This window comes from Ictidomys tridecemlineatus, chromosome X, assembly GCF_052094955.1.
Source record: "Ictidomys tridecemlineatus isolate mIctTri1 chromosome X, mIctTri1.hap1, whole genome shotgun sequence".
Lineage (NCBI taxonomy): Eukaryota > Metazoa > Chordata > Mammalia > Rodentia > Sciuridae > Ictidomys > Ictidomys tridecemlineatus.
In genome coordinates, this window is record NC_135493.1 from 3,329,982 (window position 1) to 3,402,070 (window position 72,089).

At 38.2% G+C, this 72,089-nt stretch overlaps 1 protein-coding gene across 1 annotated transcript; it reads right to left on the reverse strand.

The window, feature by feature from the left end:
- Positions 1 to 24,330: 24,330 nt before the first annotated feature.
- On the reverse strand, positions 24,331 to 28,465 carry Magea4 (MAGE family member A4). Its single transcript, XM_040285127.2, is given in 5 exon segments — positions 24,331 to 26,582; positions 26,585 to 26,777; positions 27,404 to 27,506; positions 27,617 to 27,690; positions 28,334 to 28,465. Coding segments are annotated over 5 exon segments (927 nt in total). The 3' UTR covers positions 24,331 to 26,157.
- Between the last annotated feature and the right edge of the window lie 43,624 nt (positions 28,466 to 72,089).

Sequence of the window (72,089 nt, forward strand, 5' to 3'; positions counted from 1 at the left end):
CCAAAATTTTGTTTTTGATGTGGCTTTATAAAATTATTCCTGGCACTTCCTTGCTGATTGGATTTTCCAAAAAGCACTCTGAGTTGAAGAACTGCATGTGAGAAATGTATTGGAGACTACTCTCCAGATCAACATTTGGGTGAGTAGGAAAAGAAGCAGATTTAGAAAAAGAAGTTGAACTGTGATGTACTGATTACAAAAGCCTCAGACAATCCCATAAAAGAGCATTGACGTTCAGGAAAATCTCCACTGGGACAAAGGAATCAGACCTATATCCCCACTTTGAACAGTTATTGGCTGCAATATACACCATAAAGGAAGTATGGTTTGGGAAATTTGACTATTTAACTGTGGGCAATCTCTGGAGAGGAGCTCAGGTAAGACCCTTCGTCTACAAACACTCCTGGAATCTGGGGGAAGGAATGTTTCAGTCATGAGGGGGTGGAGATCAGTGTTATAACATCCACTTAATGCACAGTTAGAATGTTAGAAACACAAAAACAAATTGTGAGTTATTTGCACTAAGGGTTAATGACTAAACTACCAGTGCTTTAATGAAATTACAAACAAAAAGCAAAAGCCATAAATAGAATATTTGGAAAAGGACATTCATGGGCTGTGGGTGTAGTTCAGTGGTAGAGCTCTTGCCTAGTGTGTGTGACCCTGAGATCAGTTCTCAGCAGCACACGTACACACACACACACACACACACACACACACACACACACACACACACACTCACACAGAGAGAGACATGTATGTATTTAGTGAGGATGAAAGAAATAAATGATACCCAGTATTAGGAGATATGACATGAAATTGACACTCTAATCGTTGTATAAATTGATGCAAACGTTCTGGAAGAATATATAGCAATATGTATCAAAATACAAAATATGCACGGCTTTGTACCTAGTGTATTACATACACTTCTAATAAATTACCTCGTGGAGATTATAGAACAAATGAGAGAAGGTATACATATAATGACTGTATATCACAGCCTTCTGTTTAAGAGAGGGTTATTAGAATGAATTAATATTCCATCAAGAGATTAGTAATTTTAATCCATTTATGGTACATCCACACAACGTAATTCTATGTAGTTATTTAAAAACTCTAAAATACATTTATATTGACATGAAAAATGATCACAGAATTACTAATTGAAAGAACCAGATTGCAGTGTTCTCAGTTTAGTATTATATCACTGAAATAAAGTGTTACTATGAATAAAATATATACTTATATATTTTAACTTTGTTATTTATAATTTTCTATATTATTTTATTTTCTACAGGAGGTATGCATTTTCTTTAGAACCAGAAATAAATTAATTTTGTCATTATCATAACCATAAAACAAAATAGAAAATGTATCAAAGGACAACTTCAAACTATTGGCACAGTGAGAAAAGCAAGAAACAAATATAGAGAGGATTTATTTTTACATCTACAAAAAGGAAATGACTCAAAATGCCTAGTAATCTGCACTAGATTATTTAGTGTGGGGGCAAACATAGAATTATGAGGAATAATATAAGTGATGTTAATAAGACAATTTTGAGTAACAAAGAAATATTAAAACCCATTTAACAATGTCTGCTAAGGAAGACAAAAAATGTATATTTTTAAGTAAAGTTTCTACCCAGATAGTTAAAACAGATGCAAGCTGAAGTTTTATCACAAATACCTGTTGTGCAACTTCTCTTTCCCATAAGTATTAGAAATATTTGGGGTGGGGCTTCAGAATTTTAAAAAGTATACAATTTCACCATAAGAAACTCTTGATGAATGCAGTTCAGTGATATCCCTGAGTATCATGCATCATGGTCAATTTAATAATATTGGGTGCTAAGTTTATTTTTCTTTTACATATTTGCATGTGGCAGATATAAATAAAGACTAATACAACTGAGTTAAATCAGTATACTGAATAACAAAGCTCCATTGCTGTCATTGTTATGATTTCTGAAATAGTGAACATTAGAAATATTAATAAGTAGCCACATCTTGAATAAAATAATAAGTTAACTCCTGATTTTTTATGTGTGTAGTAGAAACCAAGAACATTTAAATCACTAAATATTTTCAGGTTCCAAATGCTGGTCAACTGGAATGGAGTTGCTTTGGAATTATTATTATTGTTATTATTTTTCATGGAGAGCAAGTAAAGAAACTCTGCATGCTGGTGGTAAAATAAAGGAAAAAGTCAAGACAAAAGGATAACAATCTCAGTGAAAGATCTCCATCTGAAGAATCAGGATCTGATTTGAGAGCTAAATTAATAACATCTTGGTAGATCTATGAGAAAAGCCAGCCTAACCATGTCATAATAGCTTGGATCAGGAAATCTCAGGGAAGGTCCATGTTTTTTCCTCTTGGTAAAAGGTTAAGAGTTATTGAGGAGTGCTTCCCACAGATTCTCTCTCACTTGTAATTTTATAAGGTTAATTTCCTCTATTTTCCCCCTGAAGTCTAGCAACTTGCAACCTCCAAAACTAACTGGAGATGGGGGAAAATCCATGAACTTGGGCTGAAAAAGTGAAGATTCCTTATGTACTCCAGGCAGGTTCCAATGAAGACAACTATGGATTCTTGCCAATCATTTTCTGGAAGCAATACCTATGAGATTCTAGAGATGCAAACAGTAGGAAGAATTTAGCCTCCTTGGAAAAGTTGAAATTGGCACAGAACTGTGCAGAGGGAAGTCTTGAAAACCTCAACAGCATTATGAATGTGTTATATACTGACTTTTGCATTTCATACAACCAAATAACATCTGCCTTTGTACTTTAGAGAAAAAAAAACAACTCATTAATGCTCTCTAGAAGTCATGCATACTAGTTTGAAAGGGATTCTATAACTAAGTACTATGGCCTACAGGGCTTAAGCCACAGAAATGTATTGTCTCACAGTTCTGGGGACCAGAAATCCAAGATCAAGGTATCAGCAGGAATGTTTCTTCTGAAGCCTTTCTTATTGACTTGTAGATGGCTGTCTTCTCCTTGGGTCTTCACATTATCTTTTATGTAATCTTATATTTTCCTAAAGACACCAGTCATATTGTACTAGAGTCCACCCTAAAGAAGTATTTTAACTTGATCACCTCTTTAAAAGACTTATCTCCAAATATATTCACATTCTCAGGTTCTGGGTATTAGGATTTCAATATATGAATTTCAGGGAAGACAAAATTGACCCTATTACACTATCTATCTATGAAGCTTCAACTATATTTGTGAACTAATGTATGAAATACACTTTTCCTTAAGCCTACATCTGAACAATATAGGAAAGCAATGAAGGGACACAAGGAAATATTTACATTCCTTCCTACTCAGACCATCCATTCCTTTTCTGTGTGAGGACTTGTAACACAACTCCAGGATATCAAAAAGACCTGGAAAATTAGTTATCTCTGTTTAATAACTTTCCAGATTGTGAGAACACATTGACAAATATCACCTTATAGCAGCCCTTAAATTGTTCATTGTCATATAGGTTTCTAAAACAAAGAAAAGCACTGAAATAGGGGAATGGACAGAAAAAAATGTTCAGGTCACCCAAAACAGGGAGAATCTAGTGACTTCAATGCCAAATGCTTCCCCTGAAGCTGAGGAACCCAGGCCCTAAGAATAATGTATTTGAAGAACGGGAAAACTTGACTAACAGAGATATAGATGATTTTATCAGCTAAAACATGTTATCATCATAATTGGAGTCCATCAAAAGTCTTTTAGTAACACTCTCAGAGAAAAAAGCTTTTGCAAAGATTTTACAAGCTCCAAAATTAAGATTATTTTCAATGTTCTTGTCAATACTTCCACCCTCCTAAGAGTCACTCATAATCAAAAGCTATGGGAGGCGGCTGGGATTGTAGCTCAGCGGTAGAGTGCTTGCCTAGCATGTGTGAAGCACTGGGTTTGATCCTTAGCACCATATAAAAATAAAATAATGGTATTCTTTCCATCTACAATACAAAAAAAAAAGAATCTATGGGAGGAGGGCAGCTGGCTACTGGCTGAATTATGAGGTCTGCTGCTACAACTTTTGCCCTTTTGCCCTCTTCTGATTTTGTGAATGGACCATGACCAGACTCCTGTGTGCCTCATGCTAAGTTACCATAATCTTCAACACGCATATCAAATAAAAAGAAATAAGTATATTCTTCCACTTCCCCACATATAGCCTTTTTTATAAGGAATGGGATAAATAAACTTACCCAAGATGTGGGGACAAGTTAAATTACTCAAGGCATTCTGACTCAACCAGCTGGGAAGGACAGCTACAGAAAGCCAGAAGGGAGAAGCGTGACCATCTTTGGCTATTGTTCCTTGAAGAGTTTGGAGAGAAGGTGTCATATTTGGAGTTTTGAGTCTGAGTAAATTTTTAATTTCATTTAGATATTAGAATCCTATATAATTGGTAATAATAAATCTATAAAGGAAACAAACTATCATGTGATTTCAGAAAGGGTTTCCTGAAACTGGCTGGTAAAGAGCAAAGCCAGAGCCAGACCAATGGTCCCAAATGTAGGTTTCATGGCCAGAATATATTAAATGTAGAGGCTAGTTTAGCATCTTAACATCCTTGTCACAGATTTGCCTAATTTCTGTAATATGGCTTTGCTTTCTTAAAAGATCATAAATTTTGTCATTCAAGAGATAAACATTGAGCTCCTACTATATGTTGGAACTTTTGTATGGGGTAGAGCAATGGAATTAAGGATTTTCTGGGAGCTTGGCAGGTCTCTCTTATACTGAGAGTTCATTGAAGGGGTCATTGGAGAAGTGTCTGAAAGTAAGGAAGTATGTTATATGGTCTTTTGGAGAAAGGGTGTCCCAGGCACAGGAAATAGAAAGTGCAAAAGCTCTGAGGCAGGGTCATACCTGGTATGGAAGATGTGTAGCACAGAGACCAAGAAGGTTGTACTGACTGAACTGAACTGTAGGATGAGTAATTAAAGGGATCATAGAGGCAGAGGGAAGTCTGATCACACAAAGTCTCTGTATTGGCCAGATATTCCCAGAGAAACAGAATCAATAGTAGAAAGGGGAAAAGATGAGAGAGATTCAGAGAAATGTACTCATTTGATTATAGAGGTTCAGAAGTCCCACAATCTGCCATCAACAAGCTGAAAGCCCAGAGAAGTTAGTGGTATAGTTTCAGTCTAAGCTGTTGAAGGAATAAGAATCACTGGAGCCAGTGATGTAGGTCCTGGTCCAAACATAAAGCATAAAATAAAGAGCACCAAGTTCAGAAACCAAAAGAAGATTTAAGTCTCAGATCAAGCAGAGAGAGAGAAAATTCACCATTCTTCTAGCTTTTGTTCTATTTGGACCCTCAAAAGATTGGGTGATACTTACAAACATTGGTGAGGGCAATGTGCTTTAGATTCAAGCACTAATCTCTTCTGGAAACAGCCTCACAGACATACCCAGAAATAATATTTAACCAGTTATTTGGGCATACCTTAGCCCAGTCAAATTAACTCATAAAACTAACAACCATAATCTGCTTGTCATTTGTAAGGAATTGGGCTATTCTTCTAAGTGTGAGGGCACTTGAAAAGAGAAATGACCTGATCTGACTTAGATTTTTAAAGAACTCCCTAATCCAGTATTAAAATTAATCTGTGATATCATTTAGAAAACTAATGCAATATTCCAGGCAAGAGTTCATGGTGGCTGGGGCTAGGATAAAGTAGACCCATTGTAGGAACATTATTAAGGTTGAGTCTTACAATAATATTTGTGGATAGATTGGATAAGATTGAATAGAATTCTTCAGGAGACACTTTCGCCTTCCTTCACTGACCCAATTATATTCTCACTATTTGCACAAAGGAGTTCATCTGAGTTCCAAGTCAGAAACAGAACTCAAGGACTCCTGTATTTCTCAATTTATACCCTTGGGAATGCAAGATCTGAGAATAGATATTGGAACTCTGATGGTTGCCTTTATCCCACAGTGCAAATTCAATCGAGTTCAACTTATACACTCTTGGTTTAAGCTTAATAACTATATGGCATCTTAACTCTTTGATAAATGTAGTTTTTCTTGGACTCCAGTGAAGCTGATGGGGAAGTGAATTAAAGGCAGAGAAGTAAAACCCTCAGACAGATAACTCCAACTATGTAAATATGAACTCATGGGGAGAATGCAGCATTATAGTTTCTGCAAGGTTAAACAGGCATAATTTAAGGAAAAGATTTGAAATTGGAAGGAAATTAAATTAAATGGACAAGGAGATAACCCAAAGGACATGATAGTCCCATGTAGCACTTCCCAAAAGGTGGAATTAGTTCTGCAAGGACTCAGGCACAGTAAGAGTAACATAGTAGATGGCTTATTTATCAGAAAAATGAACTTCTAAAAATTTAGGAGCTCTTCTAAAAATAAAATGATTGCCTGAAAAGTGGAGACCTAGCCTTGGTGTGGATTTCAAATCTGTCAAAGAGGTCAGTGTGACCACAGATGGATAGACTTAGTGATGCAGCCATAGGCAAGGAATACTGGTTGCCACCAAAACCTGAAAGAGGTAAGAACAGATTCTCTCCTAGGAGTCTAATATAGGGAGTGCAGCCCTTCTAGATTTCACCTAGTGATATTTCTAGCCTGTAGTCTGTAGTTTAATAACTGAGTGACAGCATGCTGCAATGATGTAAGTTAGGTATCTCTTATCTTACTATCACCAAGTCTGACTTACAGCAAGGGAAATATTAACAGTAAGCTATGTGGTGGTCAAAATACAAATCCAGGGCTGGAATTGTGACTCAGTGGTAGAACATTTGCCTAGCACATGTGAGTCACTGAGCTCTATCCCTAGCACTACATAAAAATAAATTAAGTTACTTTGTCCATCTACAACTAAAAATTAGAAAAAAATTCAGACCCAGCCTATTAGAGCAAAGTGGTATTAACTCCATTTCAGGAAACACTGGATCTTGAGATAAGTTATAGTGTTATGTTTTTATACCTTGATTTGATACCTATCTAAGACAAGATAAGAAAAGAAGCAAACACTTTAGGTGGTCTCCAAATTAAGAGCAGACTTTGCATCAAAAACCCACAGAAGGAAAAGCATTCAAGCACTTAATCTTTGAAGAAGAATGGGGAAAGAATACTGACCTTTTGGCCCTGTAAAACTCTACTAATTAAAAAAATGAAGGGAAGAGATCATCTTCCTGCATGACAGTATATACAATTCTACTGACCTGCTCCTTGGTAAAATTGGTGAAAAGTATGAAAAATGAACCAGTTAAAGTGTCCATAAATTGTCTTAGGATAAACAGAATATGAATATACATTTATTCAAAAACATATAAAATAATATAAGAAAGATGAGAGTCTATGGTATTTAAATCTTCATTTGCACCCCTTTGACCACCCAATTCAGACAGGCAGAAACTTGAGACATAGAAGATTACAATAATGACAACAACAAAGACTAAGAAAGGGCAATTAAAACAGACTCAGAGTTCTCAGGTTTAGTTGTTATTAGCTATACATTTAAAACGGACATGTTTAATATGGTCTAAGAACTTATGTTAATCAGCTTTCTAATACTGTAACAAAATACCTGAGAAAATCTTCTGAGAAAGAGGAAAGATTTGTTTTGGCTCACAATTTTTAGAGGTTTCAGTTTGAAGTTAGTTGGCTCCACACCTCTTGGGCCTGGAGAAAGGCAGAACATTATGGCAAAATCATGTGGCTGAAGAAGCTTCTCAACTCATGGCAGCTGGGAAGTGAGAGAGGAAGAGGACAAGTCAGGGTCCTAACCTCCCGGTATCCCTTCTAATGACACACTCCTAGTGACCAACTTCTTCCCACCAGGGTTCACTTGTTAAAGTTTCCACTACCTTTTCAAGAAGACAGAGAGAATAGGGCAGAAATAATACCTTAAAGAGATGCTTTTCCACAATGACCAATTACTTTAATCCTCAGATTTGAGAAATTCTATGAATACAAGATAAAAACATTAAATTTATTCTGAGAATATTATAATTAAACTGCAGAAGCAATTCAAAGAAATAATTTGAGGTACACAGATTTAAAAAGTAAAGCAGATTATTTTCAGGTATTATTTTTCTGTGGCTACTATAAAAAATTGTTACAAACTGAGTAGCTCAAAACAAAATAAATATATTCTCTCACAATTCTTGGGGCTAGAAGTATCACTAGGTGAAATCTAGCAGGGCTGCACTCCCTATGAGAGACTCCTAGGAGAGAATCTATTCTTGCTTCTTTCAGGTTTTGTTGGCAACCAGTATTCCTTGCCTTATGGCTGCATCACTAAAGTCTATCCATCTGTGGTCACACTGACCTCTTTTTTTTTTATCTGTGTCAAATCTCTTTCTGTCTCAGACATTTGGAAACTTTTAAGATCCACCTGGATAATCTCCCCATAATAAAATTCCAAAATTTTCATATAAGATAAAATTCACAGGTTACAGCAATTAGGAAGTAGATATCTTTGGGAGAGGCCATTATTTTACCTATGATACTTTAAATGACTAATAATTAGGTTGAGAGTCAAAATCTCAATATAATCTACAAAAGGCACAATACAATGAAATGACTTGTTCAAAGGACAAAAGAAACATAGCTGCCACTTTGGAATTCTATATCCAGAACAAAATAGATTCCATTGTGTGTGTGTGTGTGTGTGTGTGTGTGTGTGTGTGTGTGTGTGTAATAGCATTTTGTCCACTTTGGTATCTGAGGCTTCAGTTGTTGGGGAGTTATAGACTACTGAAGGCATTTTATCTCCTTATTTTCTCATGTATTCTCATCTAATACTAAGTTGAAGATTTGCCAATATGATGTAATGGATCTTTTTCTCCCACAGTTGTCTGGAGAACTCTTAGTAGGCTTCTTTCACTTTACTTTATATTCCAAGCCAGGGGAATATCTCCATGTCCAGTCAATGTGTTCCTAGTGTTTTAATAAATGTCTTATACTCCTTTAATGAATGCTGATGCTCACCTGCAACTGCAAATATTTAAGAGCAAGCCATATATCAATAAGTCTTAAAACCTGCTAAAAATGTTTTCTACAACTGCAATAAATCTGGAGTGGAACAGAAGGATAGTACACTAAAATAGGCTGAAATTTTGGTATTAAATAAGTGAACATATTAATATACTACATAGGCCATGAAAATCAAGGATAAAAAGGTGGGTAAAAAGGAGAAAGAAAAATAATATGCAAAGGAAGAAAGAGAGGCAGAAGCTAAAAAAAGAGGATATAAGTATAGAAAAGAGAAGAAAAGATGTAATGTATAGATCCAATTGATAACAATAACAAATGAACAACCCCTACAAAAAAGTAAAATAGAAAGTCACCCAAGCACGCCTAATGAGAAAAGAAAGCTACAAAATAAAGAACAAAGCAGAACACAAAATAAGTAAATATGAAAATCCAAAAGGAGTACATCTAAACTGAAACAAAAACAAAAAGGTAAACAGTGGACAAACCAGCAAGGGAAAAACTGAACCAAAAATCAGAATTCACTGTCACACACACACACGCACACACACACACACACACACACATACACACACACACTCAAAAAAAAGTACATTCATGAACACATGCATACAAACTCCCCACAAAACCAAAAATACCAATTGTGGAGGAGGGAAGGGATAGAAACAAAAAATGGAAAAATAATGAGAGGAAAAAAAGAAGGTGAGAGTTTAAGATAGTATTGAAAAGAATAAGGTGAGAAACAGAATGGTTAGGTCCAATAAATTTAAGTTTTGCATATTTTTTTAAAAAGCCAGGGTAATGACAGCTGCTTGGAGGGCTACAGCAGTAGGATCAAAACAGTTTGAAATTATACAACATACTCCTTAATAATCAGTAGGTCAATGATAAAGTATCAAGAAATAAAGAAATAAATGGAATAGAAGTAAAATTAAAATGTGGCATATCTCAACTTAGGGATTCAATTAAATCAGCATTCAGAAGGGAAATTATAGCGTTTGATATTTAGAGTAAGAATAAAGAAAGGTCTTGGTTCAAAAATCTAAACTTCCATCTTAATTAACCAGAAATACATCTAAGAGAACAGGAGAAAGGAAATAAACGATAGTAACAGAAATCAATAAAATTAAAATAAGAAAACAGAGAAAACCAAGGAAACCACAAGATGCTGACTATATATACATATACAGAGAGACTCTCTCTTTGTCTCTCTCTCTCATGCAAATACAGTTTGTTAAAGTTTTTACAAAGGACTGACTCAGTTCAATTGAATATATATATATGTATATATATGTATATATATATATATATACACATACATAAAGCAAGTAGATGAAAATAGAGAGGGTGGAAGTATAAAAAATAGAAGAAAAAATGTAGTATATAAATCCAATTGATACGTTAAAGTTTTAGTGTGTGTGTGTGTGTGTGTGCACTGTGGAAATTAGGTGTCTGCTAAATCTCCTTTGTTATGTAGGAATATTCAGAGATGACATTATTAGATTAGAAAAATTATAATCTAACCGCTTCATCCTAGTTGGAATGGTCTAACTGGGTGGTAACTGTAGGCGATTGGGACATGGGTGGAGGAGGTAGGTCACTTGGGGCATATCATGGAAGGTTTCATCTTCTCTTCTGCCGTTTTCATTTTCTTGCTTCTTGGCTACATAAACGGAGCAAAATTCCTCCACTTATGATCTTTTGCAATGATGTTCTTCCTTGCCTTGGAGCAATGGAGTCAGCCCACAATGGACCTAATGTGATACTGTGAGCCAAAATAGACTTTTCTTCCTTTAAATTGTTTTGTTTGGTATTTTCCTCATAGCAGTGAAAAGCCAACTAATGTATAAAACAGCAATTAAATTCATAAATTACAGATATAGGCAAAGCAAGAGATAAAACAATCATAAGAGTAATATCAGGAATGAGACAAGGAATATTACTATTGACCCTGCTGAAAATAGGTGGGCAATTTTCCAATTCATTTTATAAGTTTGCTATTACCCTTATATTAAAACCAAGATAGGATAGCATAAAAACTATAGACATAGATATATAAGTTCTCGAGAAAATAATAGCAAACAGAAACAGAAATATAAAAAATGTACCTTTATCAAATGGGGTTTATCTAGGGGATGTGAGATTGGTTCAATATGTCATAATAAATCAATATAATAAATGACACTAATAAACTAAATAATTTTATAATCATCTTAGTTGTAGCAGAAACTGTCTTTGACAAAAAATACAACATCCATTTATGGTTAAGAAGAAAAATAGGAAGTTATACTGATAAAGGACATCTAAAAAATATCTACAATAGTGAAAGATCAAACGCCTTTCCTCTAAAATAAGGAACAAGGACACCTATTCACTTCACTCCTTTTCAAAATTATAGTAGAATGATTACCAATATAATAAAGTGAGAGAGATAAATAAAAAGCATAAATATTGGAATGGAATAACTCTCCCTGTTCTCAGAAAACCAAATTGTCCATGCTGAAAAATTCCAGGGAACTTCATAAAAGTAGAATAAAGGAGTTAAGCAAAATCTCAAGATAGACAGAAATACACAAACATAGATTACATTTCCATGTAATAACTATAAACATTGTAAGTCAAATTTAAATACCATTTTCAATAGTTCCAATAAATAAAATAATTATGTATAAACTTCACAAAACATTCACAGTATCTCTGTGCTGAAAACTACCAAAGGCTGATGAAAGTAATCAAAGAAGACCAACATAAATGGAGAATCATACTGGTTCATGAACTGAAAGACTCAACATAGTGAAATAAATTCTTATCAAAATGCTCTATGGATTCAAAGCAATGCCAGTCAAAATCCAAGAATTGTTTTCAGATGTAGGTAAGCTCATCCAAGCTTGATAGGAAACTTATCAAGGGGAAAAGAAACTAGAAGAGCTCAAATATATGTTTTTAAAAAGTTAAAACAAAGATGAAGGAACCATACTACCTGATTTTAAAATTTATTACAAATATAGACTCATGCAAAGTTGTTTGGTGTTGGCTAAAAGATAGACATATAGATCTATGAAACTAAGTACAGTGCAGAAACAGACTCACACAAATACAGTTCATTAAAGTTTTTTACAAAGGACTGAGTCAGTTCAATTGAAAAAAAATACTAGCTTTTTCAATTAAATTGTATTGAACCAATTACACATTTATATGTTAAAAGATGGATCTTTATAAAACCTCACATTTTGCACAAAAATTAACTCAATTTTATCATACATATAAATGTCAAATGATAAACATATAAACTTTTTTTACATTTTTAAGAATTTTTTAGTTTTAGATGGGCATAATAAATTCCTTCCTTCCTTCTTCCTTCCTTCCTTCCTTCCTTCCTTCCTTCCTTCCATCCTCTCCCTCTCCCCCCTACCCTCTTTCTTTCATGCTGAGGATTGAATCCAGTGCCTCACATGTATTAGTCAAGTGCTCCACCATTGAGCCACAAAGCCAGCTCCATATAAATATTTTAAAAGAAAAATGGAATCAGATCTTCCCCACCATGAGTTACACAAAGAGGTCTTAAACATGACACCAAGAGCATGATCCATAAAAGAAATATACATATATGAAAGAAAATATATAATATAAAATATATAATATATATATGAAATTTCCTCAAAATAAAAATAATGTGTTAATAAAGACAGAATGATAAGTCAAGGTACAAATGGGGAAAAACTATTTGCAAATAATGCATCCAATAAAAGTCTTCCACACAGAGTATACGAAGAGTTCTCAAAACTCCTATGTTAAAAAAGAAATAACACAATTTTAATGCCAAAAGATGTCAACAGACAATTCATCAAAGTGAACATTACATTACAATGAAAGTATCGATCCCCAAAGAATACATAATAAGCTTAAGCTTGTGCACCTAAAAGCAGAGTCTCAATATACATAAAACAAACCTTAATAGGACTCCATGCTCATCTCTGAGTAAACAAACAGAACCTTCGCAAGTAGAGAAGGACCTTGAAAACACTATTAACTATTACCCAACGTGATCTAATTAACATTTATAGAATAGGACATACAACACCAGCATATACACTATTTCAAATTCATATGGAGTATTCAACAAAATGGATCATAAAACATCTTAAAATTTTCAAAAAATTGAAATTATACCAAGTATTGATGGTTTGAATGTGTCCTCAGAAAATCATCTATTGGAAAGTTTGGTGTTGGCTAAAAGATAGACATAGTTAATCTTCAATACAACAGTGTTGTAAGTGAGGTCTCATGAGAGGTGTTTATATCATGAGGGCTCCATCCTTATGAATAAATTAATATCCATTAAGAAAAGATCTTGAGACTCTGAGCTTGATCCCTTGCTTTCTCTTGCCCTTCGTCTTTCCACTATGGAATGAGTCAGCAAGAAGAACCTGGACAGATACGAGATACTTTGATTTGGGATTTTCTGGCCTCCAGAACTCTGAGCCAATAAATTTCTGTTGAGTCTAAATGAATCAGTCTGTGATATTCTGTGATAGCCACACAGAATGGACTAAGACAATACGTTCTCTAACAATAAAGGAATTAAACTAAAGAATAGAACAAAAAAAGAGATAACTGCAATTCCCCAACTATTTGGAAACTATTCAACACTTTTTACCAATGCTTGCTTCAAAAAGAAATAATTGAGGGAAATTGGATGATATTTTCAACTTAATTGAAATGAAAATATAGCATATCAGAATGTATAGTCGACATTTAAAGCCATGCTTAAAGGGAAATTCTGTCATGACACGCTTACATTAGAAAAAAAAAGATTCAAGTCAATAACCTAAACTTTAATTTTAAGAAACCATATAAAGAAAAATAACCAAGGCTGGGTGCAGAGGTGCATGCTGGTCATCCCAGTGGCTTGGGATGGGGAGGCAGGAGGATCGTGAGTTCAAAGCCAGCCTCAGCAATTTAGCAAAGCCCTAAGCAACTCAATAAGATCCTGTCTCTAATAAAATACAAAATAGGGATAGGGATATGGCTCAGTGGTTGAGTGCCCCTGAATTCAATCCCCAGTATCCCCTCCCCAAAAAAGAAAAATAACTAAGGCAAGGCAAATGATGGAGATTAGTAGAGATAAGAGCAGAATTTCATGAAATCAAAGTGAGAAAACAATGAATAATACCAGTGGGACCAAGAACAGGTTCGTGGAAAAGATCAGAGAATCTGAAATATCCAGTTCAGCCCAGGAGATTTTTAAGAGTGTGGATGAGAAGCAATGGCTTTACAATACAGATAAAAGCTTAAGAAACTGTACATATAGAAGAAGAATATATGATACAGTAGTTTTTTTAAAGGGCAAACATGACAGAGCATATAATATAACCACAAAAATATGGGCTAGGGATGTGGCTCAAGTGGTAGCACGCTCGCCTGGCATGATTGCAGCCTGGGCTCGATCCTCAGCACCACATACAAACAAAGATGTTGTGTCCACTAAGAAATAAAAAATAAATATTGAAATTCTCTCTTAAAAAACTCAATAAATATTTTAATTGTTTAAATGTGTGGAATAGCCAGCAACTCATTTAGGTATCCAGCAAATGCACATAAAGGAAATGAAATGAGAACACAGAAAAAAAGAGAAAGAAACAGTTTTTATTTCACAAGTTGAAAATGCTAGCTGAATATAAAATGATGTTTGATTTCATGTTTTGAAGGAGAAAAACAAAAATATTATGATTATTACATTACAAAGAAATAAATTATGCTCACAGATTTTATATCTGAAAATATATGGAAATGCTTTTCCCTGAAAATGAGTTGGGAAAATTCAGGGATTTGTGAGTTATAATAAATAGGCTATGGGGGCTGATTTTTTATATAGCTTGTGGTAAGCCTTGCCTAGCATGCCTGTAGGAGGCCTTGGTTTCAATCCCAATTGCTAAAAAAAGAGAAAAAGAAAAAAGGCTATGGGTCAGAAAATAAAATAAAGTACCCATATTAAGTAAAAGAATGTGTAGTTCTTTTAAAAAAGAAAGGAAGAAACAATATGGTCATAAAAAATTCCCAAGGAATCAGGACAATACGGAATTACAACCATGTGAGATACCATTAATGACTTTGTTAGCAGAGGATGGGAATGAAAATGTTAAAATGATGGAATTGTGACTGTAGACAATAAGAATATGAGGTGAGCACATAACACTGATAGTATAGAAAAAATATTAACAAACTGTATAGAAAAATATTAACACAATCAAATTTATTAATATTATTTTCTGTTCTATCAATGTCCAGAAAATTACAGCTGTTTTTACATGGTATTGACTTTGTAAAACATAATCAGGCATTAACCTAAGAGACTGGATTTTATAATCACCCCTGAAGGATCTTGCTGATCATTTTTATGAAAACCAAGGAATGTTTAAATAAAAGTACATTTTAATGCATTGCTTGGAATTAATGGTATTAGTGACTGGAGCACATTTAAAAATAATTCATTATAAACTTATAAAGAACACATAAGTAGCATACATAATGAAGAATATAATCATACAATTTTTCTGCTAAGATTGCCTACATACAGTCCTTTACATAAAAATTGAATATAGTCACATCATGTAGACTATGGTTTGAATATATTTTTTTCTTTGAAATATATTTATTACTTTTTCTAGAAGGAGGACTTTAAAAAAGGAGATAGGAATCTCAGAAAAATAGAAGGGAGACCAATAGTTGACTGGAAGAAGGGGATTGAGAGGGAAGAAGGAGAGGAGGTCATGGGGAAGTCCTGGGAAACAAAATCTACCAAATTATGTAATGTTCATATAATATGCCACAATGAACTCCTCCCCCACACACACATATAATGATAATGTACTAATTAAAATAATAATAATAGAAGGGAGATCATTAGACTAGAGCAAGTGGATAGGAAGGAGAAGGGGAAAGAAAGGGAAGGTACTGGGAATTGAGATTGATCAAATTATGTTATGTGTATATATGAACATGGCACAATGAGTCCCATTGTTATTTATAGTTATAATGCACCAATAAAAATAAATTTAAAAATAAGGTAGAATCTTTTCTGTGTAGCACTGTATTTGAAAGTCTGAAAGAAGTTGCATTCTTTTCTATATAGTATTGTTTTTAAAAATATGAAAGAAGTTAGGTGACTATACAAAGCCTACTACTTGTATTCCAAAGTACTTGTTTCTTTCTAGTTACACAAATAATAAGCACATCAGAATCTAAATAGAGTCAAGCACATTGTTCAGTATTGAAAACAAACCATCCAAACAAAATATGTTCATTGTTATTCATCTAAATTGCATTTTTAAATATAATATTTTATAGTTATAAAAGAAATTCATGCATGTTTCAGAAGTTTGGAAAATCCTGAAAGCATAAGAAAATTAATAAATCAATTATATTTCTAAGAGCAAGAGAAAAGACTGTTGTTCTTTGGCCATATCCTATAAGTAGGTCTATATAAACATATATAGGAATCCCAGTCTTTTGATACTGCTTGTTATTAGTGTATTATAATTATACATAATAGCTGGACTCATTATGTCATATTCATGCATGTACATGCACATAATATAATTTTCTCAAATCTCCTATCCTAGTACCTTCCTTTTCCTTCCCTCCTCCATCACCTTAATCCCCTTGATCTACTCTGCTGACAATCCTGGTTTTAATTTAAATAAATTTGAAATTCTGGGGCAACTGGCATGCATAAAAATTAAATTTTTAAAATTTGGAGTATAGGATTTCTGCTTTTCACAGTGAAGTAATAGGAACAGAATTTGCAGTTACCTTAAACAACAAAAACAACAGGGAAGATACTTGAAACATCACTTTTCAATTTATTGGACATTAGGCAACAAAGGACAGTGATTTCTGGTAAATGGAAAGCAAATGAGGATAGTCCTACACTTACATTCAGATTATTACCTAAAGAGAGGTTATAATTCACTGTGTTCAGAGGAGGAGCCTGATTTATCCTTGAGTTGAGAACGTGGATCTAGGAGTCCAGGAATGTTTAGACAGCTGGGGCATGCGATATGAATATTGGAAAAAAGGAAGGTGCACACTAAAATCTGCTGAGCTTATAGAGGGCTGGATATAGTTCCTGTTCCAAGAGGTAAAGTGCAAAACCTTACAATTAATAGGGCATGGGGTCAGAGTTCTCAAAAGGGTTGTCTCAGTGGTGAAGAAATATTGGCCATAGATCAAACACTGCTCTGATCTCACATAACAAAACTTAAAGCAAGACTCAAAAGGATCACATTGTTTCCAAGTAACTTAACTATGTCCCAGAACAAATATCAAGAACATTTATTTATAAAGATTAAAAAATATCCAGCACTCAAAAAGGTAAAATTCACAATGTTTGACATTGGATCAAAATGAGCAGGCATTCAAAGAAATGGGATAGTAGGATAAACAATTGGAAAAAAATCACTGACATACAAATGAGACAGATTATAAGTAGGCAAGAATAACCAAATAATTATTAAATCTAAATTTCATGTATGCAAGAAAAAGGAAAGTTAAACTTATAAATAAGAACAAGGAAACTATAAAGACACAAAATCTTTCAAATGTGAAATTTCAGCTTTGAAGTGGAAAAATACAATACTGCACATTAATGACAAATTAGATGTGACAGAAAAAAAATAGTGAACTTCAAGATAAAGTGATAGAAACTTTCCAGAATGTAACACAGAAAGAAAAAAAACCCTTAAATTAATGAATAATGATTAGTGAGCTATGAAGCAACTTCAAGTAGCCTAATATAGAGGCAATTGGAGACTCCTGGAACAGAGACAAAATAGGCGATGCATTTTTTTTTAAGAAATACTTGAATGAAAATTATTCAAATTTGATGAAAACTGTAAACCTCCTCATTCAAGAAGCTAAAAGAATTCCAAGAAAAAAGAAACATTAAAAATTACACCTAATATGTTGTTTAAAACCAGTAATAAAGAGAAAAACTTAAAAGTAACCAGAGGGAAAATAAATACTTATAAAGGACTAAAAATAAAGGCAACAGAATATTTACTGTCTAAAATGAGAGCCAGAGAAGATTGGAGCAATACATTTAAAGAACTGAAATGAAAATAAATTTAGCAACCAGAAATCTATACCCAGTGGAAAAAAGTTGAAATAAAGTAATTTTCTGAATTAAGTACCAAGAGACATGTATTACAGCAAATGTTAAAGAAAGTCCTCCAGGTGGACAGAAAATGATATTAGATGGAAATCTGGATCTATACAAAGTAATGAAGAGCACTGGAAATTGCAACGATATGGGTAAGTATAAAGATGATTTCTTTAGTATATAGATGTGTCTAAAATACAACTGTTTAAAGAAAAAGTAATAATAATATATGGTGGAGTACATAACATATAGGTGTAAAATGTATCCTAACAATAGATAAAAAGCTAACAGGAGAAAAATGGAAATATACTGTTGGTTTACATGTGCATGTGTATTCCAAGTTCCAATGGGTACTTGTTTTCCTTTTTGTAGCTGAGGCCCTAGCACAGTTATCAGTAGAGCCCACATCTATCAAACATTTATCTGCACTTTTTTTGAGACAGGGTCTTGCTATGTTGCCCAGGCTAGTCCTAAACCCCTGGGTTTATGCAATCTTCCTGTCTCAGCATCCTGAGTAGTAGCTGGGCCTACACAGGCATGCACCCAGGTCCAGGAATTTAAACAGCACTCATCGTTTAAAGTGTGAACACGGAGTGACTTGAGGGGATACTGGGAGCTCTAGACCCAAATTCATGTAGGAACTGCTTCACCTTACATTCTTAAAGGAAATTAAGCCACATTTCTTTTGTAGATTGTATTAATTTCCTGTTGTCTAACAAATTGCCAAAAGTGTCCTGGTTTAAAACAGCATAAGTTTGTAAAAATCTTTAACTGACATACAAAAATTGTACCTATTTATAGTATACTATCTGTCATTTCAATACATGTATATATTGTATAATGTTCAAATTAGAGTAAACATTATCTATGTGCTCAAACATCTATTTCTTTATGATGAAAGCTTCAAAATCCTTTCTTCTAACTTTTTGAAATATACATTATTGTTATCTAGAGTCACTCTACTGTGCAATAGCACACCAGAACTTATTTCTCCGATCTACGTATAGCTTAGTACCCATTGAGCAACCTTCCCCCATCCTTTTCTACCCTCTACTGTCCCCAGTGTCTGATAACTATCATTTTACCCTCAACTTCTATTAGATCAACTTTTTAAGATTCCACATGAATAAGATCATGCAGTTCTTGTCTTTCTGTGTCTGGTTTATTTCACTTAACATCAATTCTCTCCAATTCCATCCATGTTTTCACAAATGACTGGATTTCATTCTTTAACAGGTGAATGGTATTCCATTGTGTATACCTACACACACACACACACACACACACACACATAGCACATTTTCTGTATTCATTCATCAGTTGAAGACACTTGGGTTGTTTCTATTTCCTGGCTGTGTGAATAATACTGCAATGAGCACAGAGGTGTCTCTTTGACACACTGTTTTCATTTTCTCTGGACATATATGCAGTAGTTAAATTGCTCTATCATATAGTAATTATATTTTGAAAAATTTTAAGAGCCTTCATACTGTTTTCCACAATGGCTGTACTAAGTTATATTCTGACCAACAGTGTGCAAGCTTTACCTTTTCTCCACACCTCCACCAGCACTCTAAGACAACACAAAGTTATTCTTTTCTAATCCTAGAGGCCAGAAGTCCAAATTAATATTGTAATGCCAAAATCAATATGACTGGCACTGGGGATGCAGCACAGTGGTGAAGTACTTGCCTAGTATGTGCAAGGCCTTGGGTTCCATCCAAGGCACCCCTCCCCCCAAATCAGCAGAACTGGTTCCAGCCAGCTTCTAAAACAGCCATCAATTCCTGCGCTTGTGACTCCATAATTCCAATCTTTGTTTTTGTCGTTGTGATGCCTTTTTCTTTTTCTCCTCTGTTTCAAATTTATTTTTCTCTTTTTTAAAGCATTCTTTTTAATGTTTATTTATTTATTTTTATGTGGTGCTGAGGGAGGAACCCAGTGCCTGACACATGCTAGGCAAGCATTCTACCACTAAGCAACAACCCCAGTCCCTCTTTTTTTCTTTTAAGGTTTATGATTACATGTAGGGCTCACTAAAATAATATAGGAAATTTTCCATATCTTACTATCCTTAATCACATTTGCAAAACCTTTTTACAATATAAGTTCACATTCATAGGTTCCTGTAATTAAGATTTGAGTATATTAGGAAGTCACCAGGAAGTTTCATTTGCTCATTCAAGATATGAAGCTTACCTACCCTCTAGGTTTCCTGCCTCCATGAAGGAATCTATAGTTCAGTTAATTGTACTCACTTACCTTCAAAATTCCCATGGGAAACTATCACAGAGAATATACTTGTGGACATCTCTTTCCTAGGCCCAAACATCAACTTGGAGTTGTGAACCCTCCTTTCACAGGAGCTGGTGCATGATGCTTTCTGCATTATAGGCCACTCATCCCTGCCATTTGAACAAGGAAGTGTGCATCATCTTCATGTGGTTTCCAATCACTGTGCAAGTGTCCACACTTTTGGCCAACCTTTGATCTAAATGTACACATAGGCCACAAATCCTAGACACAGGACACCCACCCTCTTGTGTGCCAAGGACTCCAGAAACCACAGGAGGAGTTTGATGAATTTTAAATGCCTGTCTGTAGCCATCCCTTCATCTGCAGAGGCCAAAGTCATTAGTTCCTGGCATTCCTCCTCCAGTACCCCACTCTGCAGCTGACCACTATCTTCTGCTACTAATTGGTATTCTTACTTAGCTCAGCTGTCAATCATCAGTCACCAACCCACTCCTTCACATTGTGGGGATCAGAGGAATTCTATTGAACACACCAGGCCTCAGCAGACTTTAGGACATCTCCCAGTCCTGGGACCCTGGTCAGGGTGCTCTAAACCATTAGCGTGGTCAAGAGACGTTGCTCACCCAGAATCATACAGAGGGCCAGCCATGCTCTTCCTTGTTGAGAGCCACAGCCCAAGTGGCCCCAGCAAACTTCCAGCTGATTGGCTCACCGCAGCCCCAGCAACCAGCTGATTGGCTCCTCTGTGGTGATGCTCATTGGGCTGTTTCCCTGCCCTTTCAGAACATGGAGCTGCTCATTGGGGGACTCTTTTGGCTCCGCCCACACGACCCAGCCAATCTGCCTCAAGAGCGGGAAGAGATTGGGGGAGGTGCTCGCAGGGAGTGCCTGAGATGGCAGTTGGGCTCTGAGGGAATTCCTGAAGGGCTCCTGTGGTGCAGCATGTGTGTTCTAAAAATAAAGTTGGTTCCCGCTTGATAAGTGGCTTGTGAATTGTGCCCAGCCAGACTGCCACACTTCCTGACACAAGTAGAGGAATCCTGCCAGTGGAGTGTCTGTGCTACTGGTACATTCATCCAACAGACTTACCCCTTAGATGTCACTGCAACTTTCAGCTGCTGGTAATGACTCACAGTTTCCCAAAGCCTGGTCATGTACTCCCTCCTCCACTCCCCTACTCTCCATCCGCTCCCTTCCCCTCTGCTGAACTAAGGATCCAAAGTTTTGAGAGCCTCTCTGAATTGGTTTTGCATGTGAACTCTCTCATGTATGCCGGGCCATTGCTCTCCCCTGAATACTGCCAAACCCCCTTTCTTACTGAAGGTGTCCTATCTGCTTTCTTTCCCTGGATCCTGAATATTTTTATAGAATGTTTACTTCTGAAAGCAAAAGGGAAATGTTCAGTTGACATTTCAGAATTTAAAATCATGTGTAATTTTTGTAAGAAGGCAGATTATAATGGCATTTTAGAAATAAATTGTGGTAATATTTATATAAAGTTTAAATTATCCATACCATTAACACATTAACTCACTATTTACACTGTTATCTCCTTATCAGACAATATTTACATTTGCTCAAGAATTCGTGTTCAAAGACGTTGATACATGGATGCTTCATAATTCTATAAAGTGGTTACAAAATCGAGGTACATTTACACGTGCTATCATGGGAAGATCTTACATTCATTTCATTAAGGCAAGTTGCAGAAAATATGTACGTTTTTACCCAAGTATGGCAAAATGACAAATATATTTTATAGCACATTGTTCATTAGGATGATACCAAAGGAGGGGCCTGAATTATAGAGGAAGTTTGAAAACAGAGAATTGTGATATATATGTACTTTTAGATTTTTTTTTGCAACAAGAATGAATGCACTGCTACCTTTTCAACTAAAATGTTTTAAAAGCCTAATAGCAAAAATAGCAGCTGTGTATTAGCTAAAGAGCTGTATATTAGCTAAAGTAACTTCTAGCTAATATTACAGACAAAACTCAGAACTTCAATGGCCAAACAAAGTAAAAGTTTGTGTTTAATGCACATGAATTCCAATGTGGTTTGGCAGGGGCCCTCTGCTCTCAGGTCACCCAGGGATCCAGACTGCTTCCATCCTATGTTTTGTTATTGAAAGGAGGAAGAAAGCATGGAAATGTATACTGGCTCTCAAATGCCAGGTGGGAGGGATGTAGAACTGGACTGGGGAAGTGACCAAATGACACTGTCACTCTTGTCTCAATGGCAAGGAAATGTCACATGTCCCTTCCTATCTATGAGCCAGTGGACCGGAGTGTTGCCCCATGGCCAGGAAGGAGAGAGGATATGGCTGGGAACTTGAACTCTCTCCCCAAATCTGTTAGAGAGTAGGAGCTCAACCGGGAGCAAACACTGTCCTTGTTAGGCCACCACACTCATTTTTTTTTTTTTGGAGCAGTTTCTGAGAAGACCAGATTTGCCTTGAAGTTTTAGGTGCCTGCTGTGGCTGATGACTTCAGTCCAACAGTATCCCATGGGATTGAAGAGGATCATGTCAAAGCTACCAGATAGGGTTCCCCTTCTTCACCCCACAGGACATTTCTGCACTTGCCTCTGCAATACCGTCCTCTCAGTAGGCTGAGGGTTACCCCTTTCGTTTGATGCAGGGTAAAATCTTAACCACTGAGCCTCTGCCACCCTCCACATGGCCATTCTTGCCTGAACACCTGGACGGGTCCATTAGTCACACTGAAGCCAGCATTTTCCTGTGAAGCCAGTGCCAGACAGGCAGCAACTGAAGGATGGTTAAATATTCTTTTATTGTCAAGAGCTAGCATGTGTTTCTTGGACTGTTTTATACCTCCTGGGAGACTCCAGGCATTTATGAAGTCAACCTCAATAGATGTTTTCTCCACAGTGATTTTCAAAGCATTTCTTCATCTAATACTCATAAGGAAAACTTTGGTGTTTAGCCATTCACTTGTGTATGTGTTCAGAGGTGAGTGACACAAAACATACCCATTTAAAAATCTGATTTAAAATATCAGGTGGTTTTAAAAACCACGTAACTTCAGGGTTATATCCCAAGTACCAAGAGTATGCCAATTACTACTTTACTCACAATCCACTGGAAAACATTTGGTGGGTGTGTTGAAGTCAACTGGATTGGTAACTATGTGTCTAAAAGTCCCTGTCTTTTATTTCAAAGGATCTGTTCATATCATAGGGTAAAGGATGGGAGAGCCAGATGACTTTAGGGGGTAGGAATGTTCTCCATCACCTGGAGGACAGGCAATTCCACACAGTCACCAGAGAAGGCAGCAGGGAAGGGCTGGGCAGTGGACCAGATTCCAGAATTTAAAAGGCAGGTACATGGGGGATGACCAAGGGAAGGGTTCTATAGTGAGAAAGGATCCTGAGACTGGACATAATGCTGGAAACAAGGCAGTCCATTCTCAAGGAACCAACCTCAGACAATCCCCAATTATGTTTGATCCTGTCACCTACTTTAGGACTGCTTTTGGTATGTTGGCCTACCTCCAGCGTTCTTCTTTTTGTCACTAGAGAGACATTATACAATGCTGAGAAGAGAAATGGATTCCAAGTAAGAAGGTTGTCCTTGGGCTGGGACAAGGGGTCTCACCTCGGCCCTGTCATTTACTAGCCAATGATACTGGGAAGTTCCCAACCTCATGAGCCTTGGGATCTTCCTCTATGAAGCGGGGCTGAGAAGGCCTGTTTGGTCAGATTGTTGGGATGCGTAGACTGCATGTAAAACACCTAGCACAGTGCCTGATCTGTACTGGCACTGTAGTGAGAGGCATGAGGCTGTTATTTCTTGTAGTATTTCTTCTAGTAGCCTCTACAATTGTGGAATGTTGTTTCCATTGGCATTGCTCTCGAGGATCCGTTGGAGAATACAACTCAATAGCACATGGAACACAATTGGCCAAAAAGGAAATTTTATTAAGTTAGTAAATATTCCCTCGTTGGAGGACATATTACAAGATCTAGGTGTGGAGGAGTCTCTACTACTGGATGCAGTTCAAAGGTCCTAGAATTTATTCGTTTATTTATTTTAAATACACGACAGTGGAATGCATTACAATTCTTATTACACATATAGAGCACAATATTTCCTATGTTTGTATATAAAGTATGTTCATGCAAATTCATGTCTTTTTACATGTACTTAGTGTTTTTTGCATTACAATTCTTATTACACATATATACCACATTTTTTTCTTATCTCTGTATATAAAGTATGTTGACACCCAATTCATGTCTTCATACATGTACTTTGGATAATGATGTCCATCACATTCCACCATCCTTGCTAATTTAACTCAAGAACCAGCTCCTTCCCTCCCTTCCAGTTACATTTCCATCTAAACCACTATTGTCATTCTTTTCACCTCCAATGAAAATCTATTCTTTGCTTAGAGTTGTCTAAGTTGTATTTCAGGTAACTAATTAAATGTTCAAATGGAGTCCACTCTGGGTCTCCCAGACCAAGAAAATGTCAGTATAGAGGCTTCTCGGCACTTCTTCAAAGAAATGTCTCTGAAGTTTCCCTGGAAATCCTTGTATATAGGACATAAATCACCTAGTTCTTGTGCTATTTAAGTGCACTGGGACAAGGGCTCAGGATACTTCCCATACTTGACACTAACTCTCTGCTTTATTCATGAAGTGAAAAGAACTGCTCAGAGCAACTTTTTAGTCTTCCAACCCTAAGACACACCATTTGAGGTTCTGGCCCTGGCCACCATAAAGCCTCAATTTATATCACTCCCAGAGATGGCAGCAAACTCCTTGGCTTGACATTGGACATTGACACTTGGTTACTCTGCCCTGAAGCACAACCTACTCACCTACTGCCAAATGTTCTTTAAATCTCAAAGTACATCTTACCATCTTCCTGATATGTTTGCTGTTCCTAGACTTTACTATTCCACAGGTTAAGTTGGATCTGGCTTATCCTATATCTCTACCACTAACACAGGGACTTCCAAAAAGCAGATGTTCACTGAAAAATGGGGTAAGAGGCAGTGAGCAGGGAGTCTTAGTAAGTTTAAATTTCTCCAACAATTTTTAATGAGCCAAGCATATACAAGTATATATCTTTATAATTTTATAGAAACAAAACAAAAGGCTATAAAACGTAAGGACAGGTAAAATTATCTTTTACATGTTTGTCTTTCCTTTACCTCAATCTATTTTAGTGCTGAATTATCTCACATTTCCAAGGAAGTTTTTATTCTAATGCCATGTTATCTTGTTCCAGAGCACAAAATAAGATGGTAAAGTTTCTGATTTATTTTACAAAACAGCAAGACTCTTAAACTATATAAACAGCAACATGTTTGTGAGCAATGTGTCATTCAGAAACTTAGAACTCTGAAGTTAATTAAATCTTCCATTAAAAGAAACAACATTTGAAAAAATACCAAAATGAAAGAAAATCTCCAATTCACCAATACAGACTAGGAAAGCCACTTGTTATATACTAAATTCACTCAAGCCCCATTCTGCCTTTGCACTACTTAAAAAAGTGACTGCTATCTTCAAACACAGAGTAAAGTGTCTGCCTCGGACTTCATTTGGGACAAGATAAGATACTGAATGTGAACTTGGAATATGCCTTGGCCCTGACCACTCCACTACACCTGGATGCAACTCTGCCTTGGGCTTCCTCTTCATCTCTTAAAAAGCGTCCTCATACCAGATAGAAAAAGCATTGGGAGGAGTATCATTGACCTTGGTCCAAAACTATAGGACTTTCACCTTGCTAGTTACAGCATGAGCCCTTGGACCCAACAGGAACTCATACCAAACAGGATCACTGCTGGGCACCTGGAGATACTCCAGGTACTGTTTCTCCACCAAATCTTCAGAGATGTGTTTTCTAGGTTCCCCATAGATAAAGTGTTCCCTCCAAGCATGTATACCCATCACACTCAGCACTTCCCAGACAACCTCTTCAGGGGTGCAGCTACCATCCAGAAAGATCACAATCAGAATATTTATCAGGAGACCAGTTTTGGGCATGCTCTGTTCATCACTTAGCATTCCATCATAGATAAGATCCAGGGCAATGACAAGAACATAGGAATGACTAGAGGGGTCTATTTCTATGTCAATGCCAAAGACCAGCTGCATGCACTCAGAGGCTTTGCTGAAGATCATGGGGAAGTGCTGATGACACTATTGAGCATTTCTGCATTGGTCACAGGCTCAGTCATTTGATACTTGAGGGGTAAGATAAGGTTGTTGTAATCAACAACCTTATCATCTATGACATCACTAATCAAAGACTCAGTGCCTGGAAAGGCCTGGAAGTTTCTAAAATCCTCATTTTCCTGGTTGCTGAAGCCCTCATGGAATTGGCTCTATGGGCTATAGGCCATGGTAGATAGGAAGGAACAGTTTCTCTGAGAACAGTGGAAGGAACCCAGCATTCTGGTAGCACAAACATCCTTCATAGTACTCAGGATCTGAGAATAACAGGAATTAGAGGAAAAAGAAGAGAATGGACAACAGGAGGGAAAGAAAGAGGTGCACAACTATGAGAACTGGTACATCAACCAGACCAGTGCCACCCTTTAGGCCTAAAGATGCTTTTGTTGGTGTTTCTAATTTTGAGGCATCATGACTTTCCTTGGGAATATCAGGCAAAAAGATGGACAGGAGCTTGGTATTGGAGACTTACCAGCCTGGGGAGAGAAGGTGCGTGTCAGAGCCTTAGCTGAGAACTGAACCCTTGGAACCCCTCACAAAGGCCCACTACAGGTCTTCTCTTTGGGCAATGCTCTAGGGCTATTCAAGTTCCTCTCCTGGTAGGCCTATTTCCTGAAAACCTGAGGCAGGAAGTGAGGCAACTTCTGTGGGTACAGCAAGCCCACAGAGCACAAGGCCCAGGGTTAATAGTAGGGCTTCTGGGGCCTGAGCTCTGTGAGACTCCCTCTGTCCTGGTTAGTGTGGGATCCTTGATACACATTCCCAGAGTGCCCCACACCATGACTCCAAATACTGCCTGGGCCTCCTCTGCTCCAGGACCTGAGGACACTGCCTCATACAAAACCTTCACGGCCTGGTTCCAGGAGTTCTTGTAAGAGGCACTGAGGGGTCCCACAGGTTTCAGACTCCAAGCACAACCTGATCCACCAGCCCTGATAGGAGGGACGGGCTGCCTTCTGTGAGGTCCCCACTGCTTACTCTGGGCCCTTACCTTTCCCCTGGCAGGACCTGGATACCACCCATGTGCTGGCCTGAAGGGCACTCTGTGAAGAAGTGCCCACCTTCCTGTGAAGGAACACAAGGCAGTGAGGGGCCTCACATATGGCCGCACCTTCTCAAAGGTGAAGCAAGAGCTGGCCAAATTCAATGGTTCCGTGTGTCCTGGCCATGGAGGATCTGGCTCAGTCCTCACCTTAGGTATGAGATGCTCTCTAATGATCTAAGGGCACCTTCCTTAAACCTTAACAAAGCCTTAAACAAACCCTGTCTATGTGAGACACCCAGAAAGGAAGTGAGGGGAAGGTAAAGCCAATGGAACTGGGTTGTCCCATGGCTGAGAAGAAAGGGCAGGTGAGGATCAGGGTCCTTGTGTTCCACTGAAGAAGTTCCTTCTGTCCTTACCTGACTCCTGGCTATGCCCGAGATCCTCCTTCTGCTTTCCTGAGCCCAATCCCCTCTTACTGAGGCCTTCACTTCTCTGAAACCAATGACACACAGAAAATAAAGGAACCTTTACAACCCTGCCTGGGCTTCCTGTGCTGACAGCAGGTAACGGGAAGATTTCTGAGGGGCATCCACTGTATTCTGGGACCCTTGACCTTCCCCTAGGGTCCTCACTTTACTCTTGGGTAACTGGGACACCTGTCTGATGACCAGATAGTGATCCCTGTGCTAAGATGAAGTTACCCTGTCACATGAGGTTCCTCACTTCTCCAAGAGCCTGGTACTTCCCAGAGAAGTGAACAGTTTCCCACTGCCCTTGTGTAGGTTCTCCAGGGCTGGTGGTTGGACCTGGGTCCAAAGTATTATGGGCTGAGAGATTACCCAAGTCCTTACTCATGCCCACGCCTGCCCTTCCTCACTACCACCCCATCTGAGATGAACTGACGTCTTTACACCAAGACCCCATCTCCCTGAATACCTCCCATATTTGCGCCCATGGCAGAAGATCTTGCCACTTAGGGCCTCCTAGGGCTGACTATAGTGGGCAGGCACACTGTGTGGTATCCACTGGGTCAGAGATGGGGATACTTTCAGTCCATACCTTGGGTCTGGCAGGTCCTGGATTCCTCCCTCTGCTGACATGTTATCACCTCTTGGACCAAGGTCCCTACACATATAAAACCTCTCAGCCAAACCAGGAGGCAGAAATGAGCCAGAGTTACTTCCAGTGACCCTGAATGGGGTAGATTACAAGGGAAGCCAGGTTCTGTGAGGTCCCTTCCTTTGGGAGGTATGGCATTCAGTGCCTGTCACCAAAGTTCCTCACCTTGATTCCTAGCAGATGCTGGAATATCTCCCAGGGTCCTGAGAGGCAAAAGGAGTCACTACAATTCTCCCTCATCCTAACCTCCGACATTTAGGCAACAGGCTGGAACTCCCAGGGTCCCTTGCGGCCTAAGGGTTTGTCCCAGAATATTACCTTTCATCCCCAAGTGCAGGGCTGATCATAGAGGTCACTTGGATGATTTGACAACCCTCCCACTGTTGTGGGGACTCCTCAGTCCACCCTCAGTGCTCACCTTGACAACCCACAGCACCCTGTCCCTGTCCCTTCACTCCGCCAACGGCTTTTACTCCCAGCATCCCCTGCGACTGGAAGGAGTACCCTGGTGTACCGCCGTGGAGATGAACAGGGCACTCTGGAATTCTTCCCCAGGGGAAATGACTGGCTACAAAGGGACGGAGGGCGGGGTGAGGGGGAAGAGGGCCTCTTCAGTCTACGCCAGCTCTCACTTTGACACCCACAGCGCCCTGTCCCCTCACTCCAGCAACGGCTTTTATTCCCAGTATCCCCTGCGACCGGAAGGGGCACCCTGGTATAAGGTCGTGGAGGCGGACAAGGCACTCTGGAATTCTTCCCCCGGGGAAATGACTGACTACAAAGAGGGGGGTAAGAGGGCATCTTCAGTCTATACCAACTCTCACTTTGACACCCACAGCATCCTGTCCCTGTCCCCTCACTCCGCCAACCGCTTTTACTCCCAGCATCCCTTGCGACCAGAAGGGGTACCGTGATATAAGGCTGTGGAGGCAGACGGGGCACCCTGGAATTCTTCCCCTGGGGAAATGAGTGGCTACAAAGGGAACCTACCCCTGGGGGTACACATCTTCCGTCCACTCCAGCTCTCATCTTGACACCCACAGCATCCTGGACCTGTCTGCTCCTTGTGTGGCTCAGCCTATGTCTTTAACTCCCAGTGTGCCCTGCGGGGAAGCGGCACCCTGGAATTCTGTCCCCCATACCCCCATGCCATACAGTCTAGAGGACTTCCCAGGATAGTTTGGACATCCTCCCTCTGTGGTAGGGCCTCCTCAGTCCACCCTCAGCTGTCACGTTGACCCTAATAGAACCTGGTCTGTATGCACTCCCTGCTCATCGCAGGCCAAGGTAATAATTAGTTAATTCCCACAGTGCCCTGCAGGGGATCAGAAAATCCTCCCCTACTGACACTCAGGATTCAGAGCTGACAAAAGATGTCACCAGGGATTTGAGTGACACTGGATGATGAGGTCTCCTTAGTCCACCCAGCGTTCACCTTGACCCCCAATAGACTACAGGCCCTATGTACTCAAGTGACATGTATTACGTGGCTCTGGCAACAGGTGTAACTCCTAGTGGTGGAAAAAGGACACCTTGGGCTGGCCATAGAGGCAGCCTGGGTCTTTTAGGAACCCTATTCCTTGGGTGGGGCCTCCTCAATCTACTCCAACTCTCACCTAGACCTCCAAGAGACTCCAGGCCTTGTTCTCTCAGGTGACCTGCATTGTGTGGCTCTGGCATCAGATTTAACTCTAGTTGAGGCCATGACCCCTCTTCTGACTCTGTGCCAGAACAAGGTCGTCAACTCTCTGACCCACTTCGGTGGAACTCAGTGGATGCCACTTAGGACCACCTGCCTGGACAGCGAGCACAATGTGATTCTTCAGGGCCCACCTTCCTTCCTCAGACTCCTCACCTTGGTTTCTGGCCAATGCTGGAGCCCCTCGCCGGCCCACCCATAGTCCCCTGTGGTGAAAGTGGGGGTGGGAATTGTAAGATTGACACCTGGGCCTGCCAATGATTTCCTAGTGCTGAAAGCTGTTCCCTGTCTGCACAAGGAGACCTGACCCAGGAGAGCCACTTTCTTTTCCAGCCTCCGTGCTCTCACCAAACCTGGTTTCCCAGAGATTTACTAACACCCAAAATTGTAAGTAGCAGCAAGTCAAGTGATTTGGCCTAGGCTGACTGTCATCTCTACCTCAAATTACTAGATTGAACGCTGACCCTTGCACTCTACCTCCAAGCTACATCAACAATCCATTGTTTTGTTTTTGTTTATTGTTGTTTTGGGGGTGTTGACAGGGTTTTGCTAAATTGCTCAGGCTGTCCTGAAACTTGGGATTCTCTTCTTAGCCCTAGCAGTAGTTGGAATTATAGGGCCTATCTAAGGCTTGCTAATTTTGAAGTGATCTAAATTTTTCATAATTCATGTAGCCATTTTTATTTTTAAACTGTCATTTAGTATCTAGAATATATTTTCCATTTTTGCCAAATATATGTGTAACACATAAATATCTAAAGTATATATGTAGGTTATACTTATATTTATGTATAGATACTTAAACATGTATACATATGCAATCATGCATGTATTATCTACATATAATATATACATTTTCTGTGTATTTATACATATTTTTATGCATGTATGTGGGTTATATATAACTACAAATATCTCTTTGATTAAAGAATACTCTTTATGTTAATGATTCATACTTAAACTCACTATTCTATTTCTAGTGCATTCTTTCTATTCTGTTAAAACAATAATGGTTTTGAAACTCCTATCCTTCCCAGCTAAGAAGGTTTCTAGTCGTTACTAGCAGACACTCTAGATCCCTAGTCTCTCATCTTTTCCTTCTCTCTCTCTCTCTCTCTCTCTCCCCCCCCCCTTTCTGTGTGTGTGTGTGTGTGTGTGTGTGTGTGTGTGTGCGCGTGCGCGCGCACGCCCAAGCGCTTGCGCGGGCGCGCACACACAAGGGATTGAACCCAGGGGCATTTAACCACACTGAGCAACATACCCAGCCATTTATTATATTTTGAGACAAGGCCTCACTAAGTTACTTAGGGCCTCACTAAATTGCTGAAGCTGGCTTTGGACTCATGGTTCTCCTGCCTTAGCCTCCCAAACCGCTGGGATTGCAGGCATGTTTCACTGTGCCTGGCCAGTCTCCATTCTCTTTCTGTCCCTGGGTTCCTGGCACCTGTGGTGTGATGTACTGCCTCAGATTGTGCAGGGAACTTGCAGCAGCAGCAGCTTGGAAACTGTTCTCCCCCTCATCCTGTCATATGCCACCTATGCAGGTCACAGGCCCTCAGCAACCTCCCTGCTGCAAGCCCATCTCCAAACACACACATTCTTCAGTCTCCTCCAGGGCTTTCACATGTTTATTTCTTAAATGTTTTATCTATCCATCTTTCTACACACACACACACACACACACACAGTTTTTCAGGGTTGATTTTGGAAGCACAAGGCAGTAGCCCATAATTGATTGTCATTTTGGCAACTACAGGTAAGGCACAAAAATGTAAGGAATTTAAGGAAATTCAGGACTTTTACATTATTCTGTTCCCCTCAATGACTATGTCATATTGCTCTATTTATTTCAGACTCCTTTTTGGTTATGTTTTTATTAGTGCATTATAATTATACATATCTGACATATTCCTACATGCATGTAGCATAATTTTCTTCACTTCATTCCCCAGTACTTCCTCTTTCCCTTCCATCCTTTCCAACATTCCCTTCTTCTTCAGTCTTCCTTCTATTTGTTTTTAAATGAGTACATTATAATGATGCACAAAGTATAATTAATTGTGATATATTCATCTAGCATAATTTGTCAATTTCATTCCCTAGTGCCTTCCCTCCTCCTTTCCCCTGGATTCCATCCTTTTACTGTTTATTCTTCTATTGTGGTGAGACCAGACACTTTTTTCCTGACTCTGTCACTACACATTCATAGTTGTCTTTATAAAGGCCTTATACATTTTTGTTAGGATCTTTTTTTAGGTAATTTTTTGACTTTGTTGCCATTGTAAATGGCATATTGTCTATTAGCTGTTCTACATAGTGCTTTTGTGTGGCAACGATTTTAATTTTGCCATTGTAATCAGCTGTACACCTGGTCTGATGTCTCATTCACTTCAATACTCCACATGAATGTTCCTTTGAATTTTCAAGATAGATAATGATATTGTTACTCTGCCTTATTTTCCCCCAATATTCATACCTCTATTTTTTTCTGATGATCACAGCTCTGGCTTTGTGCCTTAGCCCTGTTTTGAAACACAGAGGCAGTAACATACATCTACCTCTTCTTCCTGACTTTAATGATAATTCTTCTAACATTTTACATTTAAGTATGTAAGTGATTTTAGCAAGTGGAAGCTTCCTTTTAATATTAGTTGAATAAATGTTTTTACTATGAGCTTATGGTGAATTTCTTTCAAAAGCATATTCTCAACCATTGACATTATGAAATGTTTTCTCTCATCAATTTTGTATGTAAGGAACTAAAATGGAAAGGTTTTTTCCCTAATGTTTACATCATATTTTCATGCCTTGAATGATGCCTATTTATTCATTTAATTCATTACTTTATCTGATATGCTGCTAATTTATGTAGGATATTTGATGCTGTATGAGCGAGCTTACCTCAAGGGTTCTTATCATGGGGAGGGGGTTCTTGTCTGGTTTTTGAATCCAGGAAAGCTGGCTTGAGACAATGAGTTGAACTACTGGCAACTTTTGATATGCTATGAAAGAGTCAACAATCAGGCAGTAATTAGTTTTCTCTAACCATTAAGTGGAACTGGCCTCCCAAACTGCCTGGTCCTGGAATATCTGAGGGTGGCTTGAGCTTTGAAAAGTTTCAGTTTATAGAGTTTAATCAGAATTTTATTTTCCTTTTAGGCCAATTTGATCATTTATTTATTTTATTTATAAAAAGTAGTCAGAATTACTGGAAGGGCATTATTTATAATGCAAACCTTTCATTACAGAAAGCGTCAAACATATAGTAGAAAGAATAATATAATGAGCCCAGTATACCTGACCTTAAATACATGGAAGATTTGTCTCCAGTTAGATTCCCCACCTACCTGCTTCTCAGGTACTGGAATAATGTGGAGCAAGTCCAAAACATCATAGTATGTCCTCTCTAAACAATTCAATATGCACTTCCTAAACATAAGAACTTTTTTCTCCTTTGGTACCAGGGATTGAACTCAGGGCTGCTTAACAACTGAGCCACATCCTCAGCCATTTTTTTTTTATTTTATTTTACTTTTAGACAAGGTCTTGCTGACTTGCTCAGTGCCTCGCTAAGTTGCTGAGGCTGGCTTCAAACTCAAGATCCTCCTACCACAGCCTCCCAAACTGCTGGGATTACAGGCATGTGCCACCACACCTGCAGATAAGAACTTTTTAATTAAAAAGACATAAAACAAAATACTTGTTTTTTTTAAATTAAATAAATAATCATCAGTGTACAATTGTTTTACACACTTTTTGATACACTTTTAAGAAGAAAGTTTTGTCCTTGAATGAGTATCTAAATATGGTCTATATAGAGTAATTCTTTGTTATGCCTCTTAAGCTTTTTAAAATTTGTGTATTACCTCTCAAGTTTTCTTTTTCCTTGCAATTCATTTTTTTTATTTTGTTGTTGTTGAAAAAGAAAAAAAAATGTTGTGTTCATTCCAGTTTTCCAAGACTCTGGAGTTTGATGAATGAAACACTGGTGTCTTTTAACATATTCTTCATCCCATAATTTCTAGGGCTACATGGTACTTCAGGCTTATGTTGTATGCCCTGCCCTGGTTCTAGCACCAGCCATTTCTTCAAGAGGTCTGCTTCCTTCTATAAATGGTTCTAGAAATCTCCATCTGGGTGCTAGAGGTGCTCATTGTTACTTGGGAGTTAGTTATATGCCTCCTCTGCTGAAAACACAATGATATGATCTCTATCATTTATATATTTAGATCATTCAAATAAAAACTTGTAAGTTATAGTCAAAATAGTGAATATATTCTTATCATCTAAAAGTTTCCTTCTAGCCCATTGTAATTTCTGCCTGCTAGCCTTCCCTGCACACTCATCTGCAAAAATCACTGATCATTTTCTGTCACCATAGATGAGTTTATATTTTAAGAGCTTTTATATAAAAAGATTTGGAGAAGTATGACTACATTATTTGTTAGGTACATGCTTAATATTTTTGTATTGCCAAACTATTTTAAAAAATAGTTGTGTCAGTAAACATTATCACTAGGTGTTACTTGGTATGGCCAATCTCTTCAATTTTAGCCATTCTAATGGGCAGATAGTGGTATCTCATTGTGATTTTGATTTGCATTTCTCCAATGAGTAATGATGTTTGAGTTCCTGACCATGTGGTAAAACCCTAGTGTAAATATTGCTGAACAAGTATTTTGTAGATGTGATTAACATTTGCAATCAGATGAGATTACAGTCCATAATGTGAGTGGGCTTCACCTTTTCAGTTGAAGGCCTTAAGAGCAAAAACTGACATTTCCTAGAGAGGAGAGAATTTTGCCACAATTATATAACATAGAAATGCTGTGTGAGTAGACACTTCTCAAAAGAATGAATAAAAGTGGCCAAGAAACATATATGAAAAAATTGGTCAATATCATCAACCATTATGAAAATGCAAATCAAAACTACAATGAGATAAAATCTCACCCCAGTTAAATGGCTATTATCAAATAAATAAATAACCAATGCTGGTGAGGATGTAGAGAAAAAAATAACTCTCATACACTGTTGGTGGGAATGTATATTAGTACAACCATTATGGAGAACAGCATGGAAGTTTAAAAAAATTGAAAATAAACCCACTATGTGATTCTGCTATCCCACTTCTGGGTATATATCCAAAAGAAATAAAATCAGCATACTGAAGAGATGACTGCATGCCTTTTTTTATTGCAGCACTGTTCACAGCAGCTAAGAAATGGAATCCACCTAAGTGCCTAAGTGTGTTTCATATGGAATATTATTTATCCATAGAGAAAAATGAAATTCTATAATTTTCAGAAAAAGGTATGTACTGGAGAGCATCATGTTAAGGGAAATAAATCACACATGGAAATGCAAGTACCACATTGGCCCTCACATGTAGAAGCCAAAACAGTCAAACTGAATGTAAACTAGTGATTACTAGAGATTGGGAAAGGTAGAGGCTAGATTTAATTAGTGCATGCTGTATCCAAGTGTTGAAATATTATACTAAACCCCATTATTATTTACAATTTATACATGGGAATGAAATAAAATATTAAAATAAAAAGAATGGGGGCTGGGGATGTGGCTCAAGTGGAAGTGTACTTACCTGGCATGCGCGGGGTGCTGGGTTCGATCCTCAGCACCACATAAAAATAAAATAAAGATGTTGTGTCCATTGAAAACTAAAAAAATAAATATTAAAAATTCTCTCTCTCTCTCTTAAAAAAAAAAAAAAAGAATGCCTATGTGAGTTTCTGACCTGCTGGCCTATTCAGAGTTCAGATGTGTTAGATATGAGCTGATTTATTTTATGTCTCCTTTTCTATTTCTCTTTCTGTGGCGAGAAAGAAGAAGATATCTGTAGCTGTACTGACAGATACAGATGTAAATGAAGATAGACACAGTATGGATCAAAGTTTACTTTTTGCATAAGGATAGCTCATTTTTCCAGATCTAGTTGTTTCAGACAATTCTTTCTTTCCAATCTTCATTTGTATCTTTACCAATAATTAGTTGTCTATATATGCATATAAATGTGAATCTACTCCTGGAAGAAATTTATTTTGTTCTACTGAAGTATTTCTCCAATTACTATTTTGATTATCAATAGTTTATAATGGTTGAAATGATGTAGGGTATTTTGTTCTATTTTTATGGATTGCTTGCATATTTTTATGAATGTTAGAATCAGCCTCCTGACTTCTATGTAAATATTTATGGAATTCTGAATTGTATTACATTGAATTGATCAATGCATTTGAGAAGAATTGACATTGCAACAATATTCAATATTGTGAGTAATAAACAGATTTATATTTCCATTTATTTATATCTTCATTAATTTATCCTTGAAATGTTTTATAGTTCTCAATGTACTCATCTCCTACATATTTTGTCAGTTTATCCCTTTCAATTAATAGTTTCTACTACTATTTTAAATTATACTGTTTTAATTTCCAGTTGCTCATTGCTAGTATCCAAATATAATGATCTTGTATGCAATGGCATTGCTACTCTCAATAATTAGTTCTAAGTGTTTTATTAATTAATAGAATTATCTCTGTAGACTTTTCTTTTCCTTTTCCAAACTAGAGGCCTTTTAAAAAACCTCAAGTACAATGCTGAGCAATCCCAGCAAACCCTGCCCTGCTTTGTGAATTCATCAGTCTTAGGTTGTGGCTTCGTACATGCAAACATCCTGCATAACTTCTGGCATATGAATATTGGCCTTGTCTCTCCTTTACTGTTAAATCCTACATTGGCTTATTACACTTACTAAGGTAATCAAGGCCCCTTAGATTATAAACAAGATTGGGATACCCAGTGAAGCAAGTATGGTGGTTCATTAAAGTCTCACAGACTGAAGGTAGTGATTTCTGAATGAAAATTAAAAACCTAGGAAACCTCAGTGGACTTAGGAAAAAGAAGTGGGACAGAAAAGTACCCTAAAAGAACTAAGTGGTCTTCAAGGTTGTAGAGAAATGTTTAGGAAGGAAGTGTAAAGATCCATATCTCCATGTAGTCTTAAACACAGAGTGCTTTCAGGTGTGATAACTCTGAACTAGGTGCTGGTGGCCAACAAGAGAGATTGGACCATTGCAGGGGGTGTCTGTGGAGAGGTGTGAAGGAAACATCCTCTCTGGGCCTTGTGATGCAGTACCATTGAGCGTGGGGACACGAGAAGGCATCCTGCATCGGTTTGGGAAACCTCTCCAGGGGGCTGGGCATATCCTTCCTTTCTCCAACCAGACTGACTCTCCTGGCCTCCAGGTCACAGGCCCCTTCCCTATGGACCTGACAGATGGGGATGCTGTGTGATGTCTCAGCCCTTCCCCCGCCTCGGCAGGCTGAGGGGTGTGGCCTGGGGTGTGACTCGCTGACCCAACAAAGCCCAAGGGTGTGGCCACCTGTTGTCCTGGGGACCATAAATAGAGGGAGGTCAGCGGCCTGGGCAGACTACCTGGAGGTGCTGGTCCAGAAACATGGGCAGGAGACCCATGGCATCCATTTCACACTGTGCAAATTCCAACTCTGGCAGCAAAGCGGGCCAAAAGAAGACGTGCATACATCATCGAACCAAGTACAAGAAAAGCAAGGTGAGCTGAGCCACCCAAGTCCTGCTCTTCTGCCCCTGGACTGCCCTCCCTACCTCCCCCTGCACAAAGCCCCTGTTGCCACCCATCCTCCACGTCTGCCCCCAAACCAGTGCCCCTCTGTGATCTCCTTGTTGTCCTTCCAGGGCCGAAAGATGACAAGAAAGTCTAGAAAGCCCCTTCGAGGGCGTTGTAGGAACAAAGAAGCTGCCAGAGCTCCGACCACCTCAGCTGATAGCAATAAGAGAGGAGCAACTCAAGCCAGCCACAGTCTCCTGTTGAAGAAAGTCCACTGTCGGGAGGAGCCGGAGGGGACGACCGGAGCCTGGAAAGTAGCTGCTGCGGTTGCTGCAGTGAGGACCCGTAACACCAGCGAGGCCTGAGACCTCAGAACCTTCCCTGAAGGCTCCACAGATCTGGTCACAGAGAGGTGGTCACTGCGCAGAAGAGAGTGTACATCAAGAGTACGGAGATTGTGAAAATAAAATCAGCCTCTCTGGTGTGTGTGTGTGTGTGTGTGTGTGTGTGTGTGTGTGTGTGTGATGGTGGGGGACAGAGGAGCAAGGGGAGGCTGGTGTGTGGGAAGAGGGAGGTGGGTCCTTTGGGGCTGTGGGTCTTCCAACAGGGCCACAGAACCAGAGGTGGAGGATGAGGACAGATGGGTGCTGAGCACTGAAGACTCATTTCCTCCACACGGGTTTACCAGGAAGGAGGGCAAAGACAGGAGATTTTCCCCATGTGTAAAGGGGGATGAGATGGGAGAGGTGTAGTATGTGTCGTGCAAGTGTCTCCCCAAAAGGACACAATGTAATGGCTAATGCCTGTGCTCTTGCTGTTCCTCTATGGGGCCTTTTCCACAGCTAGACTAGTGACCCAGCTAGGCCAACCAAAGCCCTTCTCCTGAGAAGCTGAGGATTTCCCTACACCCTTTTAAAAAACACTGTGTAAATCAACAAATAGCTATGAATGGCAAGTAGGGAGGCTGGTGTGGGCCTTTAAGGTCCTTGTTGTATGAAGTTGGAAACTGGGAACCAGAGACAATTGGGTCTTGTCCAAGATCACCAACAAATCCATCAATGGCAGAGCTGAGCTGCTAATGCCTCCTACATCGAAAGTCTTCTCAAAGCACTGTTCCCCTATGGTTTCACTTGCCCATGGGTGCCTCTGAGAGGATGTCACCCTCTTTTCATTTTTCCTCCATCTGGATAGCTTGTGTTAATTGTCATGTCAGCCTCTCCCCACTGCTCCAGGTCAGCTCCATGAGTTGCCACAGTTCAGCAGCCAGATAGGCTCTTGAGTACTCACAGACCTATAAAATACTGAGAGGAGAATGTTCTAGGAGATCCAGGACCAGTCTTGATCTTGCAAAAATCCCTCTGCACCAAAGGCTATAGGCTGGAAAGGCTCTGCTTCTCTCAGGATGCTTCTGTGGACTCGGTGTTTTTTCCCAATAACCTTGAGAAGTCCAGCTTGCAACACTCAGAAATAGAGTCAGAAAATGAAAGAACTTGTTGGAAGTCACACAGCCACTATGGAGTAAAGGCAAGATTGGAACTTAGATCTTGGATTTCAGAGTCCTGTCTCCTACCACTGCACAGGAGCCTCTTTCTCCTCTGGCCTATCCTCTAGGTGGCCTGGGAGTGAGGAGGCAATTGTGCAATAGTCTATAAGTCAAGATGAGTATCAGAACTCCTGATTCTCCAGCATGGCTGCCTCCTGGCTATGCAACCTTGGCACAGCCACTTCATTTTTCTGCACCTTGGTTTGTGCAGCTTTGCAGTATAGATCACAGTGCAAATTCAGGTCTGCCAAGTAATGTTTACTGAGCACAAATTTTGTACCAGATTGTCCTGGGAACTAGAAATATAGATAAACACAATGTAGCTCAAGGAGCTTACATGTGTTGAGAGAAGAAATTCAGAATACATAAATAAATGACCAGCTTAGATTTTTGTCAGGCCTGGAAAGTGTTATAAAGTAGACTATACAAGGAAGGAAATATATTGGCAGTATTTAAGGGCCTGCTCCAGATAGGGTGGTAAGGACTTAGGATTGGTTAACAGCTCTAGAGGAATCACAAATCAGGCCAGTGGTATGGTGTCAGAATCATAATGCATGGAAATGAGGCCAGATTACCTCTTGCCTTCCTTCAGAATCTCGTTCTCAGAGATTCCTAGCTTCCCCCTTCTGCCTCCTGGCCTCCCACTGGCCCTGGCTTGAATCCATTTCTCCAGCTCCAGTTCTAGCCCTACTTCTTCCTGTCCTCCATGCTCCTGGGGCTCTAGTTGCACATCTATTCTCCTCTCAAAGATTCATTTTTTTAAAAAAGTAATTAGCTGAGTTTCACTTCCTAGGTGAAACCTGCCACACAGCTCTCTCTAAGGCCTCATACATCTGTATTTTCATACTCAGGTCCCCCAGGACATGCATCTGTGTAAGAGTAACTAATCTACATGCAGATACTTTACTTGGTTCAGCAGATAGGATCTCAGAAGGCTGTTACTACTTCTGTGCTATGTTGGTGGCACCAACATTCCAGCACACTAGTTGGCAAAGAGGAGGAGGAGGTGCTCAGTTTCTGTTGTTCGGCACTGCCAAAGGAGGCATCAGAGCTTATAGAATCTCAAACTGAAGGCTTTTTGATGCTCTACAGTGTTCAGACAAGCAGAAGCCAGTGGTAGGAAGAAAAAGAATGCTGGAGAATAGAGGCCTAGGTTTGTCCAAAGTCACTGCATAGAAGACCTACAGTCTTCTTCCATATAACACCTTCTCCTTTTGTTCTCACACACCCCTTTCTAGTGACTATTTTTCCATCACTGCCTGATTCCTCTCCATTGTCTCTGCAAACCATTAAATGTGAGTGCTCCTCTGGACTGTGCCTCAGACCCTGCCCACCTCTCATCTCTGTCATCATATGCTCCCTGGCTCATATCATCCATTCCACTTCTGTATTTTGACCTCTGAACTTCAAAGCTGAGGTTGTCTCTCAGGTTCCTCCACCTTGATAGGAATCTCCACTTCAACAAGGCCCAAATAGCCTCATCTTCTACACTCCTATAAGACCACACCATGATTAATAAAATAGTTCTCATAATTAGAAAAAAGACTCATGACTCCTGTCAATTTTACTTTGAAATAACCGTTGACTCTATCCTCTCCACTATGACCACCTTGCTAGAAGCCCTTTACCTTCAGAGACATTCCCCAACCTTCCTCTGCATTGCCTAAGTTCTTGTACTTCCTGGATGGAGTTTGTAATGTAAGAGGAAGGGGAAAACAAAATATGTATTTTGTTCTTTTCTCTGCCTTGAACTCTCTAACTTCATCTCCCACCAACAGAACCTACATGATTCCACTTCCACCATGTTACCTTACATAAGGACTCTGGAAAATCTGGCTCCATTCTTTGTTCTCCATTCTTTGTTTCCTGCTGGGTTGAGTCATTTTATGCAATTTGGTTCCTCAATAATTCTATCTTCTATGTAACTAGTTCCCTGCAGTACATTTATCCTCTTATCAAAAATTAGAGTGGCTTCTGTTTTCCTGGTTGAACCCCGACTGATATAGCCCTTGTTAATTCTAGCCTGGCTTATTGTAATAACTTTTCAGTAAATCATCCTGATTCTCATTCTATTCCTCCCTATTTGCTCCTAACATTGCAGAGTAACATGTCTTATCCTAATTGTCCTAAAACCCTTCAATATCTCCCCATTGCCTACAGAATGGAAGACTAACCTAGGTTTGCTGTCTGGTGATGGGATGGGTGGGAGATGGGACTGTTGCAATGTTAGGTTGCCAGGTGGGGACCAGGGCAGAAAGCTAAAAATGCCCCTCAGCTGCTGGCACAGTTGTATTTCTCTTCACAGAAAATAAAGGGAACGAGCTCTCAAAAACTGTCTTGGTGAGTAATAAAAGTTTCAAACTACAATGATAGATACAGACCAACTAATTGGAAGCTCCTAATTCATCTATTTGCTACATTTTCAAGAGATTCCTATCCCAATCACAGCTGGGCATAGTGTACTGTGTAATAAGTGTTGGAGATTATTTTATTATATTTTCATATTTCTCATTGCTCAAAATGGAATTAGGAAAAAATTTAAAACAACTGCAATTTTTTAAAGATTGAGATGTCAGTACTAAGAGAAAATTTAAAAATAGCATAAAGAGATGGAGCTTGGGATAAGTTTGTACATGCAATTCATGCTGTGGGATCTTGAACTTGCAATTTAGCTTGGGATTTTTTAGCATCCAGTTGTAGGAGAAAAATTGCATTATATGAACCCCAGGATTCCAAAGATAAAAACCAACCAGTGGCTCACAGAAGCAAACTATTTTCAATAATATGAGAAAAGAATTGCTGCTGGGTATCCTCATAAAGAGGACAAGATGGGCCATAGTGAGTAATATCCTCCTCAATATTGTAGCAGCAAATGCTTTGTAAGGGATGCTTCTGTCAGTATTGGACAAGATCTCCCTGGATTCATGATAAGTGTGTTTGATGGTGGGGGAATGAGGAGTCTAGAATTATAGGTTTCCTGTTTGTTATTTTTTCCATTGTTCTCTGAGACTCCTGCATTGCCATACTTACTAAATTTGTGATAACATGGAATCCTTTTGCCTTTGCCTCTCCCTTGATAGATATGCCAGGTCTATGTCATTTGGGGTATTTATTCATTCATCCAGAAGCCACTTATGAATAAGTTAATGGGCTCTGGTGAAACAGTGGTGAATAGAGGAGACTTAGCTTCTGCCACTATGAAATTGAAAATGCAGTCTGCAGAGACAGAAGATAAACATGTCAACAAATAAACATCATTTTAGATAAGTATGATGGCTTGTGGAAAATAAAATAGAGTAAGGGGATACAGTGTGGGGTAGTAGTGGAGAGATACTAGCTAATTTATATAAGATGGACAGGGAAGGCCTTTCTTAGGCATCAATAGTTGAACTCAGACTTGAATGATGGGAAGGCAAAAGGCATACACAGTTCATGGGGAGCATGATTTCTCTCATCTTTTTTTGGAGATGTGATGCCACTTCTTACTTGAGACATGTTAATCAAAGAGAAATTGGCAGGATATGGTGATTGTTTGGATACCACCTGTCATCGTAAGGATGACATAGTCATTCACTGAAACAGTAAACACAAGGAAGGAGATGATTTCTATGCATTGGGACAAGAGGGAGATGAGAAATTTACTTTGGATTTGTTGCATTTGAGATGCCTGTGAAAGTTTCCAGCTACAGATTTCAGATGAATTGACTATTATATGTATTAGTAGCTGAGGAAAGCTATGAACTACAGACATGAGGTGGTGGGCAGAGAGGGAGTTCTTGAATTTAGAGGTGGTAGTTGAAACCATGGTAGTGAAGAATGCCCAGGGAAAAAGTTATAAAATTGAGAAAGGACCCTAGGAACCTAATATTTAACAGAAAAAAAGAATAGTGTTCTAATGAGTACAGCATTTCCAGGAAGTAGTGGCCAGTGTTAATCAATGTTATAAAGGGATCCAGCAAGAAGAGGACTAAGGCTTGACAATGGACCTAACAATTGGAAAGTCATTGGTAAGAGTGGTTTCTGTGAAGTGGTAGGCAGATGGTAACAAAAATGTAAACACATGTCCAAATGCACAAAATCGTATACATTATTTATGTACATATTTTGTTTTTCTATAGCAATTACACTTCAATAAAGCTAGATAAAAGGAAAAGTAATAGGTCATAGACTTATAAGTTTAAAAAAATAATTTAAAGAATCTTTCATTCTTTGGATTTCAGCAATTAATGTTTTCAGCATTGGAGAAGAAGACAGAGGAAAGGAAAATAACCAGGAGAAGGGGAGAAAGAAGAATAAGGAAATAGATGAAGAAAGGTTAAGTACAGAGGAGTGTGAGTGTGCAAAAGTGAACAGAAGGAGAGACTTGTCATTAAGGCCAATCATTGAGAAGACTATCATAAATTGATAAGGGGGCATAGTCTGGCTGTTGAGATGCAATTTCTTATTTTTAATTACTTATTTTTAATTGACATATGTACAGTATAAAATTATATGCTATGTGATGTTTTGACCCATGTGTACATTGTGTAATGTTCAAATAAAGTCGGACTATCTCTTTGCTCAAAAGAAATTGAACACATTAACAAAAACTTGAGAGTTTAGTGGAAATGAATTTGTATTCTTAATGGCTTGCAGCAAGGCTGGAACAAAGAAATTCAATGCAAGGCAATGCATCATGAGGGCTTGGTTATGTTGCAAACTGGCCTGGGTCACTGGCTGGTCAGCTTCAGCCAAGGAGTCAATTGTGATGCCACCTGCCTGTACACTGGCTATGAAACCTCATAGCCATGGCACCCTCTGCTTGGTTCTCATGGGGCAAACATAATCTGGAAGAATCTGGAGACCCTCAGGCATCAGTCAGCAAGCTGTTCTCCTAATCCACTCTGAACAGTTCCAGCATCCCATTTGTTTGTGAGCATTTGAACTTGTTCTACTTTTATCTTGTCCCTGTGACAGAAAATACTTTCTGCACTATTTTGATTTTTATTCTCTCCTTCTACCAACTCTTGCAGCACTTCACAAATTTTAACCACCACCACCAAAAAAAAAAAAAAAAAAAAAAAAAAAAACCACACCTGGGCATATTGTTCAATGACACTTCTGACTGCCTAAGTCTGGGATGGGGTCTAAGATGTTCTCAAGTGTTCTGATGCTGCTGGTCTTTTAGTCACACTGTCAGCAAGAAAATTTCCAACTAGGGCTTTCCCCAAAAGAGCATTCCTTCACTCACCTCCTCCCTTCTCAGTATCTCCCACAGTCACTGTGCTAGAACTAGAGTAGGGGTGGAGAACAAGGAAAAAATGGATACATCAAAGAACAAGACTTGATTTCTCTTCATAAGGGAACAGGCAATGATTCTATACTTGGGTATAATAGAGAGATGAGCAAAGGATTAAGGGAACACATAGAAAGGACTAAATCTACCAGAGTTTTCTAGAAGGATTCATAATGGAAGTGACATTGGGGTAGATATTTAAATCTGAGTTGGAGGGCAGCAAATGAAGAGATGCAGGAGTCCTGGGTAAATAGTGATGAAAATAGTCTAAGTTGTCAATGAGAGCCATTACCCTGCTAAGAAATTGATCAGCAACCTTCTCTGCATGTTTACACTTATAAGCCAAACAAAAAATAGGGCAGGTATGTTGGGTGGGAAGTTATCTCAAAATAACAGTAGCTTCCCATTGATTCCAAACTGCTTCAGATTCTCATTCTTCCTGGTTGGGCAAAGACTAACCTGGGAGAAAAGGGGTAACAATTGAGGAAGAGACTACAGAGGGACAAAGCATTTTTACAGTTATCACTTTTAAATTAAATGTTTTAATTACAAGCAGGACTTATTTGTGTAACAAAGTCAACATCAAAGCTCCAGGATATATTACTTTGGGTGTAATTTACTGTGAAAATCCATGTGCAATATGTAATGGAAAGAAACTGACTGCTTTTCTTTAAAGACTGTATGTGCCAGGGCCTTTAACCAATTTACACAGCCTATGTTCCCCAGCATCACAATCCAGAGCAAAGTCAGGTTCCATCTGTACAATGAATACATGCTATGCTTTTCTAGTTTACAGGATAAGAAGAGCAGGAAGAAAAGACAGAAAAAGAGAGAGAGACAGACACAGACTGAAGGAGGAAGCAAGGGAAGAAGGAAGGAAAGAAACTGAAAAAAGACATTAAAATACATTTAAGTAAATATTTTTTAAAAATCACCTGGGGGGTTGGGGATGTGGCTCAAGTGGTAGTGCGCTCGCCTGGCATGCATGTGGCCTGGGTTCAATCCTCAGCACCACATACAAACAAAGATGTTGTGTCTGCTGAAAACTAAAAAAAATAAATATTAAATTTCTCTCTCTCTCTCTCTCTCTCTCTCTCTCTCTCTCTCTCTCTCTCTCTCTCTCTGTCTGTCTCTCTCTCAAAAATCACCTGGGTAGCTCCCCATGGGCAAAACCAGAATTGTGTAGAACAATCTTACAATCAATTTGTGCTGTTTACAATAGGTAAGCCATTGTTTTAAATTGCTTTGGAGAAGTGGCATAATCCTTTCTTAGCTAAGGCTAATATTAAGTCCTGTTCTGGTAAATTCCACCACCTGCAGCATGAATATGAGAGGTATGCATATGATGATGAACGGACCTCAAATGGCCCCAGTAATCATCTCTGAGCATTTGGTTATTGGCATTTAGTTTAGCCCCCACTATAAAATTTTCCACCAGGATGAAAGATTCTGCTCTTACTCACAAACTAATTTTATTGAATTTGGTTGCATTTGGTCACACACCTTCTTTTCCCAGCTGCAAGGAGCTAAGTAACTGACTTGATTAAGTCTTCCATTATCGACCAATTTCTCTGGGCATAATGAAGCCATCCTACCTGAATAGAAGTAAGCAGGTATGCAATGAGTTGCAGATTTTAACCTCTCACCCTAAATTACTGTGAGGATACTGGGTAGTACTCCCTGGATTCATAGCTGGATTGGGGCTATATGCATACTAGTCTATGTGATTTGGCTACTAACTTCTGTGCTTCTTAGGGCATGGCAGAACTGGCAAGAGATGGGGCAAAGAAGTGAGGCTGGTGGAGTATGACTAAATTTTTCTTGTGAGGCCTGAGGGACTGGGGAGGCAGACCTCTTGCCTCCCGTCAGACTACAGAGTGGAACAGCTGTTTGACACCTGGGTTCCAAGCCTGAACAAGTGGTTTCACTTCTTTAGATCTTAAATCAATGAGGTAGAGGTACTAACAACTATCTCCCAGAAGATATATGAGAGTAAGTTATATGATAAGTAAATATGAGGGTCCTCTCATTTGCTTCTTCATTGTTTAACAAATATGTGTTGATTACCTACAGGTCCTGGGAAGGAACTTGGGCTACAGTCCTGAAAATAATTGACCACATGTTAAACTTTCTATTACAGAAATCTTAATAAGCAAATAAATAAATGTGATTGAATAATATCTCCTTAGTAAGGTGGTATCTGAGATGACACCTAAATGATGAGAAAGAGCTAGCTCTGAAAAGATCACAGGGAACAGATTCCAGTCTTAGAGACTAGGATGAGCAAACACTGGGGAGAAATCTTGGCTTCCCAGAATAGAAAGAAGGCTTCAGGGCACCAGAGTGACCCAGGGGAATCTTGGTAACAGGTAGGACTGTAGAGGCAGGAAGGCACCCATGGGATGAGGGAAATGTATGTATATTTTATTTGAAATGTGATGGGAAACCACTGGACTCTTTTAAGCATTGGAGAAAGATGATTGGTTTTTTCTGTTTAAAAGGTCCCTTTGGTTGCTTTGGGAACAATTGGAAAGACCAGCAATTGATATGGGGTGACTATCACAGTGGTCCAAACACTAGAGTTGAATGAACTTCTTGGGTCATGTGTTTTTGTTAAACAGCTCATCTTATTTAAAATCTTTTCTTCCATCCACCTGCCTCACTATCCAGTTTTCTCTCACCACATTCATTACCTGGTACTGCCTGAGAACTTGGATATTCTGAGCAATATAATGTGATGAAATGGAGGAATAAAGAGAACGAAAGAAAGAATGCATGGATGATTATAATGGCCCACATAAATCCCCAATGCCCAGTAGAGATTCTAACACAAAACATTGTCTTCAACATTGAATGAATGAAAGGAGGAATGAGTTGGTAAATAAAAGTTTATTCTCAGAATGAGCAATCTTGGATCCTGTTGATGTTGTAATGAAGGAGTTAATACCTTTGGGTTAGAAGCAATTACAGAACAGGATTTAGGAATAATTTTTAAATAAAATGGGTTCTGCTTGAAAAAATAGGTTTGATGTTTTGAGTAAGAGACTCAGTTGAAACGTTTCAAAGTAATTTTAGAAAGTCATTTTGTGTGGACATTGAGCGCATACCTGTTGTTAATGATATGACAACTATGAAGGAGTTGAGTTACCTGTAAATAACTTCTGGATACACCAAAGAACTTGGCAACCACCTTCCTAAGTTTCACCCATCTCAATAAGTTGCACCATCTTTCAGTCACTTATCCAAGCCAGAAACCTAAAAGTTATTCCAGACTCCTCTTTCTCCCTTACTACATCTTTGAATTTTCAAGCCCCCTTGATTGTACCCTTAAACATCTTCTGATCCACTTAATTCTCACCATGCTGACCCCACCCTATTCCAATCCACCACCATCTCTTGCCTACACCACATCTCTTGTTCTGATAATCCAGTTGCCATTCTGTGAATGCCTTCTAACTGAACTCTCTGTGTCTACCCTTCTAAATCTACAATCCACTCTATTTAACAAAGTGATCTTTTTAGACAATAAATCAGATCATTTCTCTACCACCCTAAAGCCTTCTAATGACTATTCTTCCAGCTTCATCTTATACCTGTCTCTGCTTCAACTTTATTCTTCTGCCATAGTAGAGTTCTTCCGATTCATTTTCTGCAACCTGGGGCTTTGCATGCTTGCACCATTATGTACAAAATGCTATTGCCTCTCCCCACTTCCTCTGTTGCTCAAGAGGCGATATTAGCTTTGGAAGATACATGCCAAAGGATGAGACAGGCAGAATTTCTCAATATCTACTCTCACCAGTAGCCAAGCCTCCAGCAGTAGCAACTCTTCTTGTTTTGAAGTTGGATGTAGAGAGAAGGGAAGGAAGAGTGGTCAGATAATGAATGACGGTGTTCTGACCCATCTAGGATTATCTGGTCTCTCTTTACCTAGTAGTTACTTTTTTTCTTCAGCCCCAGGGGTGGAAATCTAAACCAAAATAGTAACCTCTGTGTCAATGAAAGTTGTAGTTATAAGTAAGAGGACCATTTGGCCCAGCATGATTTATTCTCGACCAACCATTTCAGTCAAAGCAATGGAGAATAAAAACGTGGATTGAAGGCATTTGAGAAAATACAAGCACAATACATATTTTCTATAGTTTCAAAGGCCATTGTAGGGTAGGAGCCACTCCTGATAACACAGTTTATGAGCAATACACACTCCCCAAATCGCTCTGGTAATCCAGTTGCCTTGGAAACACAATGATGCGAAGAATGACACATACAGCTAATGGTCGCTGCTTATTTCTATTAAATGAAAAGCTTCACTCATCATGGGTTTGAAAATTCAGGTCCCTTTTTATCTTGATCCTGCTGGCTGGCACATTCTATTCTTGTGCCAAGAGCTAGCAGCAGCCCTGCGTCTTTCCCTAAATGACGCAGAGCCTTTTTCTGGTCTTGGATTTTGCTACACTGTAATTGGCTATTAACATTTGACATCAGCTTGCTCTTTGCAGAATAGCAGGAGACAAGCAAATTAAAGGTATTGAGTGCATAAATGTTTCCTTGTTGGTTCTATACAAAAAAAGATTGAGTTAAGAGTTTGAAGTATCTTCAGAAAGTCCTTCCTTTCTCACAAATCTTATTCATTGAATCATAAATCTAGCCAGGAATGGGTTAAGGAAGAAAGCTTCAATCTCCTTTATGTAGCCTTCCCTCTCCAATACCATCTCCAGAACCAAAAGGTATGGCCCACAACCTGGCCTTGACACTAAGATTGTGTGTGGAGAGTGAATTTACATGTCCACCCCTCCAAAAAAAAAAAATCAAAATACACCCCAAATTCATGAGTCCTCTTTTTTGCTTCATCCTTCACAGCCTTCATCTGAGATTGACTGAAGCTTACCAGAAGCTTATGAGGACTAGGATCCCAGAGCCTTCTGGGAATTAATCCCAAAAGCAAAGTTCTAAAATTGTGGGAAGAAATCCTGAAGTCATGAGTGAGGATCAAGGAGCAGGGCTTGGAATATTGGATTCTGAAATAATGAACACATGAAAACTTCTAATTTTAACCACCTTACAAGCCTTTCCTATGCTTATGCTTCCTCGAAATGTTTTCATCGTAGTTCTAGCCACAGGTAGACGAATAACATATGTGGTTTCTGGAGCAAGATCTCCAGGGGTCAATATACCAGCCTTACTGTTTCTTAGTTGTATGAATTTGTGCAAGTTACTTAATCCCTCTGAGCATTAATTTCCTTGCCAATAAAATGGGGACCATAACAGCAACTTCCTAGAGGGTTTATAAGGATTAAATGAGATAATTGATTAGAACACTTAGTAATACAGCCTAACTCTTTGTGTACAATAAATGTCACCTATTGTTTTTACCATTAAAGCAGATGTTGAAATGAAAACTCTAACCTGACCTTCAGTTAAACTTGTTCAGGTATGTGTGAGTATTTAGTCTCTGAGCTCTCTGCCTCTCTTCTTACTGTCTGCTCTTTGTTTGCCCTAAATCTTGCCAGATGTTACTGCCTTGACTCAGGCAGGAATTCTTAAACTTGAATGGTAGGATTTATGGGGATACTTAGAGGTCTTTTGCCTTTTCAATGCAAAAGCAGGGAAAGTTGTTGATTGGATCCAACCATATTCTGAGTTGGTGGCAAAGCAGTGCCCAGGCTTATGCTTCTGGGATTAGACTACAGTAGTTTGTCCATTCTAGAAACTAGTTCTCTACCATTCAGCTCCTACAGCTACCCTTTCACCCTCCCCTTAGGTCTCCTCTCTAGCCAGGACCCCCATACAGTCAGTCTGTTTCTTAATTCCAATACTCTAGCCCTGTCTTAAAATATTACTAATCTTATGTTAAATAGAAAATAAGGAACTGCATATTGAATAATTTCAGAGAAACTTCTACTGGTATTAGTAGGAAAAAAGTTTTCAGCCAAAATACTTTTATATGTGTGTGTATATTATGTCACACAAGCAATAAAATATTTGCCTTGTCCTAGCCATTGCCACCAACATACTATCTGCACTATTATTTCTCTCTGTACTTCATCCTTTTTTCCCCCTAATTGTCTACAGCACTGTTTAACCAAGGCATACAATGAACAAAACTTTCTGGATTATTTTCCATTTCTTCTCCTTCTCCTCCTTCTTTTTCTTTTCTTTCCTTCTTCCTTTTTTCCTTCCTCCTCCTCCTCCTCCTCTTCCTCCTCCTCCTCTTCCTCCTCCTCCTCCTCCTCCTCCTCCTCCTCCTCCTCCTCCTCCTCCTCCTCCTCCTCCTCCTCCTCCTCCTCCTCTTCTTCTTCTTCTTCTTATTCTTTTTGCAGTGCTGGGAATGGAACCTAGAGCTTCATGCATGCAAGGCCAATATTCTACCACTAAGGTACACCTGAATCTCCATCCTCCATTTCTATTAACCCCATAAATTTAAGCCCAAATGCACTTGCTTTAGCAATCATCATTAAATTTTTCTCTAAAATATAGTCTATTCTATAATCCTGTCATGTCTAATTTTCTATTTTACTTTTTCTCTTTCTAGAAGGAAGGAGGATCTGTACCTTTTATTTTTCCAAATGTTCTATATTCTTTCAGTTTTGGCCCTCATATTGAATCAATATGATAAATCAAATATTCATTCTTTCGATGAATATCTGTTGTCCACTATATCAGTCAAGATATTTTAGGTTATACTGTAGTAATAAACATTGTTCCACAAAAATCTTAGCACATTATTTAAACAAAAATTTATTTCTTACTCCCACTACATATTTATCATTGGAAGCCTATATCTTACCATGTGTCCTGAATGCCAAAAGACAGAAATAGCTGGTGAACAACATTAATGACTACCAGGAACACTTGCTACACACTGAACACTGTGTCAGAAGCGAAGATATGAAACTAAACAGGATAGATCAGGTCATGGCCCTCATAAGCCTACTCCTTGAATGTATTTGAGGAGGTGGGGTGAGGAGAAGGGAAGGTAATCAACATTGAAAATTAACTGTGTATCTGAAAAGAGAAGTGCAGGATCCTATGGGGTATGTAACATCAGAACAGCCAGCTGCCCCAGTCTGGGAGAAAGAAGACCCCATGCTAAGCCCCAGGAACTGATATTTACAGTGAGACTAGAAGGAGAAACTGGTTTTACCTGGATATGGATGTGTTCCCAACATGTCCCTGCTAGTCAGGCTTTTGTTCCCAGCTAGAGGATAGAGCAGAGGAGATTTGAGTCTTTAGGCTGGATGCAAGCAGCTGTTCTTTCCTGTTGGGCCCACATTCACATCCAGCATAGCTGCCCTCACTTTAGTTGTAGCCTGCTCTGGGGGTGCTGAGCACCTATCATGACAGAATATTCAGGGTGGGTGGATATCAAGCCAGGAGACTTAGTCGACTTACTACCTCTATGGCCTTGGACAAGTCACTTTACCTGTCAGCCTCAGTAATTCCATCCATAAAATGGAATTAATAGGTAGTTCCTACTACTCAGTCTATTATCTTTTTAAAAATATTATATATTTATTTATTTATATGTGGTGGTGAGGATCAAACCCAGTGCCTCACATGTACAAGACAGGCACTCTACAACTGAGCTACAGCCCCAGCCCCAGCCCCTCAGTCTATTAGCTTGACATTGTCTTTACATGAATGTCTTCATAATTCTTGCACATAAAGGGTTACCTTAAGATTTGGGCTAGTGCTGTAATAGAAATTTCTGCAAGAGTCTACCCCAGGGGTTTCAGCTGGGAGTGATACAGCCCCCTAAGAGATGTTTGAAACTGATGGAGTATTTTGTTTATCACAATTCCTGAGAAAAATACAGCTTGCATTGTATGTAGGGGTGTGTGTGGTATATGTTCTATTATGCAAAGAATAGTCCTATCAACAAACAATCTTTCACCCAAAATGCCAACACTTTATACTGATGTTCCACAACTTAAAACAGAGCTAACATTCCTGATAAACCCATTGTCAAAAACGGTGTAAGTTAAAAATGGATGTAATACACTTAACCTGAATAGCCATCATAGTTTAATCATCATGGCTTAGCAACACCATATACAGTAGAGTAGCAGTTGCTTCTCCTTGTGATCACATGGCTTACTGCTGCCACCGAGCATCATTACAGTATCATACTGCAGGTCACTAGCCAGGGAAAAGATAGAAATTAAAAATTTGAAGAATGGTTTCTACTAATTGCACTCTCATAAAGTTGAAAAATCTTAAGTGCAACCTTTATAAGTTGAAGACCATCTGTACCCCATTTGCCATCAATCTCCCAGTGAATGTGAGAGCAGACCTCCAGATACCCTAACAGAATGCTTCCCCAAAACATCAGAAAAGTCTTCTGCCTACAAATTCTAAAGCATCTGATGCAGTTCTTAATGACTTTGCCTGCCAATTGTATAAGCCAGGATAAAATAGGTTTATTTGTAACAACAAACAACTTTAATATCTCAATGGTTTAAAATGACCAAGTTCTATTCTCACTCACATTACACCTCCATCATCAGTTCCAAGGACTGCTTTGCCCAATAACATCCCTCCAAGCCCCAAGCTGATGGAGAGGTCAGTACAGAAATAAACAGAAATGAATAATGAAAAAAGATCAGGTGATGTTAATTGCTCTACAGATAATTAAGACAATGGTGTGATGGAGAAGGGCTGCTTTATTTTTTCCAGCTTTATTATGGTAATGACTGAAAAATTGAACTTATGTTTATTTGGGGTATGAAATGTGATATTTTGTTATATGTTTACATTGTGAAATAATTATCACAATGAAGTAAATTAATATGTCCATCATGTCACATAATTATCATTTTTGTAGTGACAACACTTAATTCTATTCTCTCAGAAAGTTGCAAGCATATATTATTAAATATAGTCACTATACTATATTTTATATCTCTAGTTCTTATTCATCTTATAACTGAAATTTTGTACTTTTGGACCAATATCTCCCCTCCCCCGGTATCCCCCCACTCCCTGCCCCTGGGGCTAACATCCTGTTCTCTCTACTAGTTCAACCTTTTTATATTTCACATATGCCTTGATCTATTTGTGCTGATATTTTAAAAAACCAGCACAGACTGAGTAATTTATAAACTACAGAAATCTATAATAGTTCTGGAGGCTGGGACACCTAAAGTCAAGGAGCCAGCAGATTTAGTGTTTGGTAAGGTCTCTCTGCTTCCAAAATGGTATCTTATTGCTGCATTATTCTGAGGGCACAAATACTGTATCCTCACATGATATAAGGGATATAAAAAGGGTAAACCCAAAGTCTAAATAGCACCTTTTATAAGTTACTAATTAATTCACCTGGGCAAAACTCTTAGGGCCTTATCACCTCCCTACTTCTTAATATTGTTGCATTGGGGATTAACTTCCAATATGAATTTTGGAGGGTGCATCAACTTTCAAACCATAACAACATATGTGAGAAAATTCAGTAGTGGTCTTTCTGTGCCTGGCTTATTTCACTTAGCATAATGACTTCTAGATTAACCGGTATCGTTACAAATGGCAGGATTTCATTCTCTTTAATGGCTGAATAGTATTCCATTATGTATATATAACACATTTTCTGAATCCATTTATCATTTGATGAACAATTAGGTTGATTACATATCTTGGCTATTATGAATAGTGCTGCAATGAACATGGGCATACAGATATCTCTTTGACATCATTGACCAGAAGTATAAATTCTGGATCATATGGTAGTTCTATTTTTAATATTTGGAGGAATGTCTACTGTTTTGCATAATAGCCATAACAATTTGCACTCTCAACAACATTGGACAAGAGTTTCCTATTCTCAGGCCAAGTGTGGTGACACACACCTATAATCTTGGCAATTTGAGAGGCTGAGACAGGAAGACAGCAAATTCAAGGACAGGTTGGGCAACTTAGTGAGATCTTGTCTCAAAATAAAGAATAAAAAGGGACTGGAGATGTAGCTCAATGGTAGAACACCTGTGATTCAATCACCAGTACACACACACACACACACACACACACACACACACACACACATTCCTTTTCTGCATATCTCAAGGAAGTTACTTTAAATGTGACTTCAAAGAGTGGTCTCTCTGAGGAGGGGTTACTTGAACAGAACTCAAGGAAAATGAGAAATTGAACCATGGCAACATCTGAAAGCCGAAGGTCCCAGGCAAGGTGAACTGCAAGTGTGACATCATTATCCATTCTCACAACGAGAGTGAGGAATAGAACGGAGGCTAAAGTAGAGACTATTGCTTGTCAAGAGAAGAGGAGAACAAGAGAGGAGGGTAGCAAGACAGTGAGGCCCATAGCATGGAGAGTCTTTTAGACCACTCTAAGGATTTGGGTGCTTCTTCAGAATGAGACAGGTAGGGGGATGGAAGGACTCTAAGCAGACAAGAAATGTGATCTGACTTGTTTTTGAAAAATTATTTTGGCTGCTGTGTGGAGGCTAAATTATAGAGGCAGAAGTTGAAGCAGGCAGCCTAGGTGAGAAGTTGTCACAGTTGTTCAGGAGAAAGCCCTCATGTACTATGCTTTTCAATAAGAAGTAAACAGGATGTGGCTAATCAGGCTTGGAGAAGGTTATCTCAATAGAGAGAAACACCTTTATGATTTTTTTTCTGATGCTCTTTTCTTTCTACAACTTCTTTTATTTATCCAAGAGTAACAGAGGCCAGAAATATGAAACAGAGAGTCCCCTGATGTGGAGGTGGCTGGAGCCCTGGCTTCTATCTCTACTCTGTCATTCTTCATTTGCTGAGGGACCCCTGATAATTTCCTGGCCATCTGAGAACACATTTTCTCATTCCTTCCCTGGTTGTGGGGCTAGATGCCACAGAGTGCCTTTGGTAAGGATAAGTTTTGCAATTTACAGAGCAGTGTCCCTGTGCCACACTTCTATGGTCACTGGGTGTTAGGCTCCCTGCTCCTTCTCTCCTGGCCTCTGGGTGCCTGTTGGGATTGAGATGCTGTAACTAGTGCAAGCAAGGTGTTTCTATAACCAGGGTGCTGTTGGGACAGAGATTAAGCACCTTGGAGCATTGTGTCTTCTGAGAATATTTCCTCCTAACGAGAAGACCATCTAGTCAGAGACTAAAGACATTTGCAGACTATAGAACTTAAAATACTGAACAAAATACTGATCCAAAATAATAACACCTGATATTTATTGATTACTTAGTACCTCCCAGACACTTTATTAAGTGGTCACAAACCAGAGCTCCATACCAAAATTAATACATGAAATGAAATGTAGTGGGAGTACCTGGAACACAAAATTAGAAAAAATTAAATGAAAATGACATTCTGTGAACTGTATTCTGTCCATCTGGAGCCATTAATCCTATAATCATTTCTATGATGCCTACTCTGGCCAGGCATCTTGAATGACATCCCTGGGCTTCAGGCTTTGGTGCAAAGTTTTAGAAGTGCTGAACATACGTGTTGGAACTAGCTAATTAAGGTTGTTTCTTTGACAGTACTTGCTGCCCTATACTGCCCATCTGAGCCTGTGCCCTGGCATTGAACAAGCCAGAGTCTTTTTCAAAGGTCTTTGTCTACTAGCAACCTCCTGTAACTTCTCCGCTCCTTCAAAATGGACAAGAGGGACTCACTAAAGGTACCCAGAAATGGAATTCTAATGCTATTGTCATTAGATGTTGGCCTCCTTGTTCCTTCTCTCCTGGCATCTGGGTGCCTGCTGGAATTGGACTGCTGCCACTAGTGCTGCAACTAGTGCAAAAATACAACCTGGGTTCTGTTGGGACAGATATTTTCCCCTTCCCCCCAGATATATAGCAATTTTCCATTTTCCTTTGTGCACTAGTAGAGATGAGGGTCATCCTTCAGTTTCTTCTGAACATTTATCTATGAGCTAGTGCTTCTTAGAACATTGCCAAGAAGTAGCACAAACCTGAGATCTACCTTAACTAGAGGCACTAACGTGGAAGATGGTGAGACCCATTCATTAGTATGCCCAGGAGGGAGAAGGGGAGGGGGAGAGCAGCCTGGCCTGGGGGAGATGGAGCCAGGCCTGCCTGTGCCACTGCTTTTCTCATTGCTATTACACTTTCATACTGAAAGAAACCTTCCAGCTGACAGCGAAAAGAAAAAAAGAATTAGAATTAAAAAAATTAGTAGATGGTGATTTCAGAAAACTGGTTTGAAATAGGTCTTCTATTGAATATCAGTGGTGGTTACTGAAGTAACACATTAAGGTTAGCTCAAAGTCAACCCCTGGGAATGTCTCCCATTAGGAAAGGGTGATTTTAAGCTGCCTCTTGGGGCACAAACTCCCATCTGCTAAGGCTCAGGGGTCCTAGTACCTTGTAGAATGATTCCCAACAAAGTACTGTCTTGACTTCTTTCCCTGTTTCTATTCCCTACAAGTCCAGGGCCAGTGAGGAGAAAAACTGGCATCTGAAACTTGAGTTTGTGAGCTTATGCTTGCTGCTTCTAAATCAGCCCCAGCAGGATGGTTATAGTGAATGACTCAACCCAGATAAATACATAAAACTTTTATGTATAGAAATATAGATAAAGAGACAGAGACAGGTTTATTCAACAGTATTGGTTGACAGCATTATGGAGGTTGAAAAGTCCCATTATCTGCTGGATGAAAGCTGAAAACCCAGGAAATCTGGTGCTATAGCTTGAAGGCCTGAGAGTCAGAGGGCCAAAACAGATTCTAATCTGGATCTAATGCATGAAAACCAAGAACATATTAGATGATGTCCGCACTATGGAGGGTCACCTGCTTTATTCAATTTACCAATTCAAATGTTAATCTCTTTTAGAAACAGCCTCATAAGCACTCTCAGAAATAATATTTAATTAGGTATATCTGGTCATCCTGTGACTCAGTCAAGTTAACATATAAAATTAATCATCACAATTACTAAGCAAGGAATCTAAATTGGGGTCAAACCTGATTTCATTTCTGACTGGTTATGTAGCCTTAGATTAGTCCCTCTCCATTATCCAAGTTTTAGCATTCTTTTTTTAAAATTTTTTTTAATTTTTTAAATTTTTTATTGGTTGTTCACAACATTACAAAGCTCTTGACATATCATATTTCATACATTAGATTGAAGTGGGTTATGAACTCCCAATTTTTACCCCAAATGCAGATTGCAGAATCACGTCGGTTACACATCCACAATTTTACATAATCAAGTTTTAGCATTCTTACTGGTACAATAAGGAGATAAACAAGGTAAAATCTGAGGGTCTTCCCTTTGTGCATCTGGCATGCTGGAATGCCAGGTATTAGGAATGTCCTGCTAATCTTTGCCATACTTGCCATCCCATATCCCTACTCCAAAAAGGTCTACTGTCATGATTGAGCTCTGCCATTCAGACAGACCAGACTCCTTTATGTATTCCCACAGTGTCAGAATTTATTGACTATCAATAAGTTTCCAAGCTACATCACTTTCATTGGCCTTAATTCACCAAAATACTCATGCTTCACTTGGTAGCCATGAGTAAGATAATCACAAGTTCTTTTATTTCATTTCAATCTTAATTATGGATAATATCCATAACACTGAAATCACACATCACACTTCAGACAATGATATACAAGATACAGAATGGCTAAGAAAGGGTTAACAGTGACCACAGTCTTTAAGAGGCAGAGTTGAACTCAAAGGTAGAGAGCAGATATAAATGCAAAGGGTCAATATAGGTGGTTAGAGAAGACTATCAAAAGAAAGCCCACACCAAAAACTTTTTAAAGGTGCAGAGCTGTTCAGAGCTTGTTCTAGGTGAAAAGGCAGGCAGTTTTGAAGTGAGCTGTTTTAAGCATGGAGATGGAGGTGAGCTGAAGCCCCTGGAATAGAACTGGAAATTCATTGCCTGTCTGCCTCATGAGACTTTCACTGGGTGGTCTGAGAAGATGATGACAGATTTCTGCCACTGTACCACTGTTTTAGGCGCCTTTGTTTTTATGTGTTTCAGGAGAAGGGGTTGCATTCAGTGATCTGTAATATCTGATAAGCTCACTGAGCTGAATTTCTCTGATATGTGTTTGATACTCCAATATATCTCTGTGCTTCTGATTCAATTAGATAAGTTTACAAGTGGTAATTTTTTAATATTTATTTTTTAGTTGTAGTTGGACACAATATCTTTATTTATTTATTTTTATGTGCTGTTGGGGACTGTACTCAGGGCAAGTGCTCTACTGCTGAGCCACAACCCCAGCCCCGACAGGTGGTAATTTTTTAGTAGCACAATTATTTTTCAGTTTGTGCCTCATCCTTGTACTGTGCAGCTAGAGTATTTTCTTTACAATAACTTCTGTATGCCCAACATCTGGTGTTTATCTATTTGCCCAGACAAGTTACCTAGACATTCTGCCTTAGCTCTTGCACTCAAAATGGAATTGCTCATGGCAAACTCCTGTTTTATAAAATGGAGTAACTCAGGGTTAGACACAGCCTCAAAGATCATTGTTCTATGCATCATGGTTGAACTCAGAGCAGGGCACAGCTCTCCACCCTCAGATATACTGTCCTCCAGGCCTTGTACAAAAAAGGTCCCCAGGTTGGGTTCCCATCAACTCATCAACAGTTCCACAAATGCCTAAGGGTAAGCATTTAATCCCAGCAAAAGGCGTTTGATCTTTCCATTACTGAATCCTGGTAATTGCCACCTAAAACCTCTAAAAGCTGCTAAAATCATTCTATTACTTTGGGGTGTTTTGCCAACAAGGAAATGAACAAAATTGTTGCTCTTTTATTCTGCAGGTTGTACAATTGAAGTTGTTCCTTAGCAGAGCCAAGATCAGGGTTGGGGCCAGGCTGAGGGCCTCAAGGGGTTTGAAATCTGACAAAGCCTTTGTAATCCAAAGTGGCCATTCCTTTGGCAGTGCACTCCTTTCTCTCCACTGGGTACAAAGCAATGAAATAGAAATCTCCATCTGAATTGTGCACTGCTAGTACAGTCGAGCAAGTTTTTAGAGTCTGAAGATTTCACATGAGCCTTTTCTTTCTTGAAAAGAACCATACCAGACATCCAACTGGCTGTCCTGCAAATAGCTTGAACTTCATTGTGGCCAGCCTGACACATCTGCTCCTCCAGGACTCCCCATTTCAGGGGTGGTGCCTTCATTGTCCTAGGAGAATCCTACTTAGCATCCTGAGAACTGCCTTCCTCCTTTATTTTCCTTGTTTTGTAAATGGGGAACAAATCATATCCATTCCATGTCCTTGATATATATCAAATGAATATATATTTATAAATATTAAATGAATGAAGACTCCGCAAATACCTGTGGCACTGAAGTTCACAAAATCCTCCAGATAAGAATCAAGACCATGCCCTTTCACCCTAGACTAATTTCATTTGTGACCAGCTCCTAGGATATGAAACTAACAAGTAGGTGTTTGGAATCCGAAGTGCCACATAAATGTGCAGGATAGTTTTCCAAATCACTCTTTCCATCTGCTGCGTCAGTCTATTTACACAGGTAGTTGGACCTTGCCTACAGATGAAGCTGTGGAACAGGCAGAGAATTACTCATCCGTTCAAGACACAGCCAGAATTCTTCCAGATCAGAGATCTGTGCTTGGCAGGAGTACAAATAGCTTCAATTTCCATATCTTTAATGACTCGGACTGAGTAATAACTTAGATCTGCCTCATAGTTCCTTCAGTGAGGACCCAAAAGCCCCAAGTTTTATGTCTGAGATAAGACTTGTCCTTGGGATTGAACCTAAATTCTCGAAGCTCCAAACAGGGGCCTGATGAATAGGCAGAGCCACAGGACTCCTCAGGATGGAGAGAACATTACTGAGCTGAAACCCAAGTAAATGAAGCAGAAAAGTCCCTGGTTTGGGGTATATTGTTGCCTGCAATGGCATCATAAAGGTGTCACAGCTCAGACTGCTGCATCAAGGGGACCAAGCAACCACAGCTGAATCTCAACTTCCTGCTGTGAGTTTCAGAGCACCCTGTTCTCTACAAAGCTGCAGTATCCTTAACTACAGGCATCTGGGAGAATTATGGGAAGAAAGCAAAGAAAATCATAAAAAACATATTTCCAGTTCCGGACACCTGACCTCTGCTTTGTTACTGGGATAAACCAAAAGAACAAGAAACTCAAGTCCTGTGCCCAGATTCTTTGGAGAGATGGCCAATGATGAGTAAGCCACATAAAGGACAGTGAGGTCACAGAATGCAAACTCATTCCTGTGAAAGCATAATTAAATCCATCCAATTGGATGGCCCATGTATCTATAAATTCAAATATTTAAATTCAGATTCATCTTCTCTTTTCAAATCTTCTGCTTTACAGTCACTCCCAAATCAAAGAATGACAACAACATTTACCTACCTACTAAATCCTGGGCAACACAACACACCACTTGCCACTTCTACCACAGTAGATTCAGTGGAACATATAATGTAATTTAACCCTTTCCCTGAGGGGAGGTTGACTGAAATAACTGCCAGTACAGGTTGATGAAGCAATGGCAGTGGCAAATGGGATCTTCATTGAGAAGGTACACTTTTGTCTGAAATGTTGGCAAACCTGAGCAAAACTGGGGTGGCACATAACTTGAATACAAAACAGATCCTGATTGGGACAGCTGCATCTGGTAGCATGCTTCATGCTTTCTGTAGTTTGGCCACAATTAACTTCTATTTTCTTCTAACTTCAGAGTTTAAAAACTATGTGGCTATTTAAATGTAAATTTAATTTTAAGTGAATTAAATAAAATTGAGTTAATTTTATTTTTGACCAAGATGAAGTAGTAGGAACAAGTTTATCTTCCTATCCAAGAAAACAAAAATATATGAAATAAAAGTTTTCAAGACACTAGACATCCATCAAGAAAGGACAGTCATCCCAGTACAATGGGAAACACCAGTGAGCACTATGATTGTCCCAGTGTACTGCCTTGAAAATGTTTTCAGGGTATGATTCAAGGAGAACAAATCCATCAGACAGAGTCTGATGGTGTCTCTGAGGTGAGGAGAGACAGCAGAGAGTCTGGGTAGAAAAGACAGCTGGAGTTCATCGTGCAGAGGATAAGAGAGGAGAAAAATTCACAGAAAAGAATCCCAGAAAACTGTCAAGGGTCCACCTCAAGTATTTTGCTGAGTCCTGATCAGCACATGCATGTGAAAAAAACTCTACTAAAGGCTGGGGTAAGAACAATCTAAAAGAATGAGAGTGAACACATCACTCATGCATCCTGGGAAATTCTTAAAGCACATACATTGGGCAGAGTTTACCATAGTGTCTTGCTTCAGAAGTGGGAAATCAGTAGTCCTAAAATGAGGAATGCCCCACTCTTGCCTAATAAATCTCAAAAACAAGACTCAAAAGGATCAAATCATTTCTAATTAACTTATCTGCACCCCAAGGCGAAATTCAAGGATGTTTGTAGGAATACAAAAGAAAAAAAAAACCCTAGCCAATGACAACTTGAAATCAAAATGTATAGTTCCAAACAAACATTAGCTGACATACCATGAACCAGAAAAATCCAAACAATAACAAAAAGAGAAATCAATCAGTTGAAAAAAAAAAACAGAACTGACAGTGTCAAAATTAGCCAATAAGGACATAAAAGAAATGATAATTATGTTCCATTCGGTACAACAGTTAAGTAGAGGCATGAAAGATGTAAAAAGGCATAAACCAAACATATAGATCAGATAAAAATACAATGCATTAGATTTTAAAATCTATTGTATGAGATTAACAGACTAGATTTGCAGAAAAAATAAAAGTGAACTTGAAGATATAGAATCAGAAATCATCCAAAATGAAAACTTAGACAAATACAAATTTAAAAATATATATAGCAGAGCATCACTGAGCTGTAGAGCAACCTCAGGTAGCTTGATATACATATAATTAGATTATTTGAAAATGATGGGGACAGCAGAAAGATTATGTGACAAAATAATGACCAAGGTAATTTTTTTTCAAATTTGATGTATAGTATAAACCAACTGATCCAAAAATAGCATCACACATCACCTCAAAGAAGCATGAAAACCATAGCAAGACCTATCATAGACAAATTCTGAAAAACAGTGGTAACAACAAATCTGAAAGGGAGACAGAGATATTTTACATTCAGAAGAATAAAGATAAAGATGGCTTATGATTTCTTTTAGAAATAATGTGAGAAGATGGCGAGTAACATTTGGAAAAATCTCTGTCAACCAAAAATTACACACACAGTAAAAATATCATTCAAAAATGAAGTGATATGAAAATAATTAGAACAAGATAGGATAAAATGAAGGCTTTTCCAGAATCCTCCCTACAAGACAGGAAATAAAGGAAATAAAAAACTGAAAGAAAATCATTAACAGATACAAAAATGAATATAAATGATGGCATAAAAAATGGTGACCCTGAGGAGAAACACACATACTATTTATTAATATTCAAAACTTTAAAAATAGTATTATCTATTAAACACAAAATGATAATGAGTTGTGAGATTAAAAACATATGTAGAATTAAAATGTGTCTCAAAAAATAGCACAAAGGCTAAGAATGGACAAATAGAACTATACTTAGAAGGTTCTCAACCCATGCATTAAATAGTATAGTATTACTTGAAGGTAGACTACTAGGTTAAAAATGATTACTATGAACCCTAAGATAAGCACTAAAATAACAAAACAAACAACTATAGTTAATAAGTTAAGAGAAAATGAAGCCAGACACAGTGGCACATGCCTATAATTCCACCTACTTTGGAGGCTTAAACAGGAGAATGGCAAGTTCAAGGCCAGCCTCAGGAACTTAGTGAAGCCCTAACCAACTTAGTGACACTCTGTCTCAAAACAAAATATAATAAAAAGAGCTGTTGATGCGGCTTAGTGGTTAAGTGGCCCTAGCTTCAATCCCCGGTACCAAAACTAAAGAAATAAAATGGAATCATAAAAAAATATATGAGGGGAAAAAAGGAAAAGGGGTCTTTCCACATCGGCAAGTAGAAAAAAGATAGGAAGATAATAGATCTAAACTTTAAATATAACAACTAAAAAGCAGAGATTATCAAATTAGATGAAGAAGAAAGATCCAAATTTATGTTACCTACAATAAGCACATTTCTAAATACAAATGAATAGTTTTAATAAATGGATGGGAAATATATACCACACAAACATTAATTTCGAAGGAAGCTAGAATGGCTATATTAACATAAAACAAAGTAAATTTCAGAGGAAAAGTATTACCAGGGACAAATAATCTCATTTAATAATAGTTAAAAGTTCAATTTATTAAGAGGGCATAACAATTCATAACATTTATGTATTTTAAGATAGAGCTTCAAAGTACATGAAGAAAAAAAGTAGATAGAACTGCAGATTTAAAAAGGCACATCCACAATTACATAGAAAACCAGTGAGCACATAGAATTTAATGACATCATCAACCAAACATGATCTAACTGATTTTTATAGAACACTTCACAGACAACAGCAGAATACACATTTTTTAAAAAAGTGTGCATGAAATAACTAGTAAGATAAAAGATATTTGGGGCCATAATGAAATTAAATTGGGAATCAATAAAAATTATTTCTGAAAAAGTCCCAAATATTTGGAAATTAACTAAAATATTTCCAAATAATTCGTGGCTCAAAAAATTTAAAAGGAAATTGGAATGTATTTTTTAACTAAATGAAACTGAAAACAAGACATATCAAAATTGTGGGATGTCTCAAAAACTATGAGTTTGAGGAATAATTTCTAGAACCAAATGACTATATAAAAAAGAAAGATCTCAAATTACTGACCTCAGCTTTGACCTGAAAAAAACAGAAAAACTAAAATAAAATCTAAAGTAAGCAGAAGAAATGAAATAATAAATAACAGAGCACAAATCAATGAAATTCAAATCAATAACCTAGCCTTCCACCTTCAATGAGTGAAGAAAGGACAAACGAAATCTAAACAAGCAAAAGAAAATAATAAGGAGTATAGTGAAAATTCATGAAATAAAAATTAGAAAATAGCAGTAGAGACAATTCAATGAAACCAAAAGACAGTTCTTTGAAAATATCAACAAAATCAACAAAACTTTGGCGTGGTTAATGAATAAAAACAAAGACTAAAATAGTATAAATTCAAATTGAAGTGGAGCTATACTAGTGATCTTACAGATACAAGAAAGATAATACAGGAATACTAGAGAAAAAAATACAATAATAAACTAGATAATTTTTATAAAATATACAAATTTTTATAAAGAAATGTATTACCAAAACTGACTCAAGAAATAAATTTCTGAATAGAACTATAACAAGTGAAAAGATTTAATTAATGCTACCCACAAAGAATAAACCTAGGCCCAGTTGGCTTCAATGGTCAATTCTGCAAAACATGCAAAGAATTAAAACCTTTCTTTACAAACTCTTCCAGAAAATAGAAGAGAAGGAAACATTTCCCAACTCAGATTTATGAGGCCAGCATTAACCTGAAACCCAAACCACACATCATAAGAAAACTATAGAGCAATATCTTTTACGAATATGGAACCACATACACACACACACAAACACAAATCTGAACAAAATACTAGAAAACTATAATGCACCAATAAAAAAATATGGAGGATAAAGAATGTTTAACCAATATTTTAAAAATTAGATGATTAATTTGCAATAAAATAAACAAATTAAAAATGTCATAAAACTAAATCTAGGAAGATATATAAAGAACTATAAAGCTCAACCAAGTGATATTTATCCAATGAATATTAGGTTGGTTTAGAATATGGAAATAAATTAATATAATACATTGTATCAATAGAAGAAAGGAAAGAAGAAAGAGGGAAAGAAAAAGAAGTTAAAGCATGTAGATAGAAAAAGAAAAAAATTCTTTATTGCAGACAACCTAATCATCTATGTAAAAAATCTGATTAAGTATAAAAATAATCTTCTAAAGCTAATAAGTAACTTGGATAAGTGTTGTAGTCCCAATAATAGTTTCCTAAAGATGTTCACACCTGAATTCCTAGAACCTGTGACTGTGTTACCTTACATGGCAAGAGGGACTTTGCAGGTATGATTAGCATAAGGTGCCTGAGGTGGGAACATTATTCTGCAGTATCCAGGTGACCGAATGTAATTATACTGGGTAGGAGAGGCAGACTTAGAGACAGAGAGAGAAAGAATGGAAGATGCTATGTTGCTGGCTTTAAGTAAATAAGAAAATGGGACCATAAGGCAAAGAATGCAGACTGCTTCTAGAAGCTAGAACAGTAAAGGAAACAAATTCTCTCTCAAAAATTTCAGAAGAAATGCAATCCTGATGACACCTTATTTTTAGCCAACTTGAGGCTTCTGACTTCCAGAATTATAGGATAATAAATTTATGGTTTTTAAAGGTACCAAGCTTGTGGTAACTTGTTACAACAGGCATAGGAAACTAATACAGCAAATTTTCAATAAATAAAATCTAAAGAGAAATTAACTGTTTTGACATATAATGGAAAAGCACTCAGATTGAAATATTTTTTTAATATTTTTTTATTATTTTTTAGTTCTCGGCGGACACAACATCTTTGTTGGTATGTGGTGCTGAGGATCGAACCCGGGCCGCACACATGCCAGGTGAGTGTGCTACCGCTTGAGCCACATCCCCAGCCCCAGATTGAAATATTAACATACAATTTATACTAGCTTCAAAAACTATGAAATACATCCAAAATAATAGAATATTTATACACCAGAAATTATAAAACATTGCTGAAAAAAATGAAAGACCAAAATAAGTAGAAAGATATACTGTGTTCCTTATTCAGAAGGTCCAATATAGGTAAAATGTTAATTTTCCCCAAATTCTTATATGGATTTAATGCAGAACCAATCAAAATTCAAAAAAGAAATATTTTATGGAGAAAGGCAACCTGACACTAAAATTTTGGAAAATTATGCATCTACAATAGCCAAAAGAACTACAAACAAAAAACAGAATATCATAAGATTCCCTTTGGGAAGAGAGTCTTACTTACAATTGGGACCAAGTAGGACCAATAGCAGTGGGCAGGCACAAGTGTGCAGTGCCTCCAACATGGCCTCCTAGATAGTTGATATGCTTAAGAGTACCCAGTTCAGTTTAAATTATCATTCCCTGTCTCATTTCAACTCCAGCACCATGCTCACTACCTATAGGCTGGCCCATGCCAAGTCACCCTGTGAAGGATGGTAGGAAGGTAATACAGGTTTACTAAGGATGCTGTGGTTTGTGCTGAAAATAGAATAATAAATTGCTTATCACTATTGCTGAATATAATTATTTAATAAAATGCCACTACTGCATATTCATTAGTATGGCTAGTAAAGACCTATTAAAAAGATGAACAATAACAAATATTGACAAGAATGAGGAGCAACTGGAACCCTCATATATTGCTGGTGGGAATGCAAAATGGTATAGGTACTGTAGGAAACAGTTGACAGTTTCTTTTAAAGCTAATATAGAGTCATGACATGGCACAGAATTTTTATACCTATGTGTGTACCCAAATTAAATAAAAACTTATACTCAGAGTTCACAGCATTATCCATATTAGCCCCAAACTGGAAAAAAACAGGTGAATGAATAAACAAAATGGAGTAAGAAGCAATGGACCACTGATGCATCCTACAACACGAATGGACCTCAAAAATATTGTCTGCATGAAATAAGCCAAAAACGAAAATGAAATACCTGATTTTGTGAATGTATAAGTAAGTAAGAAGTCTAAATCTATTCTACAGTAATAGAAATAAGATTAATGACTACATTGAGCGGTGGAACATTGAATAGGAAGGGATCTGAGGGAAGGAATATGTTCCCTCTCTTGAGCCCAGATGTGATTATATAGTTTTATACATCTGTAAACATTCATTTATACCTGTAAATATTCACTTAACATTTGTATACTACATGTAGACTATACTTCAATAATTGTTTTTAAGATAAGGGGTAGCCTATTCTCAGGCAACTCAAGGAAATATATGGTATAACAAACAGTTTTATTGTGTACAGTGTGCCAGGCAGTATTTTATGTGCTTTGTGTAAACTAACTCAGTTTAATTCTTCCAACAACCTTATGAGCCTTTGTTCCTTCAGCTGGATAATCCTTGACAAGTTATATGGCTTTACTTGGGCCAGGATTCCATCAATTAAATGAAAATACTAATAGTGCAATGATACAATAGCTAATCACTGTAAAACTAAAGGATCCAGGAAGGTTTCTGGAGTCCAAGCCCTTTTGACTTTGTCTTGGGACACTTTTCAGTGGACTCATGACACGTAGTTATATTTTTGTTTCTACACCATTGTCCTGGTTACTGTGTTGAATGTTGACTGAAAGTGGAAGAGTAGAGAGGCAGGGAGACTGGCTTGGAGGCTGTTGCAATTATCCAGGCAAAAGTTAATAGGAATTGACTTGCCAGGGATGAAGAGAAAGGGCTGACAGCCCAAATTGTAGCTGCATCTGGAAAAGAGGAGGTGTTCCCCTTATCATTATGCATGAAGGCCAAGAACATCACAATAAACACTGAGGAATCAGACTGGGGTTCCAGGCTTCTTCCTTGCATCAGCCTGCCAAAAAATCAGGGCAAGATGATGGAGTAGAAACACAATCAGAAGTGACAGGCCTCCATCTGCAGGGCCCTGCACTCCCTTCTGAGGCTTTAATCATAATCAATTGATTCTAAATGGCTGCCCGACGTCTGTTCTGTTCAGGGCCACAGTTTCCAATCTAAACCTGAAGACTGCAGAGCTAATCTCTCTAGCATAGCTAAAACACTCCCGCAGGAATGCAGAGGAAGAGGAATAGCCCTGGGCAGCCTTTGGTGTCAGGGAAGAGAAAGCATGAAACAGAACTCTAAGCCCTCCAGTGGACAGGAATTTACATTTTACAAAGGAGAATCTCATCTATTATCCTGGGTGAAGAGATATAAAGCATTTCTTCCACTTTATGGCAGGGCTAGGATCTCAAGCTTCACATGCATTCTGAGAAGGACTAGTTCAGGTTATCCACACAATTCTGTCTTGTTTAGGTGGAACCCTCTTTGCAGTGCCATGCTGACCATTTGAGAGGCTCAAAGTGCCATCCAGGAATGCCTAATCTGGAGGCTAGCTTTAATATCAAAAATGCTTTTCTCCATTCCACTGAATTCTGGGAAGTTTCTCCAGAATCTGTCCCCCAGATCTGCTTTTGTCCTATTCCCAGGGACTTTGGCTTCTCTCCTTGAGGCACCTTCACTGCAGTCAGATCAACCTTGGAGCTCATGCCCTCAGGATGATGGCTTCTTCCTTAGCTCACCCTTATTCTCCCTCCCCATAGCAAGAACTGTGGTACTAAATTTTGGAATTATCATCCACTTGTCATTTATTTTTAAAAATTGTACATGTGACATACATAACACATATTTGAAAATCATGTTAAAGAATCCATTGTTTACTCATATTTGCCAGCTTTCTAAAACTGGCATTATACTCAATACACCAGATTAAGAGAATCAAGGATAAAACACAAAACATCTTCTTTGTATAGAAAAACATTTGACAGATCCTAACATACTTTCCTAGGAAAAATACAGAAAGTACAGTAGAAGTTGACTTTCTCAACCTGATATAGTTCTATGAAAAGAAAAAAAAATAGACAATTTTATAAATAATGGTGAAACATGAATGTTTCCTCAAGTTTAGGAACAAGACAAGATTGTTCATTCTTACCACTTCTATTCAATTGGATATTCTATCCAGGAAAATTTGGAAAGAAATTAAAACATAAGGCATTTAGATTGAAAAGGAAAGTAAAAATAAATGAATAAATATCTTGCAGATGATATAGTCATGTACATAGAAAATTCTAAGGAACTGACAAAAATATGATTCAAACTAATAAATAAATGCAGCAAAGTTGCAGAATACAAGAACAAAAAACACACAACAGGCAGTTATATTTTACACAATAACAATGAAACACCCCAAATTAAATTGAAAAAAAAATAGTACCCTTTACAATATCATCAAAAAGAATAAAATAATTAAAATAATTTTAAGGAAAGAAGGGCAAAACTTAATTGTAAAAACTACAAAGCAATAATTAATATGAGGGTAGACAACAATATTGACAAAGGCTTTTAAATGTTTTCTTTCATCTTTTCTTGTGGTAAAATGTGTGCAACATACAATTTGCTATTCTAACCCTTTTTAGTATACAATTTATATTGACTATATTTCAATATTATAAAGTCATTACCATTATTTCCAAAACCTTTTTGTAACTCTAAACAGAAATTGCGTAATCAGTAAGCAACAAATGCACAGTCTCTCCTCCTCCCAGCCCTTGGTAACCTCTAAACTATTTTCTATCTCTATGAGTTTACCTATTATGAATATTCCACAAAGCAGGACCATATAAAATTTGTCCTTTCATGTCTGAGTTATTTCACTTTCTATAATGTTTTCAAGATTTATCCGTATTGTAACATGTATCAAAACCTTATTTTTATGGCTGAATAATATTTATAGTAATGTATATACTACATATTATTTATACATTTATGTATTGATAATTGCTTGGAATATTTCCATGTTGTGGCTACTGTGAATAATACTACAGTTTACAGTGCAGTATAAGTATCTCTTTGAGTCCCTGATTTCAGTTTTGCTTTGGTATATGCCTGGAAATGGAATTGCTGAGTCATATGGTAATTCTATGTTTAGCTTTTTGAGGAATTGCCAAACTTTTATATAGATGCAACAGCATTTTACGCTCCCACCAGCAATATATCAGAGATACAATTTCTTCACATTACCAATAATACTTTTTTTTCCTTCTTTTATTAGAAGCATCCTAGTAGGTTTGAAGCAGTATACCATTGCAGTTTTTGATTTGCATTTCCAGAATGACTAAAAATGTTGAGTATTTTTCTTTATGCTTATTAGTCTTTCACAAACCTACTTTGGAGAAATTTATATTCAAATCCTTTGCCCACTTTAATGTGTATTTTGCCTTTTTGTTGTTAAGTTATGAGTATTTTATATATTCTGAATATTAAACTCATGTATTATTTGCAAATATTTTTGTTCTGTTCTGTAGATTGTCTTTTCTCTTTAACTATAGTATATATTAATGTATGAAAGTTTAATTGTGATGAAGACCATTTTATCTATTTTTATTGTTTTTGTTTTGTTTATGCTTTTGAAGCCATATTTAAGAATCCATTGCCAAATCTCAGATAACAAAGATGTATTCTTGGGCTGGGGATGTGGCTCAAGCAGTAGTGTGCTCGCCTGGCATGCATACAGCCTGGGTTCGATCCTTAGCACCACATACAAACAAAGATGTTGTGTCCGCAGATAAATAAAAAAATAAATATTAAAATTCTCTCTCTCTGTCTTTTAAAAAAAAGATGTATTCTTACATCTTCTCCTAAAATGTTATGATTTTGCTCTGATATTTAAGTTATTGATCTTTAGTTACTTTTTGTATAAATTGTGAGATGGGGATCTAATTTGATTATTTTGCACATTAAAATCCAGTTATCCCTGTACCGTTTATTTCTACCATTACCATACATTTTGATTGTTGCAGCTTTGTGTTAAGTTTTGAAATCAGGGAAATATGTATTCTTTTTCTTACTTTATCAAGATTGTTTTAGCTCTTTGAGGCCCCTTGCCATTCTGTATGAAACTGAGGATCAGTGCCGCAGTCTGGCTGGGCACAATTCAGGAGCCACTTGTCAAAAGAAACAAGCTTTATTTTTAAAACACACACCCCACACCACACAGCTCTTCAGGAAAACCTTCAGAGCCCAACTGCCACCACCAGCTTCCCACAAGCCTCTCCACCTCCCCCACTCCTCCTGATCTTGAGGCCGATTGGCTGGGTCACATGGATGGAGCCAAAAAAGTCCCCCAATGAGCAGCTCCGTGGTCTGAAAGGGCAGGGAAACAGCCCAATGAGCATCACCGCAGAGGAGCCAATCAGTTGGCAGATAGAAGTTTGCTGGGGCTGCTGTGAGCCCATCATCAGCTGGCAGCTAGAAGTTTGCTGGCAGCTGGAAGTTTGCTGGGGCCCCTTCAGCTGTGGCTCTCAACAGATCAGCTTTTCTATTTCTTCACAATGTGATATTGAAATTTTGAAAATCTGATATTATGTTGAATTGATGCATTGTTTTGAATATTGACAGCTTAACAATACTGTTTCCCTACCAATTAATACAAAATGTCTTTCATTC